We start from the raw sequence: 72089 nt of genomic DNA on the forward strand, positions 1-72089 counted from the left end.
TTGTAAAGAAAATACCTTATGCTCCTGGTGTCATCACTGCTCTCATCTCAGATTCACGTGTGACTGAGCGGGCTCATTATCATTCTCTCCATGTCCTCCCTTACAGCAGCCTCTCCCGCCTCCTCCTGTACAGCACAAAACAAGAGCCACAGGGGTGCTTGGATTAAGGACAGAAGAGCAACCCAGCACCTCCCCCCAAGAAAACTTGCTGCACTACTTCCTTCGAGTTCCTTCAAAATATATTATTGCACACCACCAACGTATAAAAAGTGGAGTCACTAATATTGATCTGCTCTTCCTGCTTACGACTGAACAAAGACTGGGGGCAAGCATGAATTTGTGCATTTATTTAGCTCCTGAATGTGGATACAAAAACAGTGTGCTAACCTCCACATAAGAGATTCCCGAGGAGAGCTAAAACACTTCAAACTACGTTGTTTTTCACCAGAGAAGATTTCACCCTTTCTCACAGTTAACTAATATCTGAGCAACAGATGGGAGAGGAAGACAGATAGAGAGGGTAACTGGGCAAAAATAGATTATGAGCAAAAGGAAGGAGAAAATTTCCTTAGGGAGTAGATTTAGCTTACAATTACGTTTCCTGAAAATTCAGAAGGTCCTGATCTCAGGGCTGACTCTGATATGGGTCACTGACACATGACCCCTGTGAATTTTGGGGTATCTGCCTCAAACTATCCCACGCAATTTTCTCCTTCATGCAGTGAGCTCTTCTCCACGGTGAAAGCGAGGAGGCAGGACAGGGTTAACCTCACATACTCTTCCTTTCAGTCCCGAGGGGCTGGGGTTTTGTTTTCCTGGTTAAGAGAGGGGGCCTGAGGCAAATATTGTGTCTTGAGCTAGAGACGTTTCTGACACAGTACCGGTACCAGCCTGTTCTGGACTTGAGAGCAGAAAGCATCCTCACCTGAAGCGGGAGTGCGAGGAGGAAGATGGCTAACAGCGAGTACCTGAAAAATGGCCAAAACTAGAAGCCAAGTGTCCTCCATTTCCTCCAAGCCTCTGAAAGCTTAGGAGGGCACAGAGACTCCTTGAGCCTCCCTCTTAGTCCTCCTGCCCCTTCCCCCCAGGGAGACCACGTCTCTTGACTCTGCCTGGATTTGGCTTGAGGTGAACACGAAGGGAAAAGGGGCAGGAGTCTTGCTCACAGGGTGCCCGATTCCAGGGCTGCCCCACGCTGCGTGGGCTTTGCCAATCCCTCTGCCCATCCTTCCCCTCCCCCTGTGCTGCGGAGGCTCTGGATGCTGCTGTGCTCCTGCCATGTGCTGCTGCTGCTAGTAGCTGGCTGAGCGTGTCTCTGGCTGCAAACTCCGCCAAACAAGCCTGCATCCTCCTCCAGGGAAGGATACCCAGTAAGTACCAGTGGGAGCCTCCTCCCTCCGCTCTCGTCCCCTCCCTAGAGCACCCAGCGAGACCTCCTCTTACAAAGGGACTCGCAGCCTCTTCCCTACCTTCCTCTCCCCACCCCCTTTTTAAGCCAGTGCAGAGAGGGGCTCAGTGAATTCCCTCCAAAGCTGTAGGGTGGCTCCCTCCTCCTCCTCCTCCTCTTTCTCCTCGCTAGCCAGGCGGCTGCTGCATTCAGCCGGGGTGCCCCCAGGCTCTCCCAGCCATGCGGCTGCGGCTCGCCCCGGATGGATGACTTTTGTTGCCCCCCTAGTGCTGGGGCTGAGCTGAGGTGGGCTCGTTTTTGGGGTGGCCGAGAGCGCGTGTGCGTGTGGGAGGCGCCCGCTGGGCGGCAGGGGCTCCTCCAGCGCCGCTGCCCCCTCAGGTGGGCACAACCGTTGGGCAGCAGCGGCCCCCGCCACCCCACAGCTGCAGGTGGACCAGGCGAGAGAGCCCTGGGAGCCTCCCCAGAGCCAGCAGTGCCCCAGAGCTGCTGCCCATCTCTATCTGCCCTGTCGCTGCTCCCCACACCCTCCCTGCTCCTCTCTGCATCTCCACACCTCTCTCCGCCGAGTGCCCGCATCCCTCCTCACCTCACCAGTACAGAACCCTCCACTGCCCTCCCCTTCCCTCCCCTCTCCACCTTCCTTGATTTATTTGTGTATTTCTTTCCTTGGCAACCACCAGTTCCCCTCAGTCAAACAGCGCAGGCTCCCTATAATTTGAAATTAATTTGTTTGACTGCAGCATTGAGACAGGAAGGTTGGGAATTTATTTATTTATTTTTTCCTCCCTGTGCAAAAAGGAAGCGATGAAATTTCCAATCGAGACTCCAAGAAAACAGGTGAACTGGGATCCTCAAGGTTGGTGATTCTCTGTTACTATTATTGCTATAATAATAAAATTTATTATTATTCCTCTTGCCTAGTGACTCTAGGAGACTATTTGACTCCAGATGGGAGGGGACGCGGGCTGTTCATCTGCTCCCCATGTGCACTGCTCTCAGTCTTTCTCAGTCCTGGCAGTGCATTAGAAAATGCTCCTCGGATGCAGGCTTGGGTGGGTGCATAGGCAAAACCTGCTTTAGATGCAAGTTTTATACTTCTGTATTTGCTGTTTCTCCTCCCTGCCCTCCCTTTTACTTGAGTATATCCCTGGCACACTTGCCTGGGGTGGCTGTAGTCTCCAGCACAGCGCATTGTTTGTTTTGTTTTATCTGTGGCTCCTTTGTTGCTTCCCGTGATCATTGTCTCTGCTAACTGGGTGGTGTCAGGGTGGACACGGATGTGAGCCCAGCTTGCTCAGGGCTTCTCCATGGCAAATGTCTGTTGGCAAGTGACTGGAGCAAAATGCTGCTACAATATAGCCTGTAGTGGGGCCAATACAAAAGACACATTAAATAACGGAGCCCAAAGGGACCTTTAAACTCTTGACTCCATCCTGTTAACAGCTGATCAGCCCAAGTGGGTAGTTTGATTAACTCTGTAGTGAGATTTGGAGCCTGTCCTGGGGAGTGCGCTCGGGTGGTGGTGGAGGGAGATTTACGCCAGTGCAGTGGTTTTCAGTAAAATGATCCAAGTGGTGTTTTAAAATAAACCATAATGAAATACTCTCCTTTTCTGGCAGGGGGAGGAGGTTCGTATACAACCTGCAGAAGAAGCAACTTAGTCCTCCCTTTCCCTCCCCCTCAACAGCAATTCGTATACGGTGTGTCATATTTCCGAGCATCAGTACAAGAGCAGAGCAAGTTGAAGCCATATACTCAGGTTTGCAGCAGAACTGCTGACGGTGACTGCAGGAAGCATCTAGTGATAACATGGGCTTTGATTATGAATTTTTGTTTCGCAGGTTTGGTTATAGTGGTTAGTTTGTCATCCTCCATGCCCTGTTACTTACAAAAATGAAATACTATGAATAGTTTCTTCTTGTGTAGAAAGGACACGGCAGGATAGACATCTGTATGCTGAGCAGATCAGATGGGGTATTTGAATACTGTACGTACACAATTAGCCTTTGATTAAACCCCACTACATCTTTAATTAGGTGGAGACTGAAGGCAGCATGCAAGCCTCCAATTCACATGAGCACATGGGCAGTGTTGCTAACGGAGATTTGACAATTTTAGTAACTCTGTACTTATGATCAAAATCCTTCATGGAAAACCTACTTTTCCCAACTGCTTTTGTGAATTTGTGTTTGCTGTTGCTTCATTCTATTTCATTTTATGTATCGAAAAATGCCTTTTACTGAAAAAAAACCTGTTCCCTCTCTTTCCCTTTTTGTGCCTGCACTGATGGCATTCTGTGTATAGCTCCTGTTCTTGGCAGTCAGCTTTAAAGCATGTGGATCCAACAGGTGGTTAGTCACAATCTACCAATGTATCCAAAATCTCAGTGTACTGAAACAGGTAAAACACCTCAAAATCCAGCAGGTTTCCTTTCTGCTGAGATAAATCCCTGCTAAGGATTGCAGAATCCTGACTGCTATTTCTCTTCAGTGTATTGACTTCATTAGCTGGGGGGAAAGGGTGTTAATGTATAGCTAGGAAGGAAGCAAATATTACTAATTTCTAATTCCCTGAGGGACTTGGGAAATAGATAAAAATCTGTGGCATGGACAAGGCACATTGGCAAGGAAAAGTGGTCTAAGGTCCAGCACTTTAATCCACATATGAACAGTCATATGCCATTATACACACGTAGTTCCACTGGAGAATTAGTGGTGTGGGTAGAAGACACAGTAGATGAGAGTTCCTTTGTTTTTTCTTGAAACACGAATGTATTTACCTAGATAAAAATGTTAGCAAACATTTAGCAAACAAAAATACTAGAACCATGACATGAATGAATGAATACAATCATGGATATAATTTGTTCTACATGTACATGTGAAGAATGACGTTATGTTTCATATAGTTTATAATATCTTTGAAGGCAAGAGTTGAAGTTAGATACAAAGATCCACATATAGAAATCTGGCACAAAGGACAATCTAGGACAAAGATAAAAGCAACCCTAATTCTTAAAAGCAGAACACATGTCCAGTTAATCTTCACTCTCAGATACCTGGGCATTCAAGTGTGTATTGTGTGACTGTGTGATACTGCCGTGTTCTGGTTGTCAGACAGAATACCCGTGGTTTACACAGTTTTGTCTAGTATGAATTTTGTTTGCTTACTTGTACTAAAAGTAGTTGAAGTAAATCAACTGATGTTTCTGGCAAGGAAACCAGCAATCTTAAGATGTAAAAGAGAGCTATGGTATCCTCAAAGATTGTTTTAGAGTAGGTTATTCCAGACAATATTTTCTAGAGACAATACACATTTTCTAAAGACCAGGGATTTTTTTGTGGAGGTATGACTGGCTTGGGACTGATGGTGTTGCTGGGTTTGAACTCAGCTCAGAATGGTGGTCATTGAAATGAATTAATGCTCAAACTCCATAATGCTGGCAGTACTATAAATATTTAGGTAGATAAATAGGTTAGAGCCTGATAGCTTCTTGCATAAAACCGGTATTCTCAGTTCACATCAGCAAAGATCAATACACCATAGAAAGCCTTTGTGGAGAGTACAGGTTTAAAGGAGGAGAATTGACATGAGGGATGGTTTCTGACAGACAGCTAATTGGAGGTTAATTTCTCAGCCATTAGATCATTCTCAAGAATGATAGGGCATAGAGGCTGAACTGTGCTTTTATCCTGTTGTGTAGTACCCACTCATCTTGGGTATGGAGAATATTTGTGTTGTTCCTGTATGTGTTGTGTGTGCTTTCTAGATAAAGCAATATTTCATGAACCTGGAATACAGTTAACTCTCCTACTACCCCATGAAATCGAACTATATAATTCCATTCCTAAACTGATCAAATTCCATCCCAAAAGTCATTGAATACCTGAGTAAGGTACAGCATCTCACGCTATCTGGCCTCGTGTATTTTTTTTTTTTTAAATGGCTGAGATTTGTATAAATGAGAATATCAGCCTGGATATATAGTCATAAAATATTTAATCAACTGCTCACAATTTTTGATTCTTTCATTTGGGATAATTCAGGCAATCCAGTTCTCATTGAAAATAGAGAGTGACCAGGTTTTTGGTTTCATATATTATACAAATTCCCACCTAATTGTCTCTGAATATAAGTCTGGATTTATAGCAGCCCATGAAGACAGTAACTCTTGTAATTGTTTTTCTCATCGTTTCTTATGCCCACACTCCTCCCACTATTTGTTAAACCAACCTGTTGCCCTCATTTAAAATAGCTTATAAACTCTTTGCACATATATTTTTATACAGAACCTAAAACACTTTGGGTCCCTCATCCTGACTGAAACATTTGGATATTACAACAATATAGTTATTATCTTATTATTTGCTTAAATTGCTGTTTCCTTGGAGAAAGAAACACTGAAATGGCACACATATTGGAGCTAAGCTCCAGTTTATGCAATGGCAAAAGATGGTTTTAAGAACACTTTAAGATTATGTGAAAATAGCCTTGAAAGTGTTTCTTCAAAGAGCTGATTTTCCAAAGTGAAATGTTAATTTGTCTTGTTTGTCTAGGAGGAATTTTCCTGTCTTGCAGAAGGATAGATAGGACTCTTTCCGATATGCTCAGAAATTAGCCCAAAGTATTTGCCCCAAGACCGCAAATGCCAAGACTTGCAGGTTGCTGGTAAGATGTCCTTTCCAAGGAAGGTGTGTTTATCTTGTTGATGTTTTTAATGAGCAGATGAAAGAGTCCAATTTTAAACTCTGCTCTGACGATATGTTCCCTGCAATGATACAGTTTGTCAAAACCCTTAGAATTTTTAGCTGTATGTGTGTCTGTACACTGACCGTTTGGAACTCTGAAGTTTTGATAGGGCTACCCATGTCCTTTCACAAAGATATCTTTTGTGTAGGATTCTTTTCTGCAGTTTAGGACCCGAAGATCACACATTTATCATCATCTCAGTATTTAGTGTGGGAATTAATGGTCTGTGGAGAAATCAAGCTCTGGTGGAGAATCAGGATCTTCCTCAGATTCTGCCAGTGATTTACCGTTTAACCTCCGAAGAGTCACTTAACCTGCCTGTTCCTCTCTTTTTCCCTGACTGCAAAATAAGAATATTAATAATTCTCTAATGCACAAGGGTGTTGTGAAATACAATTAACTTGTTTAGAGCAATCTAAAATTGCTACTGAAAGAAGAACATATGTATTGCAATCAAATGCTAAAACAATTTGAAAAGAGCAAAATAGCCTCTGTCTTCACACACAGATCACATCATTTAAGAAATAAGGTTATCTCAGCATTTACAACTAGAGGAAACTAGTATTACCTACACATCTCTACAGATACTGAAGACTCAACTGAGTTTTCCATCAGAGATATCTAAAGCTGTTTGATAGCTGAGACTGTAGAGGGGCACAGCTCCTGCACAGGTCCCATGTCACCTGCCTTGGGATTTCTAGTGTCACATGAGACACTCCAGGTAGAACTAGACATCTGCTCATGGGGCAACCAAGCTGTTCTGGGGTGCTTTTATGCAGATATTGGAATTGGATGATCCCTCCATGGCTGTTTGTTCAAAAAAATCTTCAGTATTGACTATTCAGTATAAATTAAACTAGCTCTTGCTACACTGTGTTACAAACTTTTGCTGTTTTTTTCTCATCCTTTAATGCACAGGGGCCAATACAGAGGGCAAACTTTATAATAAAGACATAGGTGAGTGGAGTGAGGGCCATTTCGGTCTTTTGTTTTTAAGAAAATATATTAAAGGAGGAGGTATGCTTCATACAATGGAGTACAACTGTGATTCTTTTTAGGCACCAAGAGCGTGTTTAGCCAGGCAGCCTTCCTCTTTTTATGCAGTCTGGTGTGTAGACAATGCCAACAAATGCTTCTGAGGAATGCTATGATACTCCTAAACTCCCCCTGTAAATTCTAACCTGTTTGTCTCTACTGATTATAAACACAGTGGCCACTTGCCATAATCCTGTCAACAGAGTCATTGCATTTAATAGCGCTCCACACTTTAAGAAGGCAAATAGTTTGGTCTGAGACACATTCTAATTTATGCATTTTCTTAAAGATCCTGAAGAAGGTACATTTTGCTGTGTGTTTTGCGAATGTGTTCCCTGACAGACAGTTTAAGCGTGTTTTTTTAGCAATGACCTCATTAGATTTTTCTGCACATCTTTTGTCCTACATTAGCATAACTTTGGCTCTCTAGTGCTGGACAAGAGTCCACAGTGCTTCAGTGTTTTTTTTTTTTTTCCCTGAAATTTGTGGGCTAGATAACTTGTATCCTTCTGCACTAAGCAATCGATTCTTCAAAACTCAGATAATTCAGTAAAAAGACTTTGCTGTGGAAAGCTATAACGAGTGAAGCAGTAGCTCTGATCCCAGCAAATGGAGGTAGGGTAGAGAGCACTTACTTACAAGATGCATCACAAAATCATACTTGCCACTGCACTGTCTGATAGGTCAGGACTGTGCTGTACCTAATCAACACTGGTCACAGAACACCCATAAGAGATTGATTTTGAAGAGAGATTTGATGGAGAATAGAGAGTGCATAAACAGGAGGGCACTTTTGTGAGTATAAATGGCAGTATTTTCTGTAGAGCCAATATTGAAAAGTACAGTAAATTGGGAAAACTGGAAGAATTTCAAAAACAAATGAAACACAATGAGGAAACTGAAGCTTTACTAAAGGCTATGAGGAACTTGTCTGTGAGGCAGATGAAGATTATGGACTGTCACATGGTAAGAGATAGGAAAATATGGCTAGATTATCAGGAGAGCAAGAGAACAGAGGGTTATTGGTGTCTTCATTGTCATCTTTAGGAGGACCTGGAAAGGGAAATATTAAGAAATTGGAAAAGAAAAATTAGCAATAAAACAGAGGCAGAGTAGAAGACTGTACAAAAGCTTTCTTAATAGTAATACTGAGGAAAGATAGAACTCTAGTCAACGTGAGAAAGATGAAGAGTAGGATATCATGAAGATACCATGCAAACTGTGAGAAGAAAAAGAGATTAAAGGAATCAAAGGAAGCTGTAAATCCTAGACAGAGAAAATGGTAGAATTATCAGTAGTTTGAGAGGTTAAGACAAAATTATCATTTCAGTGAATAAGTGAAGAAATGCAATCCGCTGGAACTCTTGCAAACTGTATGATGCCATCCTGAAGGGATGGAGGTTGCTTTTGGGCTTGTGTTGTAGGTGAAAGATATGTGATATCACTTGTAATTGCATAGCTTTTGGTTCAGCTTTTGGATTTGATGTGGGTTTATCTAGCTAATTGAGTACACCACCTTCAGATAGAGGGTGTAGATATACGGTGATACAATTTGAATCTTCTTCTACTAATTTAAACTGGAGCTACAAATTTTACCACTCACTTCAGGGGGAGCAGCATGAGATTCTTAATTCTTAAAGCATCAGTACTGTGTTGTCCCCAGAAGCGCTAGTGAGTTAAAAATAGAGGAATGTCTGGAATCACAGGGAGAACAGAGGTACTCAACAATATATTGCAGATAGGGTGAGTATGTGGATTGCAAGGCAGGGGGAACAATGAAGAAACCAAGGTAAGACAGGGTAACAGACACATTAGGATTCAATAGGTACAGTATTATGGAATTCAGTGTACTGGGAGTATTTAACCTTTACATTTTAATAGTCTCAATGTAATAGGAAAAAAAAAAGCAAAGCAGAAAATATAAATGCTGAGCAGTTTTCTGTTTTCTTAGTGGCATTTTTATGGAAAAGAAATGACATCTAGGGAAGAACTAATAGTTTTTCTCACACCTTTTTTATTGGAAAATTTCCCTTTTTTTTCCCCTCTTTTGTCTTCTATAAGAAGTTGAAAACATCCTGGCACCTGGCCTTCGTCGCACAGAGGCTGCTCATATTCTTGTCCCTGAGATGTTGTTTATACTTGTGTTGTTTTTCTGGAGAACATGTATATGAAAATATTTTACATATGAGGGAAGCTCTGCTCTAAGATGAACCTGCTGACTTTTTAAAACTGCAATGTAGTTCTCATGGTGACACCCGCAAGATAAAACAAATGAGAGCAGCTTACATCATGTAATATTGCACCTTAGGGTGGTGGTGTCAATCTGTTTTGGTCCCTGATTCACTGCTGTTCTGCAATATTTCTTATGGATTGCTTTTCACAGTGACAACCAAACTTTAATTCAGAATATTTAAACAAAACAATATTTCAAAAGTGAACTATGAGTCTTCTATCATGATAACGAACTACAGAGTTTAGAGAATATTTCCTTGGTTTGGGAATGCTGAGACCAAGAATTCAGATTTTCCTTCAAATTTTCACTTTTTCCTTTAACTGCTAATAAAATTCCCATGCTATTACAATGTTGTTATTGACAAAAATCATAAGCAGTAGTTTAAGAAGAGTTAAATCCCAAATGCATGTATTATGTGTCATTCAGATGTTTCAGTATATGAGGATAGGAGATCACTGCTAAGATTTTGAGGTTAGGGTGCAGATTTCAGTTGGGATATATCTTGTTGTTGGAGGTGGATATGGAAGCCAGTAGAGTGATGATAGAGTTAGCTGCAAGCTGAGATGGGTGTGAAGACAGGTTTGGTTGTGTATAATCAAAATTCACTTTTTTTCCTAAATAGATGATATTTAACCTTTTAGAAGTAAACATCTTACCCAAGTCTTTTTTTTTTTTTTTTAAGAAAAATCTTTATATTCTCTATTTGTTCCTCAGACATCTATCAGGATGCTCCTCTCTGAGCAAAACTATGGCACAATCTAAAAATGATTCTAAGTAATCTTCCAGACATATTATAGAATATCTTCACCTAATAAAATAAGTATCTTGATAGATGAGGATCTCTTTAGTTGACTAACCCTTTATAGGACAATTATGCTCATGTTTTTTTTTCAGTTTGCTCTCTATTCTGCCCTCAAAGAGATACATTAAGTAGATAATTAATTTGCTTCAGATCTTTGTCTTTCTAGATGATGCTTGTCTGGTTGTGAAAATTATTTGATGAAGGCATCAGTTTAACTGCTAGGAAATAACAAAAGTTTTTTTTTAAAAAAAACCTATAAAACAATGCAAGTTATTTTGGAATCACTATCCTACAGCATCATCTCAGTGTTTAAACATCATGCTTCAAGTACCTGGATTTGTTAGAACCATATGTTTATATCTCAGCAGGGTTGACGCATATTTTCTTCCCTAGGAGGAAGAAGCAATATGTTGCTGTCTACACTGGGTAGGGATTTTGGAAGACCTTAGACTGTGCCACTGAGATTCTTAAGATTCAATGATGTGCGATAAAGGATGCTCAAATTATTTCACTCCTACCCAACACTGTAATATCATAGCACTGGCATGGTTTTAAAATAGCGAATACATACTGACAGCTTGTCCAGAGGATTTATGCTCCCAAATTTCAACTTTTAATTTTAAAGGAAAAAAAAAAAAAGAAGTCATTAGCTACTAGCTACTAAGGGTGAAAAAACTCACTGATAAAATAATTGTAAAAGAAATGGTACTGCAGAATCTCCCAACTGAAATGAAGGAAGCAGTTTGCACATCTCAAAGATATTGCTCTAGGTTAACTCAGATCCATCACTGATTATTTAAATGTCAAGACTGCTAAGCTTGGATTTCACAAGAAAGGGTGATGCAGAGAGGCCTTGGGTAGCAGCAATCATGACAGCTACAAAAACAAAACCAGAACTACCTCTTCATGATGTTACAACCAACCTAATGATTTGCCTTCATGAGAAGCAGGGTTCACTGCTTGCACGTGCGGGAAACCTCTGTACTTCCGAAGTGCAACTGCTGAAGGCGAGGGATATTCTAGGGATATCCTAAGGCCTCTCGTGGCACTAACTAGCATGTGTGGGCAAATGAATTAAGCTATCTGAGTGAGACTTATTTTGAGAATAAAATGCTGATGTTTTTCCGGTCTTACCTACATATGAAAGGACTGTTCCCTGCCTATCAACTGAAGGGAGTCCAGCAAGAGCCCCTGTGCTGCCCTGACTGGGCGATGCACTGAACTCTCACAGCTGCAGCCTCTGATGCACTCAGTGGTGCTGCTGTAGTCCCCCTTCACGTGACTGCGAGGCTATGCAGAGCATCCATCCCTGGCAGACAGCCACTATCAATCACATTTCATATGGAGATGGGACAGCTTCCTGCTGTGGAGGCCAGCAAGAATCTTTGCTTTGGTCATTTCCTGTTTGCTCATCTTAAAACTAGGTGTCTTCAGTTTCGAATATTCTTGCTTTTCTAACCTGGCCTGCAAGGTTCATGTTTCCTTCACTGGCTGGCCTGGCCCTGAGAGCATTAGTTTAATTTCTTCTGAGTCGTTTTTGTCTGGGAAAGATTTATTTCAAAGATCTCAGTCCAAGTACTCCAGCAGTAGGTCATCTAGCTCAAACTCTGACCGTAGGGTCATCCTATGAGTGCTGTGAAATAAAAATTCTTGAAGTAATCTAGCAGGAGATCAGACTCTTCCCAAACATTACTGGAATCCTGGGGCACTTGCTGGAGGGGAAAACATAGTGGTTGCTTTTTGCCCAACTGCATATCTTGGTGCCATGGAGATTTTTCTCGTAAGTCTTTAAAGAGAAGCCTATGGACAGGCATCACTGCTATAACTTGTCTGCTATTCATCTAGGGGTGAAATCTGCAGAGAACCAGAGTACAGATTTTCTTCCTTGATACTTCTATTGAGGCTTCTAACATAGTTAAAGGAAAGCAGTTTTTCTAAGCATTACCTAATAAGGACGAACAATGGTGTGCTCATCTCTTCTGACAGGAACTCTTTGAAATGAAGTCATCTTTGTACACAAAGCTCTTGAGCCAAGGGTGCTTCTTTCCAATTTGTCCCCTGACATAGCAGAGATCTAGATGAACTAGAACTCCCAATTTTAGCAGGATCAAGAAATACTGACTTACTGCTAATGAAACAGGTTTTTAGCCATGATCTATTAGTTTTAGTCTTATTTTGGAAAGGGGAAGGTGAGATTTTTTTTTCCTTGGGTTTCTCTATATTCAGTTTCTCTATAAATAGATCCATAAACCAGATGACAGGGCTACTGCCAGTGAGAGCATGTTGGAACAAACATAGTCACTGCTTTTGAAGCAGGAGGGCTCTTTATTAAGGACTCACCACTGCCAATCACCTCTAAGCTCCCCTCAGCTCTTCCTACTGTTCACTGTAATGCTCTTGTACTCTATTTTCCATTTTGCCATACCTGAAGTACCTTGCCAGGGAGGAGAGTTCATTGATGAGTCCCATCACATATGAACATGTGCTTGGCTCCTGGCTGTGGGCTCAAGTGTCAGAGGCAACAGGGAGGGCAGCTGAGCACAGGGTGCCAAGAAGGGGAACTGAGCAGCAAGTTGCAGGTATGCTGCGTCCCACGCTGCCAGCAGCACTGCAGGGAAGTGAGGGACAAGCACAGATGGATGGATTTGGAGGAGGGCAGGGTGGAAGGGAGGTCAGGGGAGAGAGAAAGCAAAGCAAGGGAAACAAAATCTGAACTGCCCTCCAGCACTGTACAAGCTTACTCCAGCACAAGACAAATCTCCCTCAAGTATTCGTCTGGACTTGGCAGCTCTGTAAGTAGTGCTACAAATGGTGTCAGTAGCAGGGCATCTTCATGTTCATGCCAGTAAGTGTTAGGAACCCCCTAGGATTGCTGTCCTGAAGCCAAACCAGAAAGAAAAAAATGAAGATGCTTTCAGCTGTTCCTGGATTTCATGTCCTAACATCCATTCTTGCAGCCCGTGAACTTTCATGTCTGCCTTAAAAAAAATACTGTGGCTGGGAGGAGGGAAAGGGAGGGAAAAATATCCCAGCATCCCATGACCGTGACTTTTGCTGAGACTTTTTAATGTCAGTGTTCTTCATAAGTTCTTCATGCTACCTGTGCAAGCCAGCCTTGGCATGCTTATTTTTTCTTTTTTTCCCTGCAATTTGCATAGCCTCATTACGCAGAGGCTTTGAGGCTATGTTACAATAGCGTAACTCTTCCTAAGTCCATTTTAGGTTTGTAGGCGGGTTCTGACATCAGTTCTGACAGCTCTGAGCTGGCTCTGTCGGGAAGTTCTTGTAAATAGTCAGCAAGAGCGATGTACACATGGGTATCGTATTTTTCCTTTATGACCAATACAAAAAAAGGAAAAGATTTATCATCACCTATTGATCTTGTAGCAGATCAGCATTTTGTTCATGAGTAGTGGAAAAGAACATGACCCTTTAAAGAAATTGAAGATTTGCTAGCACACTGATGACAATAACTGTACCTGCTTGTGACATATATGACAAAGTCCTTGTGTTATGAACTTTCAAAATTATTTTTAATTCATTCCACTTGTTAATGTGTGTGGCAATGCTTACATGAGACAAACTGTGAATACATATAGTATCATTTTTTCTTAGTGTAACAGGGATGTTCTATTATTTATAAAATGCTTTGGGAAACTTTGATAATCATGAAAGATTATTACAGTCTTCCGGCACAGTTAATGCAAAAAGGAATTATGAGATTTATTTTGACTTTCTTACGTAGAAGTGGAAGGCTGGAAGGATTTCATTATCATTTTCCTGCTCTGAGGTAGGACTAGAAAATTAAGATGAAAGACATGGATTTTTTTTTTCCATGCCCTTCTGCCCTTATCATTTTTCCAGTTTATTTACAGACCCTGCAAGATGAATATAAGCCGACAACATTAGGCTATTTTTCTTACTTTCCTTTCACTGATAGCTTAGAATTTCTTCATGGTTCCTTGAGGTTTGTAGGACACATATTGAAACCACTGATCTAAATGATTTCTGGCAGACGATTGCATGTCCTGCTTTTAAAAACCTGCAGTGAAGAAGCTCTCAGTGTCCACAGGTGTTCACATCCTTCAGTCTCCCCGTAGCTAAACCTTTTCCTGATATATACTCCACTACTTCCTTGATACAGATTATACAGTTGATTCTTGTCCTATTCCTAAGGAATCCAGAGAACAATTTGTCACTGTCTTTGGTTAGCCACTGTCTTATTTAAGCCTGTGAGATTACAGTTCACTTAGTCCACACTGCGCTTTGTACACTTAATCTAAACTGCTTCAGGCTGCTTTTCTATTAGCCTGAAGAAAGAAAAAATGTATCTATATCTTTAGTGATTGTTCACCATATGCAGTCATATGAATTCTGTTCAGAAGCCAAAAAAATTGAAGTAAAATTAAAGAAATAAAGAACAGATAACCAAAACTGGAGATTCTGGCCCTTTTCTGAGATGTCTTAAAATGCACAGATCTGGGAGCAAGATAGCGCTTTTTATTCTGGCCCCATCATTTGTAATGTTTTTTTTTTTTTGATTTTTGTCTAAGGTAAATCTGCACAGTGTTACTGTGCTAGAACCAAGCTCTGCTCTTTGAGTCAGGCAGATCCAAACCAACTCTGAACTCAAACCTGTCTAATACAGCACTATTTTGAAGCAAATATGTTCTGGTCTATTAATCTATTAATTAGCACAGCATTATGCTAGTGAAGTTACTTGCCTTTTCTTGGCTTGAAGTTGGTTTCTGGGAGATCTCAATAAAAATTGGATCTGTCTGCAAGAAGGAGCACAAACGTATTTTGAATTCCTCACATGTAAGACTAAGGAAAATGATCATTGTTGGATTTTTTTCGGGATGGTTTGAAAGACCATGGCATGTGATAATCACTGCTATTTGTTATCTATTATTTCAGAACAGGGGCCTTCCTGCTCTAAACACTGCTGTTATGTGAAATTAGGGCCACTGTTTTGAAGAGTTTTCTCTGTGTGAAATAAATGGTTACAGTAGTGTAATTATTAATCAGGACATATAAAAAACTGATTTAGGATTGGATTTGTTGGCTTAGTGAGATTTTCTGCTTTTTGTATGGTTAAGTCCAAAGAGATATTAGTCCTGCCGACATTTCATTTTCTAAGCAGCCATTGTAGGGTTTTCATTTCCCTGCTTTGGAAGGTGCTTGCCATTTGCTTGAGCTGCTTTAAAGAATTTAGGTTTAAAAGTGGTAGTATCCTTCAAAAGTAAAATAAGAATAAAAATGGTATTCAAACTCTCCTGTCTCTCATTATACTTCTGTGACTAAAATTAAATTAGATTGTACACACTTCTTCTTTATCTCTTTAGGGAGACTAGGCCTAGAATTCCTCAAGTGAAATGACAGAATTCCAAAGAAAAGTCTTTCAGTACCCTCACAAAAATCTGCTAAAAACAAAGGCAATGGCACAGCTAAGTGGAATGGTAATTGGACAGAGTCTTTAATCTTTTACACTCTTGTTAAACTAATCACAAACAGACTGATAAGTAACACAACTAGAAAAGTTCATCCAATGTCCAATTTCTACTTTTTCAATATCTGCAAGCAGATTGTAATTTCCTGTTTTTTTTATGATAAATAACTGGTCAGAATTTGACATTGTCTTTATGTGAAAATGTGTGTTGCTAGCATCCAAATTCTTAAATGTGTATAGAAAATGAATATAAAATGCTTACGTGTGGGAAGGAAAAATGAGAAGGTGATAAGGAGTGAAAAAAATCAAATCCACTCAACAAGGTAAATGAATCCTTTTTGTTCCATATTGACCAAACTTTGTGGTGAAAGACAAAAGAAAGCTTTACTGATTAAAGGGTGTTTGCTTTCTGGAGCTATCCCATGTTTATCACTATAGTTTTAAGTCTTGACCTATGTGCTGATGCGCTTAGGGCGTGATACAGTGGATGATAACTTTTCCATCAAAAATCCGTACGTACATTGTGATTGGAGAGACTCAGATGAAAAAAAAGAATTTCATAATCTCATACATATTATCCTTTTTGCAAACTTCCATGGAAGTCATCACCAGCACATAAAGACTCTATTTTGATAATTGGGAAGCCAGTCTCACAGAAGGAGAGACCTTAACTCAAACAACACTCACTACTTAGTTTCCACCACATTCCCATTTTGGCTGTTGTATTTTGTATTTTTATCTGAACTCGAGTTTTCTAATAAGGAGAATTGAAAGCCATGTTATAAAATAGCAGTGTTTTTTGTTTTCTCATAACAACTGCATTCCAAGTCAATTAAGCAATTGGGGTATTCTAAGAGCCATTAATTAGTATGTTTTAATTATAACTGATGAAAAAGAATTATGTAGATTTTTTTGAAACTTACTGAGAATCGTAATTTTGAGCACTGGCTGGGAATATATGACAAATGCTACAAAAATGGCAGAAGCCTTTTTATATGACATTTTCCCCAAAGCTGCTGCCAGGGATGGCAAATCTGTGGTTAGACACAATTCCCTCTGGTACGTAGTACTGACATTTCACTCCCCATCAACACAGAGAACTCAATATTTGAACTTTTCCTCCACTACTATTGCTACTATACTATAATAGGAAGTAAACACTGACTTGATTCCTTATGCAGTTTTATAGCCTGCTGCACGCCTACTCCCTTTGCTTCACTCCACTCTGGAACGGGAACAGCAGGCAGCAATCAGTGCTACTTTCTTTTCAATAGTACGCTCAGGCTTTTTGTTTTAATGCAGGCTGCCCTTTCTGCCTTTTACCTGTCTCTGTTTCCATACGTAGTTGAATGCCCTGCCACCTACGACTGCGTTTGCAGCGCTCTGCCGAGATGTTGCTGAGGTCAGCAGTGCTAATACCGCATTAGAGCATCCACTTCAGGGAAGAGAGTGGTAGGTTTAACCGGTAGGGTGCTGTTGCAGTGCAAAGCGATACGCTCTGAGGCACTCTGTATGTTTTCCAAGCAAAAAATGTGTCAAGATTTGCTTTTATGAGCAGTAAACATAGTAGTAATGCTTCTCACTTCAGTGGCAGCAAAGCTGTGTACAAGCAGTGGGGTGAAATTCCCTATGGGCAGCAGGGATGGCTTTTTGACTCCATCACTGCTTAAATCCGGTGGCTGAACACCTTGGGGAGCAGCGGTGGTTATTATGCCTCAGCCCAGACAACCACCACGCAGTGACCAGCATTCTGTGATTGTAGCCCACAGGCAGGATTTTGTCTCCTGTTTCTTGATCACAGCTGTAATGTCACCTGTTAATTAGCCCACATCATGCAAAGACGCTGCACAAACACCAAGGCAGGCACAGTCATTATCTACTGACATTTTCCCTCTAAGAGTCAGATTTTATGTACTAACTTGAGATTTTCAAGAGTCCAGTGTGTAAAGATCTGAACACTTATTTTGTTGGTTAAATGGATGCTCCTTACTTTATAAAACCTGTTTAAAAACAGCAGACAGAGATAAAAAAAAAGGAGAGACTGGAACAGAAGACAAAGCAAGTAACCTGGCAGTATTAGACCTGCCCTCATAATGCAGTTTTAATTACTTTTTTACCCTGGTTACACATGGACAGGAACTCCTATATCTCATTATTTCCCTCACCCCCTTCCTGGCTGACATATAGATCCCCTTCATCCATAAAACCCCCAAGTACTTTGTATTTGTGACGTATTCATGAGAAGTGTATATAGCTGACAGCTTAATAGACTGATTACCTCAGCTCTTTCCCTAACATACCCCTTACCCTCCAGGCACTGTTCTGCTATCTGAACCCAAGCAGCTCACAGCTGAAATCACCTCGGGAGAGTCCATGGGGAGTTGTGAGATTGGAAGCAAATGCTAGACAGCAATTTCCCCAGGAACTTCTGTTTGCAGATGAGCCAGAGCCTCCAAGTGCTAGATCATATGCTACCCACTGGTGGGCTACTGGCTTTCCTGCCTCTCCTCACTCTTCAGTCAGAAATCCTTTTGATATTAATCTTTGGGTGTTGCTATTTCAGAAGAGGGGTGAGTGGGACCCAAACAAGCTCTGGCTAGTGAGAATGAAATAAGTCTCCTGCTAATACACTACAATGAATTGTGCCAGTAAAGCCCTTTTTATCACCCAGTCCTTCACGACCCGTTTTAGAAGAAATAGGTCCTCCTATTTTTAGCAGGCAGTTCAGGGAAACTGTATTGGACATAGTTGGCATCTCACAGGCATTTCCAAGCTGTGCTGCTCCAGGTGTCTTTTCTGCAACTTCATACACTTGGCAAAATATCCAATTTCCAAATTACTTCAGGAGGGAACGCTGACACATCAAGTAGTGCTAGATGAAAGATGTACAAGGCTTGATAACCCAGTGTAAGATCTTGCAAAATTTGTAGGGAGGATGATCTGCTCATAAATTTTCTCAGTGAAGCTGGACTGCGTGATGAGATTACATTATAACTCAAACTAATTTTTTTTTAAGATAAAGATAGGAAAGACTCCATGAGTCCTTTTGACTGCTAGACTATATAAGCATTGTTTATTAAAGTCTAATGTCCTTTTTAAGAAAATCTCCCATCATATTCCATTATAGGGAAACATACGTGTTTGCCTTCAGATACACTCCAGAGCCTTACTGCCTGAGCTGAAAGTATTCTGTTGGCTCCCTTGTGTGCCCCTACTGCAATGGGAGACAAATGTCTGGGAGTGCATCTCAGAGGTGTTAGCTGGATTCAGAGAAATACTGCAAACTATTTGTTTAGTTTATTGAGTGCACCCTTCTGGACTGGATTTGGTCATCATGACTCGATCATCATGATTTTCTGCTGCATTTCATTTTGGACCAACTCATGTACAAAACTCAGACTTTCTGAGTTTCAGAGAAACTGGTGGGTTTATTAGTGCATAAATATAGATCCACTCAGTCCAATACTGTAGTGAATCTTGTGACAACAATCTGAAGTATGATATCACACTCCATATATCAGGTGCTTTAAGTCAGTAGAGAAATAAAGCATGAAGGACCAACAATCTGCAGCTAGAATGTCCCAGTTCCAAACAACCACAACGATATATGGAAAATAGCTGCATCCTTTCAAAATACCCACAATGCCCTTTTGGTCCTTAAGCAGCTGCAGGCCTTGCTCTCCTGTGATTCAAGGCAGAGACAAAAATACTCTATTATATTATTGCAAGACTGTGCATACAATCCTGCATACTCAAGTAAATAATTAATATATATGGAAGAAAATTAAAGTAATAAATAAGACATACCATTAAAAAACTACAGAAGAGGGTCTGTACATTAAAAAAAAAAGTCATTGATAAACTCTCCTCTAAAACCGTGTTTCTTTAGTATCTTTGATGTTTTAGGCCCACAGGGCAGTGGCCAGTATATGGGTTGGTGTGATAGATGCACACTTGGATTTGTGGAATTAAAAGGTAGTTGAAAGTCCTGTTAGCCTTTTGGCTTTTATTTGAATTTGTACTTTTGAGGTGGCTGTAGTTTGAGCCCATTTGTCCAGAGAGCTTCCCTTGAAATTGGAACTGAGTTTCCCAGACTTTTAACAGGTTATCAAGTTCACATGCTGCTATAAAGCAGGGACAACTATACCCACTCTTTATGGTAGGTGTTTATCCAGCTTTTTCTTAGAAACATCGATTTCCTTACGCAATATATCCCAGATCTTTAAAGCTTCACAGGAAGAGAGCTCCTCCTCAGTGTTCAACTCTCTTGTTGCAGTGAGATCAATGTTTGATAGCTGATCGTATTAGAAATGATGTTAAACTGTGGATGAAATATTGCCAGTGCAGTCATTCAGAAATTATGAGTAAAGTCTTTAATTTCCTGAGATGGCTGGCTCTCTTAAAGAAAAAAAAAATCCTAACTCTAAGTTTTAATGAGGTAAAAGCCAAATCCATTTTTTGCCATCCATTCCAACCAGTTTCTGAAAGTTGTTTAGGAACCTTTCTCCTCAGCTGAGTAGTTGGGAAACAGTATCTAAATGAAAGCTGCATTTCTCATGTCATTCCTTCCCAATATTCTGGTTTAAAGTAAACATCAGCACTCTCACCAATAAACTGTGAGAACTGACAACTCAGGAAATAGAAAACTGATCAAAGATTCCTTTTCTCGGGAGACAGAACAGGTTTTATACTTGAAGCATTTACCTTAGGAAATTATATTAAAAATAATATATAATGCATATATACATATTCTTAATGACATGCTGTCTTGATAATGCCACTGACTTCTGTAGAAGTGAAATTTCTAATATCCAGGTCTTTTCTAGGTGTGACAAGTCATGGTGATGTCAAGTTTCTGCTTATATGCAATGAGAAGAAACTATTACTTTGAGCAAAGATATTCTTGAAAGTATAATTGTCAGTCACAAACAAACGATTAAGGGAAAACATACAGGCAGGAAGGAAGGGCGTTTTTTAACATTAAGCAAGTCATACGGTGCATTTTTTCAATAGCAATAATGCTGCACTAGTGCTTTGCTTTGCTCGATCAGTGGGTGGGTGCTTTGGTTCCTGATTTCTCATCGATATTGGTAGAAATCTCATGTATTTAAGCCTCTCCCATATCAATAGAGAGCCTGGTTGTACCATTGAACACACAGATAAAGTGCAGTACTCTTAAAGGTGAACAGCTGTACAGATGCTAACATTTAATTTCATCTGTAATGTCAATATCTTCAGGCGTTTTATTCTGAAGCTTATCCAAACAAAGAGAAACTCCCCTTAATTTCCCCACTGACAGTTAAGGTGTGTGTCAAAACATGGGAGTCTTCCTTTGAGGGCATCTGTCTACCAATTCAGTATCTGCATATGAATGGAGATTCATTACTGCTTTTGTTGAGGTAGATTACGTCTCTGTCTCCGGCATGAATTAACAGACATACATGCAAAAGACACTGCTCTGAGAAGAGCCTGTTCTGACAGCAACTTGTTTTGAAACACATGGATTAATAAAATGGGGATTATTCTGCATTTATTGTAATTCTTTCCTGTGTTCCTGTGGTCCAGTTTGACCTGTAATCAAATTGTAACATTTTAGGGAAACTTGTAATGTGTAGGAAATAAAATCCTTCATTTCCAAGCAGCTAATCAAACCTATTAGAGATGCTAACTAATAGGAGAGCCCTGTTAAACTTCTCTGACCCTTTCCTTATGATATTGTTTCTTCAGCAGTATGTGATTTTATGATTCTTAAGCTGTCAATCTGTGTTTTTAAGTGCTGTGCTTCTGTCTAAGGCTTTGAGAAATGTTTCAGCTAAAGTATTATGGCAGTTTTGAGAACAACAGTAGTAGTTCTTGGCCCATACTAAAAGAAAGCAACTTGCTGTGTGAGCACTGGAACAAATAAAGCCCTATTTGCCTACATATATGTCTCCTCTGTCATCTGAATCCCTGTTATGTTGTTCTTAGTTCCACTGCATGAAATCAAAGTCCCTAACACAGCCAAGTAGTCCAACGTTATCCAGGTAATTTCTAAACTGTCTTTACAGATCCAAGAATTAATGGAATCCACCATTTTCTTAAACTGCTTGTATTCCTCTCTGCAATGTTAAATTGTCAGTGTAGGCTATTTTTGGATTATAGTAAAACTACTACTTGTAAAATTTATGTAAGTATACACAGAATTCACAAGTTCATATGTAACATATGTTCATATGTTTGTTTAAAGAATTTTATAAATGCTGCATCTTACAGGACGCTCACGAGTTAGGAAAAATAAAAAGCATGACATTCCTTCTTTCTAGTTGGAAATCATGATTCAAAGCCAAATGGTAGCAGAAAACACAATTTAACAGAGGTAGAGTTGCATTTACATATCAGGGCTTCTGTTTTCTTACTATGTGCTCAAGTCACTTAACCCACCTTATTGCCAGTAAAGAGTGAGCCAGCTGCTAGTCAAAGTCTCTATGCTGACTTTCCTATAAAATATCAAACTGCTGATTTAAATCCATTTGGAAACATCTCTGGGGTGTTGACTGCAGTTCTGCTCTCTGCACCAGCCTTATTTACAAGACCATCTCTGTCTGTTATTTGTCAGTTGCTCGGTTAGCTGTTTTAAAGCCTTCCTGTATATTAATTTATAGAATACAAAGTATTTGAGGATCAACATTTCTACATACACTTAGAGTAGCTATAACTAGTAGCAGAGAGTAAGAACTTGCGACATAAATCTTCTTAGGGAAAAATGTTATCTTTTATTTTAAATATAAGAAAATGAAGCACAGCTATTTAAGTAAAATGGTATTTAGAAAAACATTTCATGTTTCTTACTCTGAACCTCTCGCTTTCCAAAAATATGATTTGGATAAGAAATATTTATATCAAGAGAAAAGAGAACTCATAAAAGTTAGCCTTATTAGTTCTGGAATTCTTGTTCTTATAAGAAAACCAAGTCATTTTGTGGGGGTATCAAAGTCAGGCAACTCTGAAAGATTAGCCCAGCCTACATCAGACTATGCCAGTCACACCTAGTTTGATAGCTGCTTCCGAAAGTTCAAGAAATTGCAACATGCTATGTGTGAAGGAATACTAGATAAGCCTTGGATCCTCTGAGTATCTTACTAAGTAGTCTCAGGTGTGAAAATCATTCATCAAATTTGCAGATTTTGTGTTAATGAACAATATATGGGACAGTTATGGACTTTAACTAATATAAAGTGACTGAATACCCTTGATGCCCTGGAAGCTGTGTTACACTGATTTTCATCAGCTGAGAAGCTGAGCAGCTGATCATGTCCTTTTGGGAGTACTCAAATTTGAGAATACTCAAATTATTTAATTTAGCAGTGAGATATTGTGACTCACATTTAGGACATCTGTCTCTAGAGGGAGGGAGGTTTCCTGTTCTAATCTCTTCACAGAGATGTACAAATTTTCTCTTCTACATTTCTTCTGCATCCTGTTTTGATATTTCCTGCTGAAGCTCAATGTATGACATGACGTTACTCCATCCTCGCTGATGCATTGATGTATATTGGGAACCATCACTGCCATGGTGATGGTCAAGCTGAGCAGCTGTGCTGAGTGTTTCAAAACTGGGATGAGCTAAAAGGGAATGAATTTGGTGAACTACTGGTGTGTTGCCGTATACATACATATATATATATATAGAGAGAGAGAGAGAGAGAGAGGTGGGGGAGAAATCCTCTCTAATCTTTTTACTATGTGAAGCCTCCAATTCAAACACGGGAAAAATATTTTTGGAAATTTAAAGTTGCTATTGTTTTCTGTAGTTCCTTTACCAGTAAGTCAGTTCTATCCTCAGACAGCTGAGTTCTTTAAATTGTTGAGCAACATAAAAATGATTGATATTGGGAAAGAGTTGTAGTCCACTGCAAACTGAGTGTAATCACCTGTATGCTTAAATCACGTATAATGGATTTATGATGCTGTTCTCCTCAGAGGTTGAAAACCCTTCTGCTCCAGTTCCTGAGCAAAATAGAAAAGACACTTTGGGAATAAGTTCAGGGAATGTAGATAAATTGACTGTATTTTAACAGTAAGCTATCTAAGTCTAAAATGAAATACTCAAATCCAGTTTCAAAGAATTTGTAGGCCAGTGGCAGGTATACCATGGTAGGAGTAGAGCAGAGAGATCATTTAAAATGAATTGAGCTTCCTTGAAGACTGCATTTGGTACCATTGCACTAGCGAATGCCGGGGAACCTCCTCTCACCCTGCCAGGGCTAACAGTGGCAACAGAGAGTGGGGATGTATGATTTTGAGACAGTAATTGAATTAGCTTCCAGGCTTTAAGAACATTTTCAGAAGAGATGTCTTTGTAGATACCTGTGAGTTATATGGGCCTGCTTACTGCGGTGAGCCAAAATGAGAATTTTGATATGGAAAAAGACGTTTTCTGGGCCAAGTTATAATCACTGATCATCAACAGTTTAAATTCCCAATACAAGTACTATTAGTATTACAATTTAAAGATATGTATCTCTGTCAGGGTTCTCCGAAAATGTCACCTTGTAGAATTTATGTTCTGCTTTCTCACATCTTCATGTTCATATTGGAGAAATTGATTTCCAAATCTTTCTGAAATTTTTACTTATGCAATTGACCTATCCAAGTTTAGAAGTAATGGATGAAATAACTCCTTGAAGTAACTTTTTAGGAATGTGTAAAATATACTTTGAACACTCCAGATGAAATTCTATTGCATGTGAATAACAAAGTTTATTCAACTATCTTGAAAATGGTGTTTAGACAAGTTGTATGTGAAAATCAAATTATTACTCGTACAGTTTCTGAACATGAGTTGTTATTTTGCGTTTCAGTTGCTGTTCCCTCACCAGTGCCAGCTTGCGAACCCAAACCCAAAACCAACGGGCATTACCCGGCTCCACGACTCTCCGTTTCCTCCCGAGCAACTGTTGTCGCCAGCATGGAAGTCCCTTCTCAGGGCCTGCAGACAGTCATGAAATGGAAAACAGTAGTGGCCATTTTCGTTGTGGTTGTGGTTTACCTGGTGACTGGAGGACTTGTCTTCCGTGCCCTGGAACAGCCTTTTGAAAGCAGGCAGAAGAACACAATAGCATTAGAGAAGGCTGACTTCCTTCGGGAACACGTTTGTGTAACCCAGCTAGAACTGGAGACGCTCATTCAGGTAAGCCATGTGTAGAAGACTATTTCTTGGGAGTCAGGAGAAACAACTTGTCAGTTCATTGATCAGCTGAATTGGTTGGAAACATGGGTCTTGTTCACAGGGTCTTGCCCTAGACTGCTTAGTGCAAAGGAAGAAAAAATGGTAATAGGCAATGTGAATAACAGGCTCTTTCTTAGTTATTTTAGTGGCCTGGAAATAGAATATTTTGTGTTCTCAAATATTCTAAATAGATGCTAAATATCTTCAATACAATGATGAAAAATGTATGCAAAGAAAATCAGAACTTGATATCTGGAAAGGAATTTCATGGCAGGTGACAAATTTACCAAAGGCTTGCCTATCTTTTCCTTCAGGATTAATCCCAGCACCAGGTGAGCCAAGAGTACATGATAGATGGGAATTCTGAAATAAATATTTGACCAAGAATTCTGAAATTACTGGTACATTAATTTACAGGTTTATTATTAATAATTTTAGGTAAATGAACCATGCAGAAGGCATACATTTAGAAGCAGGAAATAACCTTAAATTATTACTCTGGTCTACTGATTTTCAAAGACTTAGAGTAAATTTTGAAGGAAATAAAAATAAGATACATAGGGACAAGTAGAGAATGTAATAGCATGCAAGATAAGTTAGTCAAAGGCAGAGTTATCTTTCATTTATTAGGTCTCTAGACAAGGAAAACATTATGCACCTCATCTACATACCTCACTCATACTTAGCAAAGTATCTTCTAAGATCCCATCTAAAAACCCACCTAGAATCCCACCAGCTAACATGGAGAAAATGGAGATTAGTTAAGAAATATGAGATACCTAAGGATATATTGCAACAGTGTCCAACACCAAAGTTAAACTTCAGCTTCCTGTTTTAAATCTGAATTTGTGTATGAGCCTTTCAAGAGCACCATGTGTTAATATCTTGGGTTATTGGTATGTCTGGTCAGAGATCCATTGTGATTTTAGGCTGTTTTGAGGATCACAGATCTATGCGGTGGATTGTATCCACTCACCTCTATAAGCCTCTTCCTGGTGGATCAGACTCCATTTTAAAAGGTGTTATAATTTAGTCTTTCCATTAGGAAACCGCCCCAGTATCCCACTGATGTGACAATAAAAACATACTCCTAGTTTTCAGCCTAAACTCATTTAATTTCTGTGTAGCTTCTGCTTGCTTAACTGCTTCCTCTCCCTTGCCCATGTGCAAACTGCAATCCTCTCCTGCCTTTCCTAAGCAAAACAAATTATTCCTGTTTCTTCACAGATAGGTGTGGGCTTACCCTGCTTGTGCTCTATGTGCACTGAAGACAATTCTGATTTGGAAGCTGGCTGTCCTCGTTTGTGCAGCCCGTTACTTGAGCTAAAGGGCCAAACCTGCTTCAGCAGGAAGCAGTACCATGCTGATGCGACTGTGCAGCTTTTGGATCAGAGCTGGCTTGGATCATAGTCACATCTTCAAAAGATAGGTGAACATGGTTGGTTTTCAGTGTAAATTCTTCCAGTCAGGAAGAATTGGCTCAGATCCATTTCTTGTGAAAATGTTGCAGAGATTATAATTTCCCTTGACACTTTAGGTATGATGTATGCTGGCTGATTACAGGTTTTTTTAAAAAAAAACATATTAAAAGCAAGAAGTTGTATTCCCCTGATGTGAATGTCACTATTAAAAGATATGCAAAATACTTTCTTTTTAGCAGAAAACAGAATACATAATAGATACAACAAGCAAAGCACCTCAGCAGCATAGTAAGACGTCTGCACAGAGACCACAGTACAAAGATTTCTTAATAGCTCATATTCTCTAGCCTAAGCTATGTGCCTGTTTTAACTCGTTATTGTGCATGACATCTTGTCCTTCTTTCACCTCAGAAGTGGTGACACAAAATAATAAACAGACATGCTGTGTCACTGGAAGGCAGATTTTCTGAACAAATTGTATCGTCTCTTGGGAGTTCAGTATGTCCTCAGGCATTACACTGGGTAACTGGAAATCATTTTGAAAAGGTAAATTAAATGTGTGTAGCAGCTTAGCATGTGAATGTCCTAAGGCCAAGTGATGTGAAATATTGGAAGATTTATCAATAAAGAACGATATCCTTTGGGTTTTTCAGAATGTCTGGGAGTCAATGTCTGAATGCAGAGAAGAGGTCAGGTGTACTGGTACAGCAAACTGTACCACAACCAGTGAGCCAGTGTCTGAGGATAATGTCTCGGGGTGTAGTGTTATGCTTTCCTGCCTTCTTGTTGATGATCTCAAAAGTGATAACTCTAGCTGGCACAATGGGTTGCTGCATTGCACCAAATGCTGCACCTGCCTTTACAACTGTAATTTCAGCTTCCACAGCGATCTCCGTGGGTCCTGGTTGCTGTGTATATTTATCACACGGCTGCCCCTAAAGGAGATATTTATCCATATCACCTGACTGCCATAAAGTTCATCCTTTCCAGAAGGACTGTGATGACTCAGCACTGTGCTTTGGAGAATGCACAGCATGGAGAAAATACAAAAGGAGAGACCTGAGAACTGGTAGGAATCCTGTATTGTAGGTGTGGTTCTGGAAGGAGAATTTTTAAGGAGGAGAGAGTAAAAGAATATCCTATGATTTACAAGGTTAACGATGGACACTTTTCTCCCTTTTGCTAAAATTTCAGTCTTTCAAAGGGTTCTGCTTTACGAAACTTGTAAGAAAGCTTTATAGCAATAACCATATAGCTGAGAAAATTTTGGTGTGGATGAGACATGCTTTCCAAATTGATCTCCAATAACCCATTGAAAATACTTGCACTGGTGGCACAGATGTGAATTGCCCTGGTGATAGTGCTGAGTCCAGAGTGTGGGTTTCATTCATAGATTTCAGAAAAAGTATAGTGATGAGAGCAGTGTAAATCCATAGGAAGATGCAAATCCGAATTTAAGTTTTTGTTTTTCTCTTGTGCTTTGGTTTAGATCTGTCTAATGTTAACACCATGACAGATTTTTTCTTTCCTTAATAATATCAAATGTTTCATGGTGCAGGCTACATTTTCTCAAGTCTCCTGAAGTAGTTCTTAACTGTTCTTTTTCTTCTTCTTCATCTATTGCAGTGAAACAAAATGTTATTATTTATTCCCTTATGTGATCTACTAATTGGCATAATGATGAATACCAGAATAAGAAAATAACAAAACTGGTTGCTTTATCTTAGCACTTTTGAAGCTGAAATTTCAGTGTCAGACAGAAATGAAATCTGGAATATGCTAAGAGAATGAAACTTCTGTTGCTTCAACTCAATTTATCGCTATTGTAACCATTTGAAAAAATAACAGAGGGTAGGAAGTTTCAAGTGACTGGACATATGGTTGAGTAAAATGACATTGATAGATTATAAACAGCCTAACAGCTATCTAAATATTATAAATATATTATAAAACTCTCTTTGTTACCATATGTTAGGCATAGCTTATTAGTAGCTGGAGTAAACAAGAAGTCACCTTGGCTTCATAAGAAAGTACATTTAGACCATAATGTGAAGAGGCTATACCTGTTTTTGAAAGATCAGATGTTATCCGTCATTAGGAGAGACAGGGAGGAAGACCATCAGTGTGTTTTAGCAGGGTTGCTCTTATGGACCTGATAAGAAAGAGTTGATACTCTGTTTTCACTTAGCCTGTTCATTGTGCAGAATAAAAAAAAACAGATGTTGTAAAAAGCCCTAAATTTTGGTATAAAATAGAATGGTTTACTATTGTAAGAAGTTAGGTGCTTTCTTCTCTCTCTTTTCTTCAAGGTTTCACTTATTGTGATTGATTATAGTCAGAAAATCTCACACCTGGGAACTAAGTCATATTATCAATGGCCACTAATGACTACAGCAATTCTAATGAGCCTGTAAACTGAAAAAGAAGTAGAGTTGGAAATAATCTAGTCAGACGTTACTGGCTAATTTTGTCAATAAGAGTTCTTATGTTGGACATGCATATCCGATTACTGTTCTGAACTATTTTTCCAGAAAGGATAAGCAAACAAGGGAACATCCTGTAAAGATATTTCAGTTTTTAGCTTTTTGTCAGGTTCATTAGCGTTATAAGTGAGCTTGTCTTTTCAAGGTGTTCCATTACAGATTGAAGAGAACTTGCATGACTTTCATGTGCTAGAATAGAGCTCTAAATGGAGCAGAAAAAAAAAAGTCTTTTGAGATAACTGTGGGGAAGACTTGCCTGTTGGTGAAGATAGGAAAAGACTATTTGTGCTGTGAAGAAAAGCAATGGTAAATATCAGATTAATGGATCTTCCTGTGCATCTGATGGGTATTTTCCTCTATATCCCAAGTTTCCCTCTGCCCTGATCTTTCTTTATTTTTGTGTGAGCGCAGCTGAGAGCAACTCAGCTTATCATCCTAAGGACTATATGAAAAAGAATTCAAATCTCTTGAGTCAGGTCTAAGTTGGTGCAGATACCCTAGCTGGTCGCTTTAACCAAGAGATACTACAGTCACACTGAACGCAGTAGGACTCTGCTGCTGTTCTGCAGCTACATTGCATCCAGAACATAGCTGAGATGTTTCAACAGGTTAAGCCCTCTCACATTAGATAGCTCTGCATGCCCCTTGTTGAATGTTGTAGGTTTGTGGCACTATTCTATACCAGTACATGGAGGACATCAACTCACTTTTGATAAATGTAGATGATAATCATCTGGCTGATTGTTCCTAGAATGCTCCTGTGGGATAGGCAAAAATATTTAAGGGATGGACTCTCAAAGCTCATTACTTCTGGTTATTCATGAACAAAAGTTGTTGACAATTTTGATGCATAAGAGGGAATAAATGGGAGTTTATAATGAGAATACTTTAATCACTGAATGAGAGTAGTGAGAATAAGGGGAGAGGTGGTGCATACAGAAAAAAAAATGCTTTTTAGGAATTAGCCTTTAAAAGCATCTTCCTAATAAGAGTATCTGAATAATCATTGTAGAGAAACATCTGAGCATGAAAGACAATTGTAGCAACCTTCTGTGTGCTTGATAGGAATATATTTGGAATTATGGAAGGAGATAATCATTATTGGATTAGTGTGATCTGTGGAGGGGAATTAATGAAAGTCAAAAAAGGGATGATAAGAATTTTCTGTTCTGTTCTAACTGAATTCCTATGCTTGGTTACAGAGGAACAGATCCTTGGAATAGTGAATACCCAAGTGTTCTTGGAAAACATTTTTCTTTATGCTTGGGTGCTACTGGAGAAATTAAAGAAACATGAATAAGTAAATCAGATAAAAGCTTTGCTTCCCAAGAAATGCAGAAGAAGTCGGCTTGATTCCTGTATCCCCATCAGCTGCATTAGCTCCCAGCTATCTTGTTGCCTGTGGGCATATTCTAGAGTCTTTTCTTGAGTTAATTGTCTTAATTAGTGATCAAGGTACCTAACATGCAAGGGGGGATCAGATAGTGGTTATGAGGGTAAAGTGAGGGCTGGCTGCTCCTGAAGCTGAGGACCATATGATGGCCAGTAGAGCAGAGGCCTTGCTGGCCAGAGTCTGTCCCTCCACCCCCACTAAGGGAGCAGGGCAGGGTGGGGGGTGCAGCGTCCAGATCATCAGACAAGTCTGTAGTGGTGAGACAGGTCCAGGGCCAAGTTAACAACACCAGACAGGGTCAGGTCTAGTCAGGGTAATTGTGGTCAGTTTGTGACGGCCGGGCAGGGCCATGGTGACAGAACTGGGCCAAGGCCAGGACGGATGGTTGCCCATAGGTCAGGCTCATCGGAGCCTGTGGCCAAGCAAGGGTGGAACTGTGGTGGGGCTGGAGCCTAGCACCGCTGCTATTGCAATCAGTAAAATTATAGGTGGTCAAGATGCAACACTGCAACACTTATTTATTTATTAGTGGAAAGATGAGAATGAATTGATCCAAACTACACTGCCCTCAGATAGGAGGATATAATCTGTATTTGACAGCATAAGCCTAACAGGAGTCATTGCTGCTATTGATGATCTGTAAGGGAAAACAACAACCTACTTCCTCTTAAACACCCAGAGGACTCTGTTCTACCCCACATACTGCTGCCCTGTGTGTGTCACTTGCCTGCCCATGTGTGCCTTATCTCCCTCTGCTGAAGACACCATCACTGAATATCTCCTGCTGCTCTGAAATGCTACCATTTAGTTTCCAGGCAAGGTCAGAGGAGAACATTACCTTGCAATATGTCCCAGGGTCCACTGCATACTCCAGAGATTCCTGAGCTCAGACTGACCCAATAGGCTCCTGGATGCACATCACAAAGCATGTACCATAGTAGCCAGTCCTGGTTGTCAAAAAAATAATGGTTTCACCTCTGATCTTCAAATCTCTCAGCAGATCCCCATGAGCTACCTGTGTTCTACCACATTTTCTTAGGTGCTGGCATTTGTGACAGGTTGTGTTGTTCAGGCCAAGAAATCTTAGACCAAGAAATCTTAGAATAAAATTGCCAGATGAATCCTACCTTTCTTTTAGACTTTCTGCATAGCTTTCAGCAGGCCAGTCATTTTGTACTTCAGTCTTGATTTATGGGGGGACAAGGAGTGTGGAGTTGGCAATTATTTATCAAGCCTTTGCTGAATTCTGATCCTGCCCATCAGAATGTAGGCAACCATCTGAATCTGACGTGTGATCTGCTTTGCTTTCAGCAGACATTCACCAAATTATTACCAAGTAGTAGAGGTAGGATGCAATGCTCCAGCTCTCGGCTAATTTGTAGTAGCAGTTCAACAGCAAATATTCCCATTTAAGGGGTATGTGAAGAGCAGTGATGTGTGTAACTTAAGGCACTGTAAGCATATATGTCATCATATTTTTCATATAATTTTGACAATATTCTCATATAATAAATAACATAGTGTAATATCTAATGTACATATATTAATATAATATATAACAAAAACACTCATATACTATTCATAGTATTTTCATATAATATACACTTTCATAGGAAAAGAGAAAAATGTCAGGCATGAAACCCTGATACTTCTCTAGGTTTTCCCTTTTAGTAGTGTCAGGGAGCAGTGAAGGCTGTCTGCTCTGCCAAAGAGCATCAGCCAGGAGCCAAGTGCCAAGCCAAGTGGCAGGTACCAGAAGAGCTGGGAGGGGTAAGGGGTATAAAGAACTTCTTGGAGTTCTTGAACTCTTGGAAATGAGTTGCAGTTGAAAACATTTGGGAAGCAGAGTTTTTTTCTGTAAGACTGTCATTCTAGATACAGTTAAAGAGCGAGTGATCTGAATTTCTCTATGGCAGTCTGTAGATTGCATGAGATCTTCAAATAACTTGAGTATATGTGTTATAAGGCATCTCCTTATAACAGCTGGGAAAAAAACAGCTGAATGCTCCAGGTGCTGATAAGAGATTTATGTTCTGTACTGTGGAGGCTGTGGACATTAGCTCTACCTTTCTTTGCACAGTGAAAGTTGCAGCGAAAGCAAATATGTATGTCTTCATGATGCAATGTGATGCCTTTTTAAAAACTCCCAAGAATTTTTTCAGCTTGCTGATTTGGTTTCATCTGGTGTTGGGCGAGTAGGACAATGACCTGTAAACAGTAGAGCTACCTCAGCTTCTGTTTTGCGTTTAATCTGCTCACACACTAGCTGGGGGTCTTTGAACCATGCTGTATTGGTAGACAAGTGATCACGTCCAGGATGGCAACTAGGAAGTCCTGGCTGATCATAAATTTGTCCATGATATTTCCATAGTTATTCTATTTGTTGGTTTCAAGTGGGATATAAATAAATAAATTCTATTTAGCACAAAATATAAATAACTTCATCAGTTACAAATTGTCAGCAATCAAAATTCTTGGCTGACTAGTTTCAATTGACTTCATGAATAGTATTTGTTTTTACCACCCATCTTGCTGCTTCTATCACCAGCTTTTTCCATTGAGATTTCTTTTCCTTAGCAAATATTGCCACAAGAACAATATCTATGGATTTCTTTTGTGTTATTAGTCCTCTGTTTCCCAGCGCTTTGTATCTTTTCTCATTGTCTACATATTGTGTCTTTATTATCTCATCTATCTCAATTATCTACATTAGTATCTATTTCAGTCACTTATCAGATCTTATGTACAGAATATTCTACTGTACTTTGAGCAGGACCCAAAAAGTTTAAATCCGAGCTGTTCCCATAGTCCTATCTTGACTTATAAGGCATATGGTAAGGTAAGACTGATTTGTTATCTCTTTTTTTTTTCTTGCAGCATGCTATTGATGCTGATAATGCTGGAGTCAGTCCCATAGGAAATTCTTCTAACAATAGCAGTCACTGGGACCTTGGAAGTGCCTTTTTCTTTGCTGGAACAGTCATCACAACAATAGGTATGTTTATCTTTTAAAATATAGAGATGCACAGAACTGGATTAGGAAATAAATTTCCATGAAGTGCATCACAAAGAAATAAAGTGGCAGGACTGTATTTCTCTTAATTCTCAAAAGACATAACTCTGGCAGTAAGCCTCTGGGCAGGTATCAGAAAATGTTCATACAGGGTAGAACAACAGTGCTGAACTGCAAAATTAGTAGCACCTACATCTTTAAACCCTTGGTGTAAATGTAGATCATCTTAATTTTCACTATAAAGGTCAAGAACCAGTGCCAGCTAAAAGAACCTTGTATAGATATTGGAAATTACAGTTTAATTTGTGCAGACAGGTAACATTTTTTTCTGAAGAATATCAGTTAATTTTGGCTCTGAACCTTTATGTAATTATTTCTTTTAATATCTTACTCCTTGTAACTGGAAATATACTCACATAAGTATCAAATCCTTTTTCAAGATCCTTAGCAAATACTACCTTGTTTGAAAAAGTTCCACAAAAAAAAATTTCTTTGCTATTTCAGAATTTGTTTCCATGAAATACTGTCATATTTCTCCTTAGTAGATGGAGGGTATACTGGAATGCTCCATTTACTTTTCTGAACAATTCATTTCTGGTAATTTCATTATGCACGTCCCTGTCATCTGTGTCACCTATATATTATGTCTGGTGTAGTTAGTCTCTCAGTCTGTAAGTGTTGGCTTTAGGTGTGCCAAGATTTTTATCCTCTGTTCTGTGAACCTGTTCTTTTGAAGATTGTTGAGGCAGTTGGGACTTCAGAAATCAATCTGAAGGGAAAAGATGATAAACCAATAACACTGATAATAAGGTTAATCTATGAATTATAATATAGTTCTTTGGTAAATTTAAACTCTTCTTTAGTGCTCTCCTGATTATTAAGGGATCAGCAGATATTAAAATTTGGAAATCGCAGACAAATTGTTGCTTTTTATTTGCATTGCTTTTGAAGATTCTTCTAATTGTTGGTACCACGACTGCATGAATTCTATCTGGACATTTGCCATATTTTAATTATGCACAGTACATTTCTTCAGCAAAGCACTGAAATATGGAATAAGGTGCTTTTCCACATTATGACTGTGATGCATACTCTGGTGATTGTACAGACAAATAATCCAAAAGCACACAGCCTTCATTAAAGTGTGAAAATCTGGACTGAAATCTGCAAATTCTTTATGCAGTTAAAGCAATAAAAATATCCTGGTTTAGTTATATAAACTTGCTGTTATGATGAACTCAAACACCGAAGTTGATGCCTCTGGCTCAGAGTAATGGTAAAAGAGTACAGAGTGCACACCTCGGAGTGTCTCTCTACACTGTTACACTACCATGTGCTTTTAATAGTAACATAAAACTGGGAACTGGATAGAGGGAAAATATGTCTGAATTAAATGTCCAAGAGAGAGACTTTTAAATTGCTCATTAAAATAAATGCCACTAGTTCTGTATGTTGGCATAGTTTAGGTAGGCACATTCATTGACATCTGTTATTTATATAATTTGTTGAAAAGAGCCTGATATTTGCTTTATATTTTCCATGAATGAGATATTGTGTATTGTGTCTGGGCATGAAAATTATTTTATTTTATCCTCCAAAGATCTGCTAGATCTCTTCTTATGTAGACAGACATTCAGCAGACTTTTTTGCCTCAGTCCACTGACCTATGTAACCTCAATTTTCTCAGACTTTCAGCAGAAACCTGGGCTCACAGATGCAGCCATGAAACAGACCGTGGCTTGGAGGAGGTGGTGCACGGTATCGACAAAGTGATTGCACCATCCTGTGCAGAGGGATGTCCCTGTTGCCAGTGTCACAGACTTTAGAAGGAGCCTTAATCCCCAAGGACCTGGGGATTTGCTGTAGATTAAGCAGACACTTTCTTACATCTCCATCTCACTGAATACTCTAGTTTCCACTTCAGCTCATCAGGGACTTGTCGGAAGTATAACACCTAAGATGGAGAAAGTTTCACATGATGTATCTTTCCCTAGACAGCACAGTGCCATGTTGTAATTCACTCTCAATTTTCTTACTCTTCAGGGCATTCTTGAACTTAAAAATGGCTCTTCTTGGACATTTTATAACATTATTACAAACACGTAGTGTCTGGCTCACCTTCAGATCAAAGAGTCTCTGGTCTGCAGTTAAACAGGACTGCTTCCCTATAAAGTATGACCTACTCCTATTCCTAGATGTGGCCTTCTTCCTTCCTCTATGTTGCTGAGTCTCTCTGACAAATGTTTTTCTGTGGTTTTAAAAGGCAGTACTTATACATTTGCTTTGCACTGCTCAAAATCCAACATCCCAGGAAAAATCTGAAGAAAACAGAGTATTCTAAATAACAGCTGAATGTTGTTTGTGTCTACTCCTTTAGTGGGAAGGTGTTACTTCCCTGACAGTGAACATATATATTTCACAGTCACCAATCATGTGCTAGCAAGACACTCTGGCTTTGGAAGTGAACCCAGCTTAAAGAGTCCTCATTCTTACCTGTGTTGCAGTTCGCCAACACCATAGTTATTCTAGTCTTCAAGTTTACATTGTAAATAAAATCACTGAAATAAGAACTAAAAATAACCTTCAAAAAGGAGAAGCAGAAAGAGAAAGGCAAGGTAGATTTGAATCTATAGTCAAATTCAATCTATGAGATCAACTTTAGTCAAATTCATTAGTTTCCTCAAGTCATCACAAATCCTTGTCTTTATATTCTTCAGTGCAGCCTATTGTCTCTAGTTCAGATAGGTCTATTTATATGAAACTCACCTATTTTAACTTTATCTATGAGAGAGCTGTAGAAATCCAGAGGAAAGAGGATTCTGGCATGTTACAACAGTCATTAGAGGATCTACCTCCTCAGAGTACATCTTTTTTCTGATGATACCCAGTGTTTCCCAATCCTTACATGGAATCATAAGGCTCGGAATGAAAACCAAACATGTCCAAATATGCTGTGTCCAGAAAAGATAGTTTTAATTCATGAGGTACAGCCATGTAATTTATGTGTTGATAGGAATCTGTGATCTTTTCAACAACCCTGGGCTACCGTAAAAGAAAGAAAAAGGTAGGCATGTACTTGCCTTTATTACAGCAGCGAAAGCACTAGTTAAATGTAAATGGGTTAAGATGTCCAGAGAGAAGGCTTAAAAACTTATGTGCTAAAAAATACTAAAAATAATCAAATATGAAAGTTAGACTTTTTTACTTTTAAATCAAAAGGGAATTGAATAAAGCCAGAAGAAGCCCTTGAGATTTCAAGTAGTGTTGAGTGTGGTTTTGTCAGTGCAATGAGGTGCTGAGGAAATTATGAGCTAACGACAGAAAACGAGTCTTGTCAGGTGCATCACACTCTCATCAGGAAGCAACTGGCAGAACCAAGAAGAGCAACAACATGGAGGCATTGGGCCAGCACTAAGTGATTTTTGAGCCATAATGAGCCAAGCTAGATTAATTACTCAAATAGTAGCTTTAGTTAGCAAGATGATTCCATGGAAAAAATGGGTAACTGAGGATAAAAATGAATAACTCTAAACCGCATGGGGCAGCTTGCATGGGGAATGATATCATGCGATGGAGAGTTTGTGAAGAGGAATTACATGTGAAACAAAGGCACCCCTATAGGATCAACCCATTAGTTTTTCCAAAAAATGATATATAAATTCTGAGACTGACAACTTTTTTTCCTTCTCAGGATATGGGAACATTGCCCCAAGCACTGTCGGAGGCAAAGTTTTCTGCATCTTGTATGCCATCTTTGGGATTCCACTGTTTGGCTTCTTGCTGGCTGGGATTGGAGACCAACTTGGAACCATCTTTGGGAAGGGTATTGCAAGGGTGGAGAAAGTTTTCAGAGTAAGCTTATGGTCAATTTTTCACTCGCACGGTATAACTTGTCTAGCTTTTAATTCTGTTGCTATAATTTACAGTCCTCTTCAAATACTGAGCAACATTGACATACTTAGTTTAAATGATGCTTAATCTCCTTCAGAACCGTCTGTAGTCAGTGGAGAGAAATAGGCTTCTCTGGACGGTTATGTGGGGAATATAAATTAGAATCAGAATTTTCTTCTTGATGATCCTTTATTTTTTAGTGACTACAGGCTATCTCTCTGGAACGAATCTCCTAAGCTACCTTACAAGGAGTATATGTAAAACACTCTCCAAAACACTTCAGGTTGCTGTTTTGACTTTGCCTCACTGAAAATATAGGGAAGTAGTATAATTTCTGGAGGACCAGGGATGCAGGGAAGACCAGTGCAATTTCTGAGTGTACTAGTAATAAAGCCTAAAAGACTTGGAAAGCAAGATTACTGGAATGGATGTAAGTTTGGGAGGAGAGATGGCTAAATGATATGCTTTCACTGTGAGAGGATGGATGTTGGAGTGCATCTGAGTGGTATCTTCTTCAGGCGTTTACACCACTGTGCACCATAGGTGTATCCTACAATGGATTGCAGGATGGATTTTCTAGAGTTGAGCAGCTCATATGTAATTTCCCTTAAGGTGTCCAGTACCGTCCATTTCCAAGTTAGCGTTACCAGAAGCAATTCTTCCACAAGCAATGCCACAGAACTGGCAGACGCCATTTTGCTAATTTGCTCATGGTTCACTTCAGGGATTCTCTCTTTGAAGCAGAACTTCTAGAAGTGCCCTGTGTGGTGGTTCCCTTGGAGACGGCATAAGTAGAGGTAAGTCTTTTAGGAATGGAGTGGATAAGGAGCTGTCCAAGCTAATTAGTTTAATAGATATCTATTTCTAAAACATTCCCACAGATGAGAGAGAATTACTTGTAACTGTTTTTTGAAAGGAAATAATTGAGTATTAGATTGGAGTATGAGTGATTTTCTTTTGATTGAGTTACTGTGAAGTGTCTCAGACTAGCCATTAGGAATATCTCTCAGTATAAATGTGGAAAAGGGTGGCTACTGAATTTCACTGAAATAGCATTTACATGCCAGAGCTCAGATCACTTGAACAGCATATATTTTTTTGGAAACTGCATAGTTCTCTGAAAATCAGGTCATGAAAAGTTGGCTAAGGTTGGATTTGCAAAAATGAAATGAGACAAATTCACAATTTTCTTTTAAAATTCATTTCTTCTTATTTATACCTACTTCACCTCAAAGGAATCTGTAAACCTTCAAGTCTGGTACTGCCCAAGAGAACTAAAGTCTGGTAGTTACTATAAGAATTTGAGAGTAAAGAGATCTTTGATTCATTCTCAGCTTTGTTAGAGTTTCTGAATGACTTGGGAAAGAGCGCTAATCTGTCAGCCAAAGTATCTGCCAAATACTTTATCAATAAAAAATAATACATATTCTGTTTAAGATACAGATATCTTAAACATAGATGAATGTTGTTAATACAATGCCATACAGCCCTTTGGCACATATTAAGAGTTTTTTTTTCTGGTACTCAAAAGGACTTTCTGCTTTTTCTTCACTTAATGCACCTGTTTATAACCACACAGAGTATTCCTTTTCCGACTTGGCATTTTGTCAGCTCCCAGAGCAGTTTAGAGAGCTGAGGTGCCAAAGTAGTTTAAAGATCTGTGTTCCCTTTGACTAGCCCAGATAAATGTTTATTCATTTCAGTTCTGTCATGATTTTTGAGGGTTTTATACATCATTTCCTTCAAATATTACTGATAGTAAGTTTCAGCTATCTATCTGAACTGTTCTTAGTTTAACCTACAGTTTACTTTCAACTTAGTAACTAGTCTTAATAACAGTGATTTCCCAATTATATGATTATTTATACAATGACTGACATTATATTAGCACAGTATGCATGTATGTTGTTAGCTAATATAGAATATGGTAATTATATTTTTAATTTCTTTTAAATTATCATTTTTTTTCAATTTTTAGATGTCATAAGTATTTGTGTCTAATCAGAAAATCCAGAAGTAAGAAGCAATTCTTGTTTTAATTCTGAGCTGTGAACAAAATGTAGTTCTATGTGTAACTCTTGCTTCTTGCTTTGTAATTGTCTTCGTAGTGCATTCAAAGGCAGCATCTTTGTAGGAGTAAATCAGAGGAATGGCATAAAAATAGGAGACTAGAAAACAATGAAGAATAACAAATGTAGTCTAAATAGACCCTGGGAGGACTAAGAAAATGTCAGGTGTGTCTCTTATGAATCTGCTGGGGTTTTCTGAGGAGTCACTGAGTGTGTATCAATGATTTAGTGATAGCATCTGTTAAACTTGTTAAGGTTTTGACAAGTTTTCTCATCAAACGTTATAAGGAAATCAAGCTGTGATGAGATAAGAGAGAAGATTTTATGTATCAGTAAGTGGATAAAGGGGAAATGGAGATTAGGAATAGATGGTAGAACTGTCAGTGTGATTCCACCAGAGTCCTTGCTGGAATCTTACTGCTTTAGTACAAGTGGCCCACAGTGAATCAGAAAGAGGAAGAATATGTAGATGACTGAATTTACAAATTACATCTCCAGATATTTAAAGATAACTAAAATGATAGTGACTTGTATTGAGCTGCAAAAGGTTGATAATATGATAGGCCAAATTCAGAATGCAGAAATGCATTTGTATTATGGTTAACGAGTATAATTCTAATACACAAAGGGATTTTACTACTCTGAAAATAACACCACAAAGCATAGCAGCAGTCAAAAAGGGAAACAGGGTGTCCATAAAGGGGCTGAGGATACCACCCATACCACCATTGCACAAATCCACAGCGCTCTTGGACAATGAATATCACATGCAGCTCTAATCCTCCCATTTCAAAATTCTGTAAAGCAGTGCTAGGATCTGCATGAGCAGTCTTTGTAGCTAAGTCTTTAAGACTACATTTACTAACTGCCCACTAACTATTTGGAGCAGTACAGGTTGTACTCTTGAGAAGGGAGTGGGAGGAAAAAGGCAGAAACTTTTTGTATGTCCCAGACTTTATATAATATAAAGTTTACATGTGCATATGGCTCAACACTCTGTTTCTGTCTATCTTCAGTTACTTTTTGTAACTGTACTCTTTATACATTCATTTTTATAGCTGTTACATGGCCGGTGTCAGGACAGGCAAAAAGTTCCTCAGATCCTTATGGCCTTGTTGGATGGGATCTGAAGGCAACTTGATCTTGCACTGAACTGAAGTAGTCTACAAGGGAAAGGGAAAGATGAGGTTATTGATGCACTGTGGATTTGAGAATGCTTCTGGGATCCAGATTATCAAGCAAGGGTAGACATTGTCAAGTATCATCAGAGATGCGGAAGATGAGAGTGTGACTGGAGAGCGACTGGATAGAATTGTATTCTTTAGCCTAGTGAAGATTTTACTGGCATGGGGAGATATTATAGTGTTCCACAAAATGACGAATCCTATGGAGAAAGTGAGTAGGAAATAATTAATCCCTGTTTCTGGTAACATTGAAATGAGGGTCCTGTCAGCGAAAACACTTCACATTAAATTTTAAAAAAGCCCAGAGGAAGTATGCCTCATGCAAAGTCTAAATTAAGCTTTGAAGCTCATTGCTATTTGTAGCAATCAGAAGCATACATGGATTAGGAGAGGAATTAGATAAATTTCATGGTGATGAATCCATTGAGAGCTTCACTTCATAAAACAGTATAACCCAGACATCACATGTGACAAAAGAAATCTTTCTATTATATTCACAGAAACGTAGGAAGGCATACCAAAGTAATAACCCCATTTCATTTGCTCTCTTTTATAATCTTTTCTAAACTGTTCCTGGCTACCTTTGAAGTTAGACTATTGAGTCAGGCAGACTTTTGGTGTGATCTAGCACGTTCAATATTTTATTATATAGAATGGTCATTTGTTTGCTGGAGCATCGCACAGCCAAATAGCAGGGCAGTACAGGTGTTTGTGGTAGTTTTGCTTTGATTAAAAGATGTGTGGTTCTGAATGGAGTAATAGAACACCGTATTCCCCCCTGTGACCATCTTCATTGAATGGAAACTGTGCCCCAGAGCTCTGCTGTCAAGTTTGTTTCCAACAATGTACACTTTAGTTTCTTTCTCTCTCTTTTTTTCCCCTCCTTCTGAAAGAGCAACAAAAGGCACATCTAGGCATTTCTCATATGCAAGGCCTGTCCCACCTAGTTCTTTCCATATAATCTGCCTATGCTGTGTGGAAAAGCTTGGCAAGAAGGGTTCATGGTAGCCCTGTAGTAACTTCTTGCCCTCTCCTTTGAAGCAGAATTCCCTCATTTCAGCTGGTCAGGATTTTTGTTTGCTTGTTGTTTTGAGGCCAAGTATCAAGCGGTGTATGTGCAATGGCAGCTGGGAAGGAGAGGAAGGTTTGCACTTCAGCACAGAGGTCTTCTCATCCAACCCGTTTCCTTCACAGGGCTCTTCCTCAGCCCAGCAGTGTCACTGTGGGCAGCCAGCTCGTGCGGCACAAGGGACAGCTTGCCCCAGGCACAGCTGGAAAGACAAAAGGAAGGAGAGTCTCTCCCAGAGTTGCTGTTCTAGCACTCTGCTCCTGCCTGCAACCTGTGTGGAAGCCCACCAAATGTGTGTTAATTAGCAGCACAAATTAGAGCCTAGGAATGCTGCATTTAGCTATTACAGGGATCAGCCCACACACTCTGTTGTACTTAAGAACAGTTTGAACCTCTGATCTTATCAAATATGCACTACTGCCACAGTATTGACAGAATATTTCAACAGAGGAATTGGGCCTCCACTACTGTTCATCTTGCAATACAAATATATTTTTGGCACTATCTCAGTGTGTAAATGCGAACAAAAATTACCATACATTTGGCTATGACTGGATAGAACTGCACACATTTCACTATAAAATGGTGTTTTGTAAAAACAGATACTTTTTATGTACCTTATTTGGAATCTTTTCATGTACCTTCTTCCTCGAAAGAATGAACACTGGCTAGAATACGAGGAGCTAATATTAATAATTTCCCAAACCACATATTGGTTGTTCTATGGCATCTCTCCTACTTGGACAATTCTGTTTTGTAGAGGTAAATAAACATCAGCCAGGTCAGAGACACAAACCAAAGTGTCCCCTGCCCAAGCCCTGCCTTTATAGTAATATACTGATAATGCTTACTTGTTTTGTCTTCAACCTGTAAGAATAGACTAGTAAGTCTATTCTTACATGCATACAAGTATGGTTTCCAAGAAAAGGTGTATGTCCAGGGTTACCTGAGTCACTATGCACTAGTCTGCAGCAGTATCTGAGTGCTGGCAGCAGCTTTGGACAGAACCTTCAGGAGTGGGGCATGAAATAGGAATAGGCATGAAAGAGGTATGGCAAGGAAATATACTGCTCTGACTTAGTTATTGGGACACTGTCCAGGTTTTGATATTTCTCTGAAAAAAAAAAGTCTCTGACAACTCTTCAATTTAAAATGTGTAAGCATTCCTAGGAGTAGTGAGGAAATCCAGGATTTCATCACCAAGGTGAATCACCAGTTTGGAAAATTGTTTCTAGATGTTTCCAGGTGCATTTTCATCTTGCTCAACAGTAATTTATCTGCTGCAAGAAGTCTGCGATGTCTACAGGTGTATTCTTCTCTCTCTGCTCCATTCTGCCTGGAATCCTTCAATACCCTTCCTAACAAAACTAGTTCTTCTAATTCCATTTTTTTCAGTTTAAAACAGTCCAGACCCAGGGACATCTGGACACTTTAGTATGTCTAGCAGAAGTGTGTCTGTTGACTCTTTTACACTGTTGAACTGAGAGGATTAAAGGTAGGAGTGTTAAGTTTACAATGCCTGACTCTGAAATACTTTTCTCCTTGAGATGCTGCAGGCCACATCTTTTATGTTTCCAACTGGTGCTTTAATTCTAGTAATGGAATGATAGCAAGAAGTTTTATTTCTAGTTTTGATCCTTAACTGCTTTAGTAGTCCCAATAATCCCATGAGCTAACTAATCAACTAATGCTGCAGGCATTAATTTCTTGTTAAGAAAGTGAGTAAAATAGTCCTTTGTTAGACTTTGAAATGGTAGAAATCACTGTTGTAAGAGGTAAACCTATACCTGCCTGCCTCCTCCTAAAATTAGTATTAATCACACAGCCCTTAATTGCAGTGAAGTCCACTGGAAATAAATCTCGTGGGTCTCGGCAATTATCTCTCATGAAATCCGAGACAAACAAGAGCTGAAAGCATGATTAAGAGTTTACTGAGCAGTTAGGGTTTCCTGCATATGCTGTGTGAGGCTTAAAAAAATGTAATACTTCAGTGGAAACTAGTGATTAACACCGAAGAACATGTGAACTTTTCACCCATCAGCCTGAAAGTCAAACTGTTTCCTAAGCACTACTGGTGAACAACCTCCTTTTGTTATTGCCTAAGTTTTGGCCATATCGCTATGGAAACTTCTCTATGTTCCTAATAGCACCATGCTGGAATGTCAAGTCCTATATGCTGGTTTCGATACAGGTTTTAGTTGTCTCTAGAAAGCTGACTTACATCCTAAAGAAAATACCTGACCCAAAATAGTGTAAGTACTGGTTTGCAATACAGGATACAAAGGAAAAGCAAAAGAGAAGTGAACCTGGAGCACAGTCACTGGAAAATATAGGTGACCATTGACCCTCCTCCCAGATGAATACATAGAGCCATTCTGGTTAGACTCAGGGTGTTAGAGCTAGGGCTTTATAATATTATCTGAAACTGCTGTGATTAACATTACGAGAAATATCAAAATGCAGTGTGAGGGGGATGAGGGCTCTTGGAAGGCAACAGAGAGGATTACCTCATGAGAGTACCTGCATGTGGTATCTCGTCTGAGGCATGAAAACTGTGCGACTCAAGAGATGCTCATTCAAGACTACAAACAAGAGAGAAGTAGGGAATTCAGTGTTATATTGCATCTACTTTTTTTTTTTTTTGCCCCAGAGTGGAGCTGCTTTATACTGTTCCTGGTACATCTACTCCATGGGGTCTGCATCCTATCTAGAGTAAAAGTCACTCCCTGTGGGCTAGTTACTGGAGAGAACATTTTGTGGCTGCTTGACTAGTCACAAATAGTGCTTTTCTCTAAAGACGGCAACATTACAATCTTTATAGCATTAATAGCTGTGAGAAATCCCCTAGCACAAACAAAACATGCCTTGGAGGCTACTACGAGGATTTCTTGCACAGAATGAAGTGTGCTATAGCGCTCATGAAGGGGAAAAGGAAGGCCTCTTAGACCTTTTTTTCCAAATTAAACAGAAATTGAAACTTGCAGACCAGCAACAGATAGGAAACTAGTCTGAAGACCACATGCCTCCCAATTCAGAAAAGCTCAATATTTAACATTTCAACATCCAGTCCAACAGTTTCCATGCTAACGTCACAAACATTGATGTTGTTACAATCCCAATCACTATGAAATGTCCTAGAACACAACAGTATGAAGGAATATGGATGTTTTACTACATCTGACATGAAGAAAACAAAAACAAAACATTAAGAACAAAAAATCAACTCAGTCCTCCAAAAGAGCTAACAATAGAAATATTGAATTTCTTCACCCTGTGAAGAGAAGATCAATTCCAACACAAAACTGAATTTTCTATTTCTTGCTAAGTCTTTGATAGTGGCTATTGTGCAATAAACAACTAGATATTTTATTGATCTGGTTATGTTAATTGTTTTTTCTTTCATCATGTCTCAGTGCATTTTTTAATTAGACTGAGAGCATATATTCAAAAATCTAATAACATATTCTAGGAGCCTTGGTATGATGTCATACTTTTCTGTGCATGATTATAACTGCATTTTATATTTTCCCTTGAATTGTACTGAAGAACAAGGTAAAAGCATTGACTCAGCATTGATAAGAATCAGGGTTATCAGAAATGACAAGACAGAATCCTTCTAGGCAAAAGGAAATGCTGCCAGTGTGGTGTTCTACCAGCAGAGCAACCATTATCAACCCTTCCTTGTATTCTCTGGGAGAGGGGCATGTAGATTTTAAGCAAGGAATGAAAAGGAGCGATACATATACCAAATCTGGCCTCTGAGAGCCATGCCCAAATTGCCATGTCCGAGACATGACCCTCTGTCATCCTTTGTCTGCTCTAGTATATGGAAAAAAACATATATATACATCCCTCTTATTTCGCATTTATTTTTTCTGTTGAATATAGCTCAGCCAGAACAGATGTTGGTGGTCATTACTGTTATTTTGGGGGTTTTTTGGTAGTGTAAAGGCAACTTGTAGAAGTGAGTTCATACATACTAAGAAGCCCAACTTGTGCTTTTCAGAGAGAGGAAAAAAGATTGGAAAGGAAAATATCAAACCTGCAAAATTTTCATAACAGCCTTTCTGTATGTTTTCAAAATAGTGTATCAGCACTCACATTATCACTCCAGCAAGATCCACACATAGCAGTTTCCAAAAATAGCATTAGAAAAACCTGCTGCCCTGTGAGAATCTTGCTGCATATTCTATCTGGGTCTAGCTGAACATCCCACTGAACTGTGATTTTATGGGGAGAAGCTATGTAGAAAATAGAACCACTTTATTCTGCCCCATCTTGAAAAGTATCTCTATCTAGTTTAGTAGCAAGTGTGAGTTTTTACAGCTATGTTATCTGTTTCCCCTCTACTACAGTTAAGAAACAGAGAACGGATTTTGCATCTTCTAATGCAGCAATAGCAGCATTCTTTGTAAAACGTTAGAATTAAAAAGCACTGAGGCATCAGAGAGCTGGTTAGGCAAAGGTTTGGGAGTCTGTCTGTAGCAGGATGATCCAAACCACTCTTCTTAACCCACTGAGGTGCCTGAAATGTTATATATATTTACATTTCCTGGGGAAAAAGTGTACTGAGAATTCTGCTTCTGTGCTTTCTGAGGGGAGTTGCCTTCTTGGCTGTGTGAGGTTCCTAGGTGGGAATAAATCTGTTTGGGATTTATAAACTGTGTCATGTTGGCAGAATGTCCTGAAAGACCCTGTTCATTAGATGTGCTCAAGACCACATATAAGAAATAGAACCAATGTATCATTTATTCTGTCTTATGCTTTCATATAAAGACTGGCTTTCCTCTTGTTAAAATATTATGATCTGGAGGAAGCGATTTAGAAGACAATCTGTTTAATTAGTGCACAGGAAGAGAGAATCTCTTCCAAGAATAGTTGGCAGCATGGAAAAGGGCATGGAGTCAAGAGCAGGGAAAGGGGACAAAAGAAATGCTGAAGAAATGTGAGTGTTCTGGAGAGATCAGGACAGCATGTTGCAAGAAACCACAGGATGCTACTACTAAAAATATAATCTTCATCTAGGCAAAAAGGTAAACAACTCTCTTGGAATATGAGGGATATTTGTCAGGAATTCAGAAAAGATTGAGAAAATCTTTGGAAGACAGAGGAGCCCTAGGAGCTCACCGAGAGGCAGCAAATGTTCCAGTGCTATTTTTGGTTGAGCAGTACTGTAGAAAATGAGAGGTGACACTACAAAATCTTGGAATGGGCATATTGAAATATGGTATACTGTATATATTTAATATACTATATATATATATATGTATATTTAACAATTAGTTTGAAAAAAATGATTAGATATGTAGCATCTTTTGATCCCCTGCTTAATATTTTCTTCTTGAAAAAGTCTTCTCCCTTTTTCAAAAGAATATGCATGACTTCTAAGTATCATCCCTATTTCCTTAAGAAACTTGTTTGGTCCTTTTATTGTCAACGGTCAAGACAAAAATTGTAGCTGAGTTAATTCTGATATCTTAAGCCATAAAAGAATCCAGTTCATCAGCTCATGATCTGTAGGATCGGAGAGAGAGAAAAAAAAAAAGGATTTTTTTTTTCTTTTTAGCTCCTGAAGCTACCACATAAGACCAAAAACCAGGTAAGATTTGAGTGGACATGATAGAAAACAAGCAAAAAGCAAAGTCACAGATGATGTTTTATACAATAATGTAACCTTAAGAGGAAAATCAGTACTTTTATTAGTAAATGTAGATGATCTGGAAACTCTCATACATTCTTAAATCACAGAAAGCTCTCCATTCTTCACATGTTAGATTCTTCCTTCAATTTTTTTTTAGACGAGCTCCAGTTGGATTTAATTAAAGCCTTTCTCATTAGCAAGCACTAATTTGTATTTGATGAATGTCTCACAAATTATTGGCTTCATAAATGTGAAGTGCAAAACTTGTTGGTAAAACAAAACTAAAAAGAAAAGAAAAAAAAAAGTAGAAAACATCTCTTCTAAATGTGTTTTCATTTTACTTAAACCATTTGAGATAACCTGTCTGCAATTGCTCAGCTATTTTGTTTCCATTGGTTAGCTCCAGACTGAAAATACCATTTAAAAAAAAGAAAATTTATTTTACTGTTTGAAATTCTGAATGCAATTCTTGTGTGCTACTTGAGCAGTTTTTGCTATTTTTTGCAGGACAGCAGTTTCCAGGTTGTTTGAGGTTCATATACTATAGAAACACAGGATATATCATCATATTTCTTTGATGGACAGACCTATTCCCCTGAAAAGAACTGCATACTTGATGCAACCATTGGGATTACTAACACAGGAGACCTGGGTGGTAATGCAAAGCCAGAGAGGGAGAGGGAGTCATGGTAATTCCTACTGCAGCTTTTCGTGATCTACTGACACCATGAAGGGAAAGAATACCTAATCTTATTTATGGTATATCAAATTTACTGATATTTTTAGTGTTTTTGAAAAGCTAGTTTCATTTTTAAGTTGAACTAACCATAGTTTTAATGAAGAACAAAAGCAGAGTTGATAGTTTACACATTTCTTATACAAAAAGGACTGGATGCTGAAAGTGACAATGTGATGCTCAGTGCCATGAAGCTGAAAACTGATCTTACTGATGCTCTGAATGAGATCATAAAAATCACAAAAAGGTAAAATTTCCCTATGTGGTACATGGAGAGGCAGGTGCCTAAAGCAGTGATCCAGAATATCCTGCACATTGAATTTGGAGAAACTGAAATGAGTCTTCAAGGAAAGTGTGGATGTGTCTGCCATGCAATTTTGTACCTGGATTTAAAAACCTATTTCAAGGATTTAGGTAGGTGCTTCTGAGAAACTGGAGTTAAGAAACCAGTATTGAGGGATTGACCTCTTTTTGCTTAGACTGCACAGAATAGGTATCTGATTTAACCCTGGTCTGCAGGTGTTTGCCATCTTTTGTATAACAGCTTATTTGTTAGAGAGCATGGGAGACTTGGCTTCTTCCCAGCCTTGAGAAATCAGGACATACCTATCTGAGCAGTCCCTGTTCTCTTAGATACTAGGACATGTTGTGTAGGACTGTTCTTTTCCCTCCTGTTAAAACTGGTTAGCTGTTTGGTTGAGAATACAAACAGTCATTAGCTTGTCTGGTGGGCAAGTGGTTCTATGCCATGGCAGCTAGGGTGTCAGGCTTGGAAAAGGAGAGCAGAACTATCAAAGGCATGCAGGGTCGTTGCTCCAGTGAAAATGCTGTCCTGATAAAAATAAGGTTCTTTTGGGGAAGTTATATATTTTTTTGTAAAATAGCTAAGACCTGTCTAGTGTAACTTGATGTAGTTGTTCCAAGACTGGAATATAAAGGTTGCATTTAGTTTTTCCTGAAAACGTGGGCAGTTTGTAAGGATGTTCTCTGTAAGGAAATAGTAATGTTAACTCTGTAAACAAGAAAAAAAAATGCAAGCCATCCTTTTTCATCACATGTGGTTACTGCAATTTAACATATTCTATAAATAGAGGCACTTATGCTGTAACATTTCCTACAAGCATTTATTTTGGTGTGTGTCTTCAAAGGGAGTATCTAGTCCATGTTATAAAAAGATTCCCTTTTCACTGGTATCCTAAATTTCACTTGTCTTCTTCTATTAGTAATTCTGCTTCGGTATCTTGCTTTCACACTTTTTTCAGTTGCCTTAAAAATGCTGGGCTTGATCCACCATTGCCTTCTGAATTCTGTTATAATTGATACCATTGGAAGAATAAAAAACAAACATTAGCTACCTCACTTTTGTGTGAATAACTAAGGCACAAAACTGTTATCATTTTTACTTATTAAATAAAGAATTGGATGAATTTATCACTTATAAACAAGCGGATGTCCTGAACATTTGGTACTGATTTGAATAATATTCCTTCCACCTCTTGCTTCTATCATGAGGCAAGACTATCCTGACTCATATTGAAATGCATCTTTAATGTAACTATATGGGGACTGGAAAAAGGATTATTATGCATAACTTTGATAGCAAGAGCTTGGCAGCTCTAAAGTAGTTTTTGTCCAAGGATTCCCACTAGTATATTATAGCAGTGCATATGCCTCATAATTTCCACTGTACATAGATGTTTGTCATTTCATTTTTACACATCAGGAAACTGGAGTGATTAGTAGAAGTGAGGAAGTCACCTTGGCCAAACTAGTAAATAAACAACAACAGAAAAATCTGGTTAAATCCTGGTATGATCAGTCTGCAATTCACCAGGGGAAAAGTTCCAATAATCCACTCAAAATATTTCTTTCATTTGTTATTTCCTTCTTCTAGAAAAAGCAAGTGAGCCAAACAAAGATCCGGGTGATCTCTACCATCCTCTTCATCCTGGCAGGCTGCATCGTCTTTGTGACCATTCCTGCAGTTATCTTCAAACACATCGAGGGCTGGACAGCCTTGGAGTCCATCTACTTCGTGGTTGTCACTCTGACTACTGTTGGCTTTGGTGACTTTGTAGCAGGTGAGCAGCTTTGAGGTGCTTTGAGGTGCGGGGTATGAGGGCCTTGGCTCTTAGTAGTTCTTCTCCGGTGCAGAGAAGAGAGATATTTTCAGAATATGTTCCAGTAAAACAATGCCAGGTGTTTCTGTTGGGGCTACCGTACAACAGCACACAGGACTCCAGGCTAATTTCAGCAGTGTAAAGAATGGGAGTTTTGAAAGTCCTCTTTATCCTTTATCCTGTAATGAATTATGCGCAAGCCAAGCGACTTTCCTATTGAACTCAGGACTTGTATTAGTCCATTAGGTCTCGCTCTGATACTTATTGCTGAAGTAAGATAGCCAAAATGATGAATAGATTAAGTTTTCCCAAAGTACACCTGAGTTGTAGGACTGGGAAACTGTCTGGTGTGATGCAGTAGTTGGCTGTTAAAACATCCTTTTCCTGAGCCACGACGTTTCAGAGGCTGGATTTTCCTGTATGATCTTGGCAGAAATTTTGACCTTGCACCTGCCCTGTTAAGGAAAACTCATGCAGGAGGGGAAGAACTAATGGTGTGTGCATTTGAGGTCTAGGACAATACTCTCTAAGATTAATACATTAATAACACGTGCTATAAATAGCCGTCCTAATCAATCACTGAAGAGGGCATCAGAATTGCTGGCTAGAGAAAAGGGAAGATTTTTTTCCCTGTACAGCTTTGCTAAGGAAAAGATGGTTAAAATAAGCAGAATTTCTTTTCCCATTAGTGCATGACCTCTCTTCCCCATTCCTATTAGCAGTTATAATAAGCGTATTAAGCTGCCCAAGTTACAACTAGACTGTGGCTACATTATGTCACCTTTTTATCCTGAAATGTCAGTGGAACTGTGCTGATTTCTTACGAGTAGAATGTGGCCCATAGCTTGCCATAGTGGGAGTGCTTTTGCACTAGCATTGGAAATATGAGTGACTTTAAAAAAATCAAATGAAATGGCAAGATACGGTTTTTGGTTTTCCTCGATGAATAGCTGTGGACAAGCCTTTTTGCAGACTAGACTCTCTCATCCTCCTTTTTTTTTTATACTGTGATAAAGATTATGTGAATTATTGAGTAAAAAATGGCACTGAACAAAAAGAGCTCCAGGTATCAAAGAAGTCATTTTATGAGTGTTCAAATACAGAACTAAATGTATGACTTTGGTCCATTTCAACCACTTAAAAGTGAAGAGAAGCTCATTGGTATTCTGGCTTTATGTTATTGTAGCATAGAGTGAAATAAAAATAATTCACAGTATTTTTCTTAAGCATATGGCACTTTGATATTATTTTCTTTAATAATATAATTCTACAAAATGAATTAAAGTGTTCTAAATCCAACATGATCAGGAGAATGAAATCCACAGCTGGGTGGCTACTAGTAATCAAAATTTTTCAAAAATCTAACGGAGGACCTTAAATGAAAAAAAAGTTCAAAGGTTCTTACAATATGAGTTTCGGGCCAGGTGATCACCAGCAGATGTACATTTTATGGCTGGTTTTGACACACTTTTTATACTACTTTTATTTTTTGTCACTTTAATCTCTCCTTATCTGTATCCTTTAAACATCAAAGAGATAATACCATACCATGTTGGGTAAAGCAGCATCAGTGGAGTTATGTCAGTTTATTACAATCTTGCCATAGTGGGAGTGCTTTTGCACTAGAGCTGAAAATATAGTTGTGGATGGAGACTGGGAAAAAATAACTAGAATATTTGATGGACTGAGAAAAAATGTAGGCTCTCTATAGGCTGATTGCTCCATAAGACAGACAATCTGCTTTATAGCAAACTTCTGCAGGGACATGTGTGATCACAACAGCCTCATTGTACCATAGCAACAGCAGCCCCCACCCCCTATTGTTTCACACTCTTGGAAGACTGGAAAAAAAGAATGATTCATAGAGTATATGGGGAGAGATTAACATCAAAACCAATATTTGGGTCCCTGCCAATGCTGAAAGCCTGAGCTCTCATGAAGTTCAGGCATTGAACATTCACTGTAAGCACACTTGTACTCAATCTGCATAAAATTCATTTTAAAGAGTCATAAGAATGTCTCAGATTGCAAAAAAAGCTCAGGGGAATAATCTCAACTGTGTCGCCTGGGGATTTTAATGGAAAAACAAAAACAAAAACAAAAAAACTTTCAGGACATAATGAGGTGTAGGTTAGTATATAGCTCTTGTTTATCCCAGACTGGAGGAAATATTCATTTCTCTGCTTAAGAACAGGCCAGATAGCCCTATTCTTCAAGCAGACATTTACCCAGGTCCCAGCAAAAGTGGTTTTTGAGTTGAGGAATGTGGCTGTGCATATGGAGCAGTGCAGCTTCTTTGCCTCCTACTTATCTTACATACTCTGATAGGACCTTAAGTCTCGAAAGTGAGGTTGTGTTTACTTTCTTCTGAAAAAATTCTACTCTCTCCTGCGGTACAGTGCAGCCTGGATGTTATTACACTTATTTTAGGCCCTTCATAGGCCTAAATATGCGGAGTTGCCAAATGTTCTACATACTTGTGTTACCAGCTCCTCCCAAGACTCGCATAAAAAGCATATATGATATTTGTAGCTTTGTTTGATCTGTATCTACTCTCAAGACACTGGTCAGGGAATACATCCCTATAACTAAACAGGCAGAATATTTTTATTATCAAAGTTGATGTAGGAGTGAGTTCCTGTCAGATAGCCTGATTTCGGGGGAAAGCAAAGTTACGTTTCTCTCTCCCCACCAGAGATCTCTAAATCCTGAGCTTAGGAGCAAAAAATCTGGAAAAGCCTACAGGTAGTTCAGAATAAGGATGACTATTTGTATTATACATTTTTCTTGGAAATGAGTTCAAGCTCTTACAAATAGCACCAAGGCAGGTATTTCTGCAATGTAAAGAAAAGAAGTTTACTGACAAGTCAGAAAGCAGGAGAGCAATAGTTTCAAAAAAAGGAATTTTTGTAAGTCCTAACTTAAAAACAGACAACATTCCTGCCATCTGCCAGGCCTCTAATTTTTAGCAGAATTACAGTGGTGTTGGCAAGAAAAGAGAAATACTTTAATGAATTTCTCAGAATTGCTAGTATTTTGGCATAATTTTGGCACCTTATGACTCCTAATCATAAGTATATACTTATTTCAGGAGGAAATGCTGACATCCACTATCGGGAATGGTATAAACCCTTAGTGTGGTTCTGGATCCTTGTTGGCCTTGCCTATTTTGCTGCTGTCCTGAGTATGATTGGAGATTGGTTAAGAGTCCTGTCCAAGAAGACAAAAGAAGAGGTATGACGAGTAATTTCTCAGTGGTTTGTCATTTTCTAAGAAAGCTCTAATTTCCTGATTTCTGATTGTCTAATTAAGGCTGCTCTTCTGTTTGACAAATGCTATATATTCCCTGTAGCTCACTCCACTGATTACCTGAGTTCTTATCTTTATCTTCTTCACAAAAAGAGGAGGAAAAGCAGCTGAGACAAACCTTTGTTGTTACACCTCTATCAATACAGCTGCATAACACAGAACATATTGGTAGGATTGCAATTATGGAATACGAGAAACCAGCCTTTACTGAAATTAACTACAAAATTGTGATAAATATTGTAGCTCTTCACTCTAGATATTGGAGTTGCATGGAATTTTAAGATCAGAAAAAAACACTACTTTTACTCAGTGTTACCTTCTATCTCTTGCAGCAGCTCTTGCTAAGGCCTTTGCAGAGCCTACAAATTCTGTTTATGCTGTAGCATGTCCATTGCTCTTGGACATCAGTTGTTTCTGTCCATTATCTGCCTTTAAATCATGCTTTGATATTGAGTTTTCCCTATGTCAGGATATTTGTCTCTGAATAAGGGTTTGAAGTCAGCCACTTTTTTGATAAATGTTATTAAAAATGGAAGAAACTGAACAGATAGCATCAGGGAAAGCATGTGTAAATTCAGTCAGAACATGCCCTCCATGAATTGAGAACAGTATTCCTAATTTCCTTCACTCAAAATCAGAGTGGAAAATGAAAGGCAATTGCCATGGGCCGTGAGCTCAAGGCTCTGAAGTGGTTAACATAATTTCAAATTTTAATGCAATCTCCTCCTGAATTCCAAGTAAAGCTAATTTGGCAGGGTTAGCCAAGAGCAGACATAGCCAAAGTCTGGCAGAGGGGCAAAGCTATTTATTATTTATGAAGTTATCTGACTCACCTGATGCCCAAGGTATACACTGTAAAGGGATCTTCACAGAGAGCTGCTGATGAGCAGCAGGGCAGCCACACTGCCTGGCTGTGGTGCCCACTAGTATGAACTTGGAGCTCCCATGGTGGGCATGTGATGCTAGCTTTTGCAATTAATCCAGTAATAAACGGAAAACTGCTCATCTGGCCTAAGGAAGCAAAGATCACTCCGCTGGGAACCATGAGATATAGAAACCGAGCTCTGGCTACCGCAGCCTGAGCAAAGTGTTGACCTTGGTAGACTGCTGCAGAGACTGTACACTTGAATCTGTTCCCCTTTAGCTTAATTTTGAGAAAGGCCTGAGTTGGCTGAGATATAGCTTGGTAATTCATCTTCTCTCTCTCTTTTTTTTTTTTTCCTTTTTTCTTCCTTCCTTTCATAAGAAATATTTGTTCTATAAAGCAGCCATGTCAGTGCTTTGCTCTTAGTCATTATTCTGCTCTCAGGTGCAAAAGAGTAATAATAATAATAATAAAAAAAAAAACAGAACAGTGAGACATTCAAGGACATGGCACCCACACAGAAAACGAATGTGTTTTGCAAACTTCTCCTTTGGGTAGCAGTGTGCTCATTGCTGGCTTGAGGGGGTGGTATTTGAACAGCTATGCAGTGGAAACCTCCACTAAAGACAGCTACACCTGCTTCCTTTCTGAGAAGGGACCTTCACGTGGATGGTAACTTGCCTTTTTGGATATTGAAATTATGTAATAGATATTCCTGACATTAATTCCTTTGTGGCACTGTACAAAACCTACCATGGGAATGAAGAGCTCCAATCATGAGAAATGGGTGAGAACAAGCTACTGTAGGCTACACTGGTGATCGTGCTGTTCTGAAGCATATTAACATATGTGATCGATTTTACCCCCTCCTGAGCATCTACCACTGACATAAATCAGCAAATTTATCCTTGTCTAAATCAGGGAGAGGATCAGCATGAAAAGTTGCCATCTTGTAGCATAGCTATAAAATGTGTGGCGTGGCAAAATGTGAAACAGGCAGCCAAGTCAACCATATGCTACATGAGCCGTTAGACAGTCACTAGTCGGTGAGGTTGGAGCTGGCTTGAGTATAACCAGTGCGCTGCTGAAGCTTGGGCCCAGATGTGCGTGTGGGAGCTCGCACTCCTCTGCAGTTCTCTGCCAGACAAGAAAGTGCTTGTGCTACTGTAGTACAGTGAAGAATGCCACTTCATGTTCCTCTTTTGGTTTTCTCTTTGTTTCTTGTTGTTGTACAGGTTGGAGAAATAAAAGCCCACGCAGCTGAGTGGAAAGCGAATGTAACAGCTGAGTTCAGAGAGACACGGAGGCGACTCAGCGTGGAGATCCATGACAAACTTCAGCGGGCAGCTACCATCCGCAGCATGGAGCGCAGGCGCCTGGGCCTGGACCAGAGGGCCCACTCCCTGGACATGCTCTCTCCAGAGAAGCGCTCTGTGTTTACTGCCTTGGAAACGGGGCGCTTCAAGGCCTCATCTCAGGAAAGCATCAACAACAGGCCTAACAACCTGCGCCTTAAAGGGTCAGATCAACTCAACAAGCATGGGCAGGGGGCATCCGAGGACAATATCATTAACAAGTTCGGATCGTCGGCCAAGATGACCAAAAGGAAAAACAAAGATCTTAAAAAGACCATCCCTGAGGATGTGCGTAAAATTTATGAGACCTTCCGAAACTACTCCTTGGATGAAGAAAAAAAGGAAGAAGAGACAGAGAAGATGTGTAATTCTGAGAACTCTTCTAGCACCACAGTCCTAACCAACTGCATTCAGCAGCACTCGGACCTGGAGAACGGAATGATCCCCACAGAAACCAAAGAAAGGGAACATGAAAACAAAGCATTACTTGAAGACAGAAATTAAATGTAAGAGATGCTTGACTTGAATAAACAATGCTAATGTTTTTATATACATATATATATTGAGACACGTGCCTTATACAGACTCCTTATTCAGTCTGAATTATATAGCATCGAAGAATATTTCACTGTGCCATAAAGACTCAAGCTTGCTCTGCCAAAACAAATCAGGAACACAGCATTGCAGAATGGCAAAAGAAAGCTACGCACATGGAAATTTCAGCCTGTATAAGATTACCAGGGTAAGACACAAAGGAAGAGCCTGAACAACGGCAGTACCACCAGAATGCTGCTACCATGGCATGACATTAGACAAAGGGCAGCTATGTAAGAAGAACCTTTCAGAAGAATGGAAAAGATCATGTCTTTTAAATGAAGTATGTACATTAAGCCTTCCCCTGGTGATTATAAAGAGGAGAAATGTTTGGAGTTAACTAGAAACTTTCAGTAAGGATTAGTTTACGTTTTGGCACGTGATCCAAGCTAGATTTTTTTTCTTTTCATTTTTGAATCAGATGCATTATCTTTCTAAACTCCAAAAGAATGTCTGTGGACACAGCCACCAGCTAAATGCTGGTCTGAAAAAACAACACAGATGTATTTAAGGGTCGGATTGCTCTTTCCATTAAAAAAAAAAAAGAAACTCTGTGGGTATTTATCATAACCAGTTACAAAATAAATTTAAAAAAATGGATTTTTTTCTCTCGTAGGAAATATTCAGTGTAAAGTCAATGGAAGAAAGTACATATGAAGAAAATGCAACATTTCATGATGTGTTGTTTAAAAGAAGAGAAACATTAATTTAATAATATTTGGATAAGTGTATTAAACAGTGGGCCAACTGTTTTTTAAAAAAACGATTTCTGATTCATACTTTCTACCACTGAAGAAAGAAGACAGAAGAAAAGCTATAGCTTTTGCATGTCAGCAAACTGCTGTTCTCTGTAGCTCAATCTAAGTTTTTAAAAAGAGACATAAGAGCATATAACCAAATGAGGGTCAGGGCAACCATATGATCTCAGGGCTCTATGCCCCTTTTGCTGGATTTGGTTAAACGTGAGCTGCAGTCATTATCTCAAAATGAAAAATGAAATTTAGGAAAAAGAAGTTAAGAAAAATATGGTGGTAATCTTTTAAGTGCTTATAGCTTTAAGTGCCATTAATGCTGTCATATTTTGTAACTTTTTAAACAAGTATTTTTAATTATTTGTTTTATTTTATTTCAGGTACTACCTTTCTTTTTGACATTTGCTATCTCTTTCCTTGACAAAATCTAAACATGAGCTTTGTGCATTTCAAGACTAAAGTGAAATGTAGCCAAACTGCGGGCTTTTTAAAAAAAGAAATCTTTTGTGGTGTATGGACATAGGACTATAAGAAACATTTATATCCCTAGACTTCACAGAAAATATTCAAAGAAAAGGCTGTGAAATAATGGGAACTGCAAGCAACATTAAGTTTTGGTGCCCTCAGTCCATAAGCTACTGCATTTGCTGTTGCAGATAGAAGATTTTGCATGCTGGAAACATGATTGCACCAGTGATGCTTTCCCTGCACCCTCAGAAAATCCTAAACAGCTCTGCAATTCAAACTGTAGGCTTGCAAGTAAAGTAAGCATATACACAGATGGCAGAGATATTCTGAGTCTGACAAGACAGTCGAACATCCACACACTCACAGGTCATACAGACACAGACTTTGGGATTGCATGCCCACACGTGCATACACAGAAATGCACGTTTCATTTCCTGAATTTTCTGAGATTTCTTATGCAACGAGCCAACTCAAAATCTATCTGGTCACTGGAATACATGATTTCCATGGCCATGAATACATGCATGGTGATGCACACACAAAGTTTATATATGCATATTTGCATAACTACTTGCCTCTGAACAGTTTGGAGGAGTGAGTAGAGGACAAAAGCAGCTCTTAGTATGTTCTGTCTGTGCATTCACTTCACTTGAAATATCCCATCGTCCTTGTAATTTAATTATCCAAATACACTGTCTGAAAACTAAGGAGGAAAAAACAATGTTTGAAAAATTTCAGGTCATTTGGGATTACTTTAATTCAATAAGCTCCAACAGAAATTGAATTCTGCTTAGGTTGGCAATGAGCCTCCTAAGATAGAGGGCTAAATCCTCGCCTTAGTTTACTGGGGCAGGACAGCGAGCCTGATGCCCAGGAAACATTTCGGCTGCCTCTGCTCCTGGAGGCCTCCGTGCAGTGCAGAGCTGTGCTCCGCATCACGATCACACAGGTGGTGGCTTGTGGGATCCTCAGACCTTGTTCTCCTCAACCTGCAGGGAAATGGCAGCAGGAGGCAGGTGTGTTCAAGAACAGAAGCGCTGTAGCCCTCCCCTTGTTCCTGTTTTGGTGTAGCTCTGGGATCAAGCATGGCCTCCTGGGCCACATGTGAGCAAATCTTTAAAGTCTCACCCACAAAAGCTGCATCATACTGAGCTGACTGTAGGCCCAGGATGGATGAAGTACACTTAGATTTAGTACGGTGTTATGTTGTTCAGATCTGTGGCCTGTTAGAAAGTTAGGAAGTATTGCTACAATTTAGATTTGCACTTGAATTCTAGACTAGGTTCAGAAATACTCAGACTTGAGATTTGGGTTTTGGGAATTAAAGCACTACCTGTTTACACTGTATTGTACCTTTGGTTGTATGAAAGATCAGGGCACAGAAAAGCAACTTAATTTGGATCTGAAAGCAGGCAGTATATATAGATTGTGGTAATAGCTTTTCTTGGTTACTAAGCACCCAAAACAAGTCATGTATTTCTATTTGCTCTTTGTGTGAGCACTTCTCACAAGAAATGCTTGTCTATACTGGAAAAGTCCTGCACAGGTACACACAATAGTAAGGATAAATAAGGCGAATTTTCTGTATGTGAAAAGTAAGGATTTGTCATAGTCAGTGCATTCCTGCTGTTTAGGGTCAGGAAAAGTACAAGTTATCGTCCTGTGGGACTGTGCTCTTGTCTGCATGATGGGAGTTGGATGGTCTTGGGCAAATCATGGAAGCTCATCAACGTGGGCACTGGCTGAGGAGGCAATGTTTGGTGGCCTAACTCAGAAGTGATCTCTCTGATGGGATGGGTGAACAATGTAATCTCAGTGTATTTTGTATCTCAGATTTTCTAGCTGATGGTGTCTGGGTGCCACTTTGGTTGCCACCAGGCCACACCATGTGGTTAGAATTATTTGGCCAACTTTCTATCAGGGTGGGTCTTCAGCAGCTGTGTCAGGATATGATTGTTTCAGGGGCAAAGGGTGATGCAGCATAAACTCCCAGTGAGATGCTGAATGGAACATTCAATGACCTTTGCCATGAAAGCAAAATGTGCTCTTTCATTCTCCCCACCATTTCTGTGTCTGTGAAACCTGCTGAGAAAGCTGCCAGTCTGGTATCTGAGTACATGTCTTTTTCCCGTATGATTGCCTATTAAATACCTCAATATACATTCTTTTTTATTATTATTATTATATGGAAAGTGCAAATGATGCATTGCACAGGAGGCCAGCCAGGAAAGTCTGAAAACTGACCCTGTCTCTTGGTTTTAGTTGTATGTAGCAGCCCGGGAGAGAATCGCTGTTCAAGCTTCAAGTGTGGCTGAAGTCCGCATCTTTTGGCATTTAGGATTACTTGTAAAATACTTGTGACGTTATTTCTAGTGAGGCTGTTCCACCATTACTGTAAGATTTAGCAAAAGCTGGTCTGAATTGTATCCAAAACTGCTCATTCTCAATTACACCCTTTCACAGCAGCCTGAAAATAAAGCCAAACAAAAGGGGAACTTACTGACTTTAATGCTCAGAGCCTGCACTGAGCACAACACAACTTGAGTGGGAATTGGGACCTGGAGGAAGAAAGGAGACTTGCCTTTTCTGTAGCTGCAGCCCTCACTTCTAAGGGATAACTCAGCTGCTTTTTTTTCCTGCAGATTTCAGCACTGCGGTCCCACTTGCCCCTGTGCCTGGCGCAGGAGAGCGCTCTGGCATAACTGCTGCTGAGCTTGTGCTGATGTCGCATGAGTGTTTTTGGAAAGGTCTGTGGCTTCATCCATGTGAGAGTCTGTGAATTTCATTTATCCTTTAACAGGGAGAATTATTTCTAATAAATGTGTTATTAGAAATAATAGGAAATAAAAAGCAGTGATTTATATTTATGAAAAATCCCATTTTGGTTGTTGTGAAATGATAAATCACCCGAGCTTTTGCAGTCTGGCTTTATGATGTCTCTAGCACTTCTGCGAGTCTGCTTCTCCCCAAGGCCTTTGGTGGGCTATGCCACAGATTTTCTAAAAAAAAAAAAAAATTCTCTGTAACCCAAGATACATGCAACTGCGAGTATGTCTGTGAGTTCAGGATGTTAAAAATTCTGTCTTCAAGAAACCTGAATTTTTCTGAAGAATTTGTGCTTATGCTGTATTTGTTTGCCAGCTTTGGTTTCTCAGGGGTTTGTTTGTGTTGTCAGGTAGCATGATGTCTGATAGTCTCACTTTTCCCCTCATCCACTAAAAATAAAGAAGAGTCAAAGACCAGGATTTATGGTATGTTGTATATTAATCTAAAAGAAGGAGTCTACTAATAAGCAGATAGGAATTTAGAAGGTGATGGAGAACTGCTTCAGTCCTTCCTATACATCCGCTTATTCTGAGTTGTGCTATGTCTGATGTAAGGCCCAGTCTACTTCCATCAAAGTAGTGCAGTAAAGTGGAGCCAGATGGTTATTTCTGAGCCTTTTTAGAGAGAAGACCTGCTATTTTAACTCATTTTTAAGTGAATAGCACATTCACACTTACAGATGTGGCATTATATCAATACTGAGTACAAATAATTCCAGCTTCAAACCCAGCTCCCTAGCCAATAAAATGTCAATGCAGACACAAATGCAAATCAACATAAATCTGTGAAACTTAAGTATAATCTTGTAGATTAATATATGAAACTTGTTGCCTGAAATATATCACCACATAAATGCAGATTTGAACATTTATTTAGATACCTAATTCTTCCTGAGGTACCCGTCTCCTTTGCTATCAGCAGTAGTTATCTTCCTTAACGCCATTCCTGATCTGGACCATGCTATTTTTTTTAATTTCCAATGCAATTGAAGTACATAACCATGTTAGACTGTTGACTTGTGCAGTTGGAATCAAACATACACAAGAAGCAGCTGCAAAAGCTAATTTGGAATTAGCCGAATGTTGTCAAGGCTTTCTGTGTGAGCTGCACGACGCTGGGTTGAGCAGGTCACCCTAAAGGTCCTCAGGGCTGGTGGGTCCTCACAAATTGGCTGTATAAAAGACCCTGTGTGGGCACATGCCAGCGCCTGCCCTTCGCGCCGCGCACGTCGTCGCTTCTTGCACGCGCATCTAATGGCAATGTCCCTCACTCCATGTTTCCATGTTCCTTCCCGTCTGGATCCAAGTCACGCCTCAGCCTGCTGTTATCCCTGGAAAATACCAACGCTGCTTATTTTGTGGAAAATAAAATGGATGCCTCCCTAGCAGGTGCCCCTTTAAGGCAAAGGGATTTTTTTTTTTTTGGCTGATCTCCTTGGGAGTAAATTACAAGCAGGTGATAATTTGGCATGCGAGAGAGAATATTTTTGTCTCTCAAATATATTCCACCCACACACCCTTTTTCCTTGTGAGAGCTGTGTGCTTAACGAGGAAAGCTTACGGTACTTATTGTGAAATGTTAACCAAACATGCCAGCCTCCAGCCTGCCATTTAGCAGTTTCCCAGATCCCAGAGTCATGTAGTATCTATAATAAGAAACAGGCAGGAATTATCTCTGGATCACAACTTTCCCACAATCTGAATTTATTCAGGCCACTGTTCCAGTTTGAATCCTTGGAGAAATATGGACCCAACCTAAGATTTAGAAGTAATTTTAGAGTTTTGCTAAGTTCTACCAGAATTGAATTTGGATCTCTTGGCCTGGGCTGAGAAAAGTAGATTAGTCCGTTTCATCCTGTAGATCAAATAAATAAATAAATAAATAAAAAGAAAAGAAAATTTCTTATAGTTTGGAAAACATTGATGGGATGTTGATTGATCTATTTTTTCCTAACCAACTTCAAATTAAAGTATAAGCAATCACTAAGTCCACTTGCAAAGATGTTCTGTCTATCTACTCTCTTGTGTCTGTGTGCCTCCCTGCCATGGTTTTATGATGCTCTAGAAAGTCATGTTCAGAAAAGGGACAATTTCATAAGTGTCATTACCAGGGTACACAGCAGGCTTTGCTTGTACCATCTAAGTAAGTTTTGCTGCTATTGTCTTGTTTATGATGTAATGTTTTACAAAGATGGAAAAAATTACAACAAAGACCTTCTGGAAAATGAAAACACCTTTGCTGTTGTTTTTTTCTTTTTCCCCTCTCCTGTCCTGTCACCCGGCAAGAGCCAAGGAGCTGTAATTGATCTTCCCTTTTGCATATCCACGAGGAAAGCGACATGTTGCTGGTATTCTAACCGTTGTCCGGGCTGAGTGTTTGCACTTATCCCTGTTATCCTTCCTCTTTGGAATGGATTCCCACCATCCAGGCTGTTGCATTTTCTGGGTCACTCATTTGAGAAGTGGTGCTGCTGGGCTGGTATAAAAAGAGAGGCACAGACTTTCCCCCTTACCTCCACCCACACGGGGACATGTCTGCATCTGGCACCAGCCAACACAGGAAACAAGAAGCAAAGATTTTCCTTTTTTTCTCTCCCTAGAAATTATTTGCCAGGATGTTGGTAGGAATTTATTAAGACAGAGAGGAGGAAGGAGAAGGGTTTTGTTTCTGACTTTGAGAAGCACAATGTTGAGATTGACTTTTGCCATGAATTCTCAGCTCTTTTGGGTGTCTTTGTGTTGACTACCTTCTGCAGTTTTCCTTGCTGCCTTGTTCTTTTTTCATCATCTTGGAAAATTGTAAGCAAAGCCAGTAAGAAACTACACACAGAGGGTGGAAACTGTTGAGTTAAGGTTCCTTCCTTGGCAAGTGTGGATGGCAACACAACATTTCCAGAAACCTCATGGGTACTCATGTATAGTGCGTACAGAGACCACTCAGGGCTGAGCCTTCCCCTGACTTAACTCTGCTGGGTTTTGCTACTCATTATATACCTAGTGTGCAACACAGTCGATACTGATTCTTGCTACTAGATATATAAATATTATGTAAGTGAAGATCTATTTCTCCAAAACCCAAATTTTCTGTCTGTGGTCTATGGAAGTCTTTTTAAACTCAGACCTATTTTAGCTCCTCTTAGCAAAAGAACTCCTGTTCTTTTCTTGCAAAAAACGGTTATTTGTATTTTCTAGGTTATGCACATTCTCATTCAGCTTGCTGGCTTGATTCCCATTTCCAGGGCATGACCTTATCTAGCTACAGCTTTTGCTCTGAGTTGGAGACCTAGGATATATAGAAGGTTGTTTTGTTTTTGAAGTAGTCCAGAAAGCTGATCTATCTAGGCAACTGGCTTTGCTAGTACCAACTAGTACTGACCAGGAAAGATGACAAAAAACAAATTCACAATTGTGCAGTAACTGTGAAATAAATTTTTCTTCTCCATATTGTTGCTGCAGGATGCTCAGGGTTACTCTAAGACACTTGCTGAAACACGATTTTGTCACTACATTTTGGTGTTTGGCATAACACTTGCTATTTTTGAAACAAATTGTTACTGCTACAATGGTGCAAAGAGATTAAAGTTCCATTAAAAAACAGTAAGTTAGACTTTACATATTGAAACCGAGTAGTGCAGGAAGGAAGATGCCACACATATTTCAGGGCATGTTGCATGGACTGGCAGGTTTCAAGCCACTTCCTGGGAAAATTTGAGATCATTTCCACGTTTCCCTACCCTCCTGTCTGGCACAAGGCCCATGTTGATGGTGCCATTTCTTTGGCAATGTCCCTGCTCTCTTGGGAAAATGTGATTACTGAACCAAATTTAAGCAGGATGATAAACGGACACCTTAATTTTGACTTAAAACACTCAGCTGAAAGGATGGTGCCACAATTTCCTTTTAACTATGGTAATATGGCTAGAAAGAATAAAGCAATAAAATAGGACAGTATTATGTTCCAGAGCACCTTGGGATTTTGAGTCTCAGGTGCACGTGAAGAACTTGTTTATGACAACCACTGTATTAAACGAAAGAGCAGTGTGCAGGACAGGTTAATAGCTGGGAGTCCAGCCCTTCTCCCCATTGAGAACCAAGAGATCCACTTTAAATTGGAAACAGAATAAAGTGAACAATAGTTCTACATATTAAGCAGAAATTTGAATATTTCTTGATGTGGACTGTTAACTTTCACGTTCAGCTCAAAGCACAAAAGTCAGGAGGACTTTAATGCCTAAAACACAACCCTGTCTCCACTCCCCACCCTCCAAAAAAATCCAAATAAAGACCCCAATCCTTTCCCTAAGATTTCTCACTCAATATATTGGAACTTCTTTATGTTTCACACTCTATCAGCTGGCCTCAGTGAAAATAAGGATATACACACTGCATTTTGCTGCTTTTCATCTTTCAGAGCTAATCCAGCTAGGAGAAAGCCAGCCAGCTATCACTCCCTTGTGTGCACTACCTACAGATTTAATGATTCCAGGTTAGTCGGCTCCCCTTGATAAACATCTTCACAACAGATTAGATGCAGGAGAGCCCATAGGGGCTGAACTGGGCCTGCAAATCCCTTCTTCCTATGAGGTTTTGTGGGAAGGGAGATACCCAGTGTGCTCCAGCACACAAGCTGGGTGATGCAGGAGCAAGATCGCAACGTGAGCTTGTTTTGCACAGAGTTATTACAGACCAGCAGGATCTTTGTTAGGTCAGTTTTTATGAGCCTACATTGCAGAGCAGGGATGATTCTAAGACGTTATAGGAAAAACAAGAAGTCCATAATTGTTGTTGCGTTTGTTAAAGTGTGACTTATTTCTAAAGCAGATCTGTCTTGAAGGGAATGCATGTTTTGGTGCGAACCAGTTATATTATTTTATTGACATTTCCCTTTCTGATGTAGCTAACTTTGATAAGCTAAATGTAGCTTGTCAAGACAGGGAAAAAAAAATGTAGGCTGCTGTTGTTGGCTTTTTCCCCTGAATCCCTTCTGCACAGCTGCATTTTGGGAAAGCTTGATAAGAAATAGCATCACCTTGGTGTTTAAGGGAAAAAAAAAAAAAAAGAATTTCCTCTGTCTTGAAATAAACTGGAAAATAAACTTTTGTTGTCTGACCATGAGACCCTAGTTCCGTAATAGCATGTTATTTCACCTCTCACAGCTTTATGAGGAATTTAAAGCAGAAAAAAAAGGTGTCATTCCTGCTATTCACTGCTTAAGTTTCCCACTTTCCTAAGCCTGCTTCAACCTACTAAAACAGATGTTTTTCCTTGTGCAGAATGGAGCACTCTCCCTCATGCTGAGCACAAAGTCATCTCATCTCTTTAGCTCTTATTTGGCATTCCCAAAGAAGCCAATTTACTGCAATGGGAAAATAGTTTGGGAAATTGCCACTGTGTTTGGCAGTTTCTCTTGCCTATCATCAGTTGGACTGGTCTATTCTTGTTCATCTGCTCCTCAACATCATCCCTCTGTGAAGGGGCATACCTGAGGCAAATTTGATCTGAGTTCTCTTCAAGGGAGCTGCTGATGCAGCCTACAAGTTTGGTGGTTGTGAGGGAACACACACGGAAGTGGGGGACTTGCTTTAAATATGGTAGTGGCCAAGCTTGTTGCTTGCTGAGTCTGTTCCTTTCAAGCAGTGACCAATGCCCGCGTGGATCTCTCCTTATTGGTCTGTTACTGATACATAAGGCAAACTCACAGCAAGAATCAAAACTTGGGATGCCCAATGTACTAAAAGGCATTTTAAAGAAACATTATGCTACATTTGTTGTGATATAGTTCAGTAAAGGAGATAGATAAATCTTTTCCTCTTTCCTCGTGCTGCTCTTTCTTAGTTCTTGGGTCAGTTTACTGCTCAGTTCATAGTAAGAAATAAAAGGAGCTCTACAGGTGCTCCTGGAAACAGAAGCAGAGGCTTTTTTCCGCCCCTCACAGCCTTGCTAATTTTGGAAAGGAAAACAAGCATGTGGATAGAAGCTGCATATACTTTGGAAGCGGTTTTCATGTCTATTAATGTGATCTTTAATAGCTTGTGTCACAATCAATATGCATCTTGAGTGCAGGGGTCAGAAAATATTGGTTGAAATGTCAACCCTTTAAATAGTCTACTCAGATACATCAGTGTGTCTCAGGCAGGCAAAGGTTTGAATAAGTTATCGGCTATGAAAAGGGTGTATGTTAGGATACTGCAGTGCTAACCATTAAATGAGTGCAGCAGGGATAGATACAGGGTTTCTTTTTCTGCTTTGTTGGCAGGCCCTCATATTTGGCAACTCTGGTCCATTTTGGGGATATAAATAAGTACTCTCTTTGTTTCTGAGTATTTTATGACCAAAGTCTTACCAGTTCATTTTCATTATAGCAATAGTTCATTATGTCTTGACAGGTTATGAAAAATAATTTTCCAGAGAGAAAAACTCTACTTAAAAATAAGATTTTTTTTCCTTTTCAGGGAATAAAAATGGGAGTGAATTGAATTATGGAATAACATGCTTTATTTATTTATTTTATGAAACATCAGGTAGAAAATTGTAAAAAGCTAGGAAAGTTAAGGTTTTTGGAAAATTTCAGACACTGGGCTAACAATCTAAAGAAGAGATGAAGCCTTGGAAGAACTAGAGCTCAGAATTACTGATTTTTCAGTTCAAACTTAAACTCTGGAAATAAAGAAAAGTAATTTGGGTATCAAAACAAAATCTTTTCTTCTCATTGAAATGAAAAATAGCAGAGAAACCAAACAAAGTCAACTCGCATGGAGTCTCCTTCTCTGGAGCTCTTCAAAACCGTCCTGCGTGCCACCCTGTGTCACGTGCTCCAAGTGTCCCTGCTGGAGCAGGGGGTTGGACTAGATGATCTCTAGAGGTCCCTTCCAACCTTAAGCATCCTGTGATTCTGTGATTTTCTTAACCTGAACCAAAACATCACATTTCAATTTAGAATGATCCTCCCACTGAAAATGAAATGAAGCATCTAATATTGCTAATGAAAAGTTCTGGTTTACAAAGAAGACCTCTCCCCAACCTCCCCCTCTTTCTCTCCAGATGAAATAAATCAGCACATTGATGAACTAAATTTGGTTTGTCAGCCCTAATTAAAAATAGGAGTGAGAATCGGTGTTCAGCCAGTGGGAGGCATATATGGCACAAGTAGGTGAGGGGTGCCTTTTTCCTCTTATATGCCAAAATTGCTGTGTAGCTTTCAAGTCTGCTCTCACTGGTATGAATTTATCAAAATCACTGTAAAAGACTAGTTAGTGTTTGAAAACTTGAATTACTCATTTCCCAAAAGAAGTTTAATGATTCTATCTTCATTAGAGCAGCCAATGCCAAGGTGAGTGCTGGTATTAAATTGTTACTCATTCAGTTTATTTTTGTAGCATAGTAAATTTTAATTGCCTGCTAGCTTCCATTCTGTGTAGATGATGCTTCCTTCCTCAATGTATTTGTTTCAGTCTCATATTTAAGGTACAACATTGCAGTACAACATTGTATTTTGGTAGCTGCAGAATTTCCATGAACCAGATGAAATAAGAGGAAGTGTAGGACGAATGGTAATGGTATTAGTGACATAATAATTAAGACTTATTTAAGTTTTGTATATTTATTTATTTAGTTAGTAGAGCTTTTCATTGCCACATCTCATGTGCTAGGAAATAATTATTAAATCCCTAACACATGTACCTAGGAAATAATGTTATCCCTATTTTACAGGAGGGGAAATGAACAGAGATTACACAGCAGGCTTGTGTCAGAGTCCTGGTTCTACTCTGATTCCCTATTATGTGCTCTCATGGCTTGGCTACAAACACATCGAACGCTTTATCTTTTCTTCTCTGTTGGCCTCATTTACTGCCAACTGCTCCAACCCTGCTCTGGAGACAGATATTAGTTTCAGTGTGGAGTGGCTTGCTAGTACTGGTCACTCCTGTGTGGTGCCACAGGGAGGTTATGGCAGCGGTTGTCCCTGCTGTGACAGTTGGAACAATGTGGTGGGATGAGGGCTGGAGACTGGCATGAGGGGAAGCGCGTCCTGGTAGCTCCTGGGACTGCTTGTGCTGTTAAGCTGATCGCTGCGTCATCTGGAGGCCTCTGGCTCCCTGGAGCAGCTCCCTCTCCTCCATTCCTAAATGTCAATGGTGAGGAACAACATTCCCCACACAAACTTTCCCTGCCTTTTAGACTAGGCTTTGCTCCCTTCTTTGAATATGGGCGCCTTTCACCTGAGCTCCCCACATCATGTCCTGGGGCAGGCACAAGTGTGATCTTGAAATTCTGAGCAAAGTGCTTGATTTGAGATTTACCCTTTCCTTCAGCCCATGCTGAAGTTAATCTTAGGATTAGGCATCACATTATAGCACCAATGTTTCTGATGCCAGTTTGCTGAATCTGTCCTGGGGTTCTTATTTACAAGGAGGATTTCAGGCATAAAATATCAGTGAAAGAGAAAGAGGAATGTTGGTGCTTTAAGATACAAATCCATCTGTAAGAAGCAAATATAGCTCAGACAGTTTATAAAAAATGCTGTTCTCACACTAGAAAAAAAATGTAGCACCGTGCAAATGTTTCCCTTGGATGAAAGTGAACTTCCAGGGATGGGTTATGACTATCCATCCAGGCTGTCTGTGCCATAGGTATGCTGCAAACTGCAGCTTTTTTTTCAGGCCAAGAGGAAAATGGAAACATATGTGGGTAAGGTCATGGCTGCCTCAGAAAACACTGCCTAAGGGCAGTTCAATTTGAATCCTTATACAGTATCTTAAATTCATATGCAGTAGCTAATGTATTTTAATGGAGTGTCCTGACCCATTGTGTTCCACAATTAACCCAAAGCTCAGTGAAGACAAAGGGCAACTTTTCAGCTCAAGTATTCAGGAAAAAGAGGTTAGTTTATTTATTTATTTAAGGGCATTAAAGTAAACATTACATTGAACCATGAAGATCAGCTTTGAGTTGCACGGTATGATCTCTTCTCTCTTTAAGCAGGGCTTTATTTTTGATCTTGCAAGTAGAAAGCAAGAGGGAAGAATGATACTTTTTCCCAACCCCCTGTAAAGCTTTCCACAAGTTGCTAAAAGATTTTGAATTACTGGCTCATCGGATATGGAAATGATGGCTCTCATCTGGACTATTGAGCTCTTTCATACAGTCAAAGCACTGACCCATCTCTTAAGTGAAGGTGAGGAGGAGGAGGTGGAGAAAGAACTTTGTTTTTCATCACTGTCCCTTTGGTTCAGCATTGGCTGGTAGAATTGATCGAGTAACTGAGAAGGCAAATGAGCAGTTGGAAACAGAGCTCTTGAAATAGGACTCTTCTGCTACACAGTTTTGCATCTTTTTTTTTTTCCACAGCATTATTTCCATTTCTCTTTTACCCTGCTTTGCAAATATCAAATGTTACCAATGCAAAGTAGAAGTCCTCCTTCTTCCAACTTGTGCCTGTGGGTGAAGCTGACACTCTGATTTGTTGATTGTCATACAGGCTCATGGCAAGGGGAAAACAACATGGGCCCCTATCCTTTCATGCATGTTTTCGAACAGAATCAGTACAGCTTCATCTCAGTGTGAGGTTCAAAACTGTTTTTCTCTCTCCTGAGAGCCCTTCCTAACTACCTAAACCTGGCTATGTTCTGTCTTTCGAGAGAAGTCCATTAGGACTGTGGCAGTAGCTTTGAACAGCAGCCTCCATTCCTTCTTCTCCTTTTATTGTGGCTAAAGAGTGCACTTGATAAGCTCACACTGACTTAACCAAATAACTCTTCTCCAATTTTTTTTTCTTTCTTTTTTCTACACAGGAAGAAAGGATTGCATTGGGGTACTCGAATAGCAGAAGGTATCTTTCTCTTCCAAAGCAATGCAGATGCAGATCTTAGACCATTTGTCACAAAATCTTGTGGTGTAACACAGCAACATTTTGTTTTGAAACTGGAAGTGTACTGCTTAGCCACACTTGGCTATATTTCTATTCATAAATAGCTCTTTCTAAATACAGTAGTAACCTGTGTTTTTAATTCAATTTCTTTCTTTCTGCAGTTGTTATTGTTATTATTATTATTTTAATTAACATGGAAATATCCCAGTTCATTCTCCAATGATTCTGTGGAAAATACTACGCTCTCTACTGCTATTGCACGTGGGGATCCCAAGGACGTTGATTTGCAGAATCGAATGGGGTCGTTTCACTTCAGTAGCTCTACTGAAGGTTCTTTTCCTATAAAGCCCTTCTAGCCTTTTGAGAGGCTGTTAATTCTTCCAGCCAAACCTCCTGCAAAGCCTGAGAAATTCCACTGGTTTCAATGAGGTTCTAATAAAATATGGAGTGAGGGGGAAGTTCAGTTCCCTCTCATTTGGCTGCATTAATTATGCTGTGCTAAGAGGAGTAAAAAGCATTATATGGTTACACTTAGCACTGAGTTTTGCCATGACTTTATACCACAAGTGGTCAAGTTCTGCTACCAGCTTTATATAGGATCTTGTCAGGACAGAGTCACACTATCAGTCTGATGATTCTCATTTTTTTCTGAGGGGGAAAAAACAAAACAAAACGACTAACTATATATCAATTTCGTTCCTTTTGGGTGCAAAGATCTTGATCTCTAAAATGAGGAGGATGGGACACCTCATTTATCACCTGCAAAACTTGAAAGAGAAAAAAATAGGGTTCTTTCTGTAACTTTTGAAAGTCTATTACAGATAATGTTGCTTGAAGATCTGAAAAGTGAATCACCTTTTCACTCTGCTCCAACAGACCACGTGTGTTTTGAAAACCTTTATTTCTGCATCTGATATACTATTAATCATTAAGCAGATGGCTGTGCTGAAGAGTTCTGATCTATAAGAAGAATTCTAATTTATATTTATAGAAAAGATTTCTATACATTAAATGTTTCATTGTTTCAAGCCAAGAGAGAGCTTTGTGAGAATAATATTACCAAAGAATATCACAATCATTTTTGAACAGTGTAGAGGAAGCAGGGGGTAAATCTATTCAGAATTTTACTTCTAAGTTGACTGAGCTTAATGTAAAGCTTTCTGGACCTATGTGACCAGAAAGAAATTGAGAAGAGGAAATTCACCCTTCAGTCCTGTCATGTAACTTCCTGATTCAGTTCAACAATAAATGCACAGACATTGAAGCAGTGTTTCCAGAGCTGTTTATGTGCTGCTCTCCATGTTCAGCTGAGGACTGAGTTTGATAGAGTCAGTGAGATACTAGTCAGGGATGGGGACTGGTCAGGAGCAGGGACCTGACTCCTCTTCTTGTCTAACAGGTGCCCTATCCTTAGGTCAAAGAGTTATGTTCCTATTTCCTCACCCAGACTGTTTAATATATATCACTTACCCCCCTGGACCCTCCAACACACACAGTGTGTGTCCCTATTCTTGAGTCTGATGGCCAGGATGGAGAAATATATATAAATATATATGTGTGTGTGAGTATATATATAATGATTATTTTTTCCTCTGGAAAATAGGCAATGAGAGATAAAATTCCTTCTTGGCATATCCTGTAGCTGAGTTTAGCTCTATGAGCAGTAAATATAAACCTACCTGAATACCACCCTGACATTGATGTCTTATGGGGGGAAAATTATAACAGAGATGTTTACTTCTAGGTAAATCTTTATCTCTCAATCTTGCTACAGTGCTGTAGTCTCTCCAAGACCCAAAGCAGGGTATCTGAACCTCTGAAGAAACTGGATTTTTCAGATGCTTTCTCATCCTTGCTGTGCCTAATGGTTCATCAAGTCTATAGACTTTTGGCACTCTTATCTGTGCAATAGCTTTGCTTCTTTTGACAGGCCTTCAGTTGCAGTGACTGTCAACTCAACGTTTTTTATTGCCAGTGAGCTGAGACATGCAGTGATAAATAGAGGTATTAAGGCTAAAGGAGAACAGCACCAGCTTTGCTTGCTTGCAGAATTATCTCAGCACTCAATTTTGATTGGGAGAAAGGAATTTTCTTGTATGGTCTGGGCTTGAACTGGTCTTAAAATCACTGGGGGAAAAAAACCTACAAA

The 72089-nt window shown here is 39.4% G+C and overlaps 1 protein-coding gene across 1 annotated transcript; it reads left to right on the plus strand.

Moving 5' to 3' along the window:
• The first annotated feature begins 2162 nt into the window (after positions 1 to 2162).
• KCNK10 (potassium two pore domain channel subfamily K member 10) lies at positions 2163 to 56747 on the plus strand. Its single transcript, XM_088538863.1, has 7 exons — positions 2163 to 2264; positions 24517 to 24845; positions 33059 to 33176; positions 36886 to 37046; positions 49679 to 49865; positions 52996 to 53138; positions 55314 to 56747. Exons 1-7 carry the CDS (start codon positions 2213 to 2215, stop codon positions 55935 to 55937), a joined length of 1614 nt encoding a protein of 537 aa, XP_088394989.1. The 5' UTR covers positions 2163 to 2212; the 3' UTR covers positions 55938 to 56747.
• Positions 56748 to 72089: the final 15342 nt, after the last annotated feature.

The sequence above is a fragment of the Tinamus guttatus genome, unplaced genomic scaffold, assembly GCF_059628265.1.
Source record: "Tinamus guttatus ecotype Peru unplaced genomic scaffold, ASM5962826v1 Tinamus_guttatus_pri_ptg000048l, whole genome shotgun sequence".
NCBI classification, from domain to species: Eukaryota; Metazoa; Chordata; class Aves; order Tinamiformes; family Tinamidae; genus Tinamus; species Tinamus guttatus.

What these genes read in the sequence shown, in the direction of transcription:
- KCNK10 (XM_088538863.1), top strand. Translation starts at nt 2,213, where the DNA reads ATGAAATTTCCAATCGAGACTCCAAGAAAACAGGTGAACTGGGATCCT. An exon ending in GGTGAACTGGGATCCTCAAG is followed by an intron (nt 2,265 to 24,516) that starts GTTGGTGATTCT and finishes TTTGCGTTTCAG; the next exon opens with TTGCTGTTCCCTCACCAGTG. An exon ending in CCAAGAAGACAAAAGAAGAG is followed by an intron (nt 53,139 to 55,313) that starts GTATGACGAGTA and finishes GTTGTTGTACAG; the next exon opens with GTTGGAGAAATAAAAGCCCA.